A 72,089-nucleotide genomic window follows, 5' to 3' on the forward strand; every position below is an offset into this window, starting at 1 on the left:
TGTCACTAATGCTTGATGGTGCTGGTGGTTTGTATTTATCCAAGACTGACAATGTGGTCCATTTAGTTGAGCAATGATTATGACTTCTGGTGAATATTAACAGAAATTTCTGTCTTGATGATTGAGAGAGAGAGACAGAGAAAAGATAAATGGCATGTAGATTGTGTAGCCATAGTATTTCCTGTTTTATTTTAAAATATATAGCTAGAACTGTTCGTGTTTAAAGAGGATCAAGGCATAGACAATCTTCAAAATGGGAGACTTTGGGACAGGTGCTACAAAAATAAACAGATGACAAAACCTAATTGGTAATAAGTGATACACATATACACAATTTAGAACAGAGTGCACATTCTAATAAGTAGAAGGAAATTTCAGCCAATTGTTTTTATACACTAAATGGATATTATTTTGGAGGGGGAACCAATAAGGATATACAAAGGATTTTAAAATGTTGAAAAGACAACAGTAACAGGTGAAAAAAACTCAGAAAAGAGTTAAGAAATGAAAATGCCTGACAGGGACGTACCACTATCAAGAGAAAGAAAAATATCAGTTTTTCATATTTAGAAACTACACAAAAAGACTCAGTTCAAACACTCATAACATTTTAAGTAGCCAAAGCTTATTGTTGACACAATATTCAAGCTTGAGTATGTCACTATGGTACACATTATTAGAGAGTTGATGGATATGGAAGATAAATATTAGTACATATTTGTTGTGTGACAATGTTCATGGGGAGACATGGACAAATATACATTTGCCCCAGATAGGGAACTAATAATAAACCAAAGTGATGATTGCACACCAAAATCAGAGTAAATGAATTAAAGAGTTTTTGATCCTACTGCACGTACTGGCTTTGTGGGAGCCTAGGCAGTTTGGATGCTCACCTCACTAGACCTGGATGGAGGTGGATGGTCCTTGGACTTCCCACAGGGCAGGGAACCCTGATTGCTCTTTGGGCTGATGAGGGAGGGGGACTTTATTGGGGGAGGGGGAGGGAAATGGGGGGCGGTGGCGGGGAGAAGGCAGAAATCTTTAATAAATAAATAAAAAAAAATGAAAAGAGTTTATTGAGGCTACATCCAGGAGCTTGGGATGCCTAGAGGACTGGAACCCTGGAATCTTTGTATAACTCTCAGAGCCCGACTGGTCAGAATCTCCTCTTCTCTAGGAGCTTGTTCTGAATCTTCACAGTCCTTACTGCTTTTGTAACCATGAAGAGAGAGGGACTTGCGCATGTGATCTGTTTCAGGGACTTTCGAAGGCTTACACACTATTTACTAACCGAATCTTATGGAAAACCTTCTTAGACTTTTGCTATTCTTAATGAGCCTCCTTTTAGGACTTTGTGAATCTTCAGGAACTTTCCTCCAGGATGGAATGATTGATGCAAACAAAATGCTATACAATATGAAATATGAATAATTTGATCTTGGGTATATAAACACATAGGATTGGAAATGCAGTAAAAGACAAAAAAGAAGAAAATCCTATAAATAAAAGAAGGCAAAACTTCCTCAGTGGGGGCGGAAAATCAATTCTATAGATACAGAGAAAAGATGAAACTAAACAACAAAATTGAAACCAGCACACTTTTAAGAATGCCTTGGTCTCAGAGCTTTTGTATGGTCAAAGCAGACAGTTCTGAGGGAAATGGGTCATGGACATTCTCAAGCTCTCCAACTTAGGTTTTGGGGGAAAAAGTTTACCCAAACAGCAGTCATGGAATATCACACTAGTGAACCTGTCTTGAATGAAAAAAAAGTCAAAATGAAAAATTTTTATGATAACATACTTCAGCATCTCCAAAGACAAATCAATCAAGAACTCAGAAAAAGGAAAGTTTGGCTTTGGAAGATGTAGGAGGGAACATGGAGTCAGTGGAAATATAGGTTTCATTCCAAGCATTGGTAGTATTATGATTACAAATTGAATATCAAGTTTCAAAACCTTGACAAAGTAAAAACCAAAATATGCTGTAAAACCATCTCACTTTAGAAGAAAGGAGAGGGGAAAAATGCTGTTGGGACCAAGCAGTGGGAACATACACCTTTAATCCCAGCACTTGGGAGGCAGAGGCAGGTGGATCTCTGTGAGTTTGAGGTCAGCCTGGTCTATAGAGTGAGTTCTAGGACAGCTAGGGCTGTTACACAGAGAAACCTTATCTTAGAAACAAACAAACAAACAAACAAAAACAAAAAAATTAAAAAAAGCTGATGGGTGAGAGTTATATTTTGTAACTGGTAATAGTACATAGCCAAAATAGTTGAAATTGATAGAAATTGGGAAAAAAATACCCACAACCTGAGCCTTTAGTATTTGAGTGTTCTGTATCAAATTATAAATATACTCACTAGAACAAATTTTAAAAAATAAAAACCAAGATAGGTCACGTGCCATGTAGCCATGAAGTGTGAAAGTGCTGCATGCATTAACAATCTTGTTTAAGCACAAACTCACCTGCTATGGCGATGCCTGTAGTAAAACGAAATTGTTTTCAAAAGAAAAAGTTGATTTTCAAGTTGTATTTAAAATAAACTACAACAAAACAAACTAATTTTCCATGTCATTGAAACAAATCGATGGAGTGGTAGTTCATTGTGGGTTTGCCTTGATTCGGAAAGACTTAGGTGGTTGACACACTGTTTCTGATGTGTCTTTGAGGGTGCTGCAGGAGGAGGCTGGCCTCTGAGTCAGGGGACTGAGAGAGGAAAATCTGTCGTAAGCTTAGGCAGAAGCCATCGGTTGAACAGAGAGAACAAAGGAGTGGAGGAAAGGTGAGGTCTCTGTCTCCTGGAGCTAGAATGTCTCCTTTTGTTCACGGACAACAGAAATCTAGGTTCTGGGGTGTTTGTGGTCCAGGACTTGCCCTGAGGGCCCTCTGAATTCTCAGCCCACTGGATTCACAGAATTATACCCCTGGCTTTTGTTTAACTTGAACTGAGCCCTGCCACCCACTTCCCTGGTCCTTCCACTCAATATTCTGGGGTTCTTTGTGATTTCTCAACCTGCATAATGGTGTAAGCCAGTCCTAGAATCAGAGTCTTCTCATCCTTCTCCCCGCCATACTTACTGGTGTTGGCTTCCTAAGAATACTGAACAGTACACCAGCAATAATCTACATGCAAATCACTTGGAGGAGAGTTACATATGTTTTATTCCATTTTTCCATGTACACATACACATGTGTGCACTAATATGTAATACTTCTAAATATTCTATTTGAAAATGAGAAGTTGTAGAATAATTTATAATAACGTGAAAAAGATTCTTTAAAGAAAACCTGATAAATGAATAGAAAATTCTGGAAAAATGTCAAGAAACTATTTTTTATTAGTTTTATCTTGGATAATGGCATTCATTTCATTTTTCTGTTTTCATTTTAATCATGAGCATATATTACTTTTAAAATTAAATTTAAAATATAAAATTGCCTTTTGTATAAAATAGTTCAGTCTATTTCATTGTGTTGTCTTCAATTCCTCTATAAAACATAATGCATAATGCTCTAATTTGATAGTCAATTATAAGACAATGTCTGAAACTGGTATGATGTACCATAATTTCATTCTTTACTTAACTGGCTAAATGCATGGGAATTTGGAATGAATATAGCATATGTTCTTCATTTTTGTAGACTTGACCACCAAAATATAGTCTCCATTTAAAGTAAAATCATATGGGGATGTATTTTTCATTTTTGTTTTATATTGTAAATGAATACAATGGTCCACAAGTGACAAAAGTTTATTTTCTCTTCATACATAAGAGAGATCCTCAAAATCTACTGGAAATTAAAAAGATTAAAGGAAAGACATTATTATATAAACAGTATTAAAAGGATTGAGGGTTACTTTTTGTTTGTTATTTACATTAAAATTTTATAATTGACATGTATAATTTTTAGTTGTAAAAGCAAATTCCAAAAACCTGAAAGCCAAATATTAGCATATAAACCTTGGTTTCCTTTTTTCTTCACATGAGAACTCCCTCTGTTTCTGATCCTCCTTAGTGAGATGGATGAAGAAAATATTTCCCTATGTACCCTAGACTGACCTTGAACTCAGGATCTCCCTGCCTTAGTCAGACAGCTGGCGTGTAATGCTCCGATAGTATTGGTGTCATATGGAAATAGGTTGTGACACTCTGCTGTAAATGTCCAGTAGCCACTGGCTTTCAGAAATAAATACTGGAGTTTTCCCAAATCACGGAGGTTGGCAATGATGTGAACCTTATGTTGTTACCTTACACCCCTTAGTAATTGCCTCAACTTAGAAGGCATCTCAACAGATTACCCAAATCAGCAGTAGAAAGTACAATGTTGAATATGGTTCTTCGGAGGTACAGATGCAATCTTTGCTTTAACGGGCAGAACTTGCCAGAGTGGCCTAATAGGTTCTCCAGAACATACATGCGGATTTGTTTCCATATCAATTGAGGATAGTGAGCTGAAAGGCAGGATGGTACTGAGCTGGAAGTTGGTGGTTTGACAATGGTCCAGTACCAGGATTTTAAGGTGCCTGCTGCCTTCTCTTGCAGAGCTTGGAAAGAGCATAGATAAGGGTTTCACCTGCCTGGTGCTCAGATACTTGTAAAGATGCTCCAATTCTGATTTGTAAAGTGGACGTGACTTCAAACAAAGAGAATCCAAGGGAGTACAACTCCTGAGCATCTTGTACAATTTCCCAGAGAGGAAGATGCCATCTATTTAAAGCTTCAAAAGTTTCCAGCTTTGTAAATGAACATCATGTACGTGGGAACACTGTTATTTTGTGACCCAGAATGCTCTGTGTTTGGACTCCTATTGACAAAGGAACACTTCTAAAAGTTACTCATTTTGCCAAGGTAGGGAACTAGTCTTTTTCTGCTATCTTGATACCCCAAACTTCTCACGTCCAATACCTTGATGTTCTCCAGTTGTAAAACCTGCGGAACCTTTTGAATTTTGTACACCGACCTTCATGAAACCCACAGCTTCTTGTAAACGTAACTGGATGACTTCTTATTCATCTTCGCTCACTGCAAGAGGCAGACTTGGAGTTGATTTGCAGTGGCATATTTGATACAAGAATCTGATGATCTCCAGGGCTACTTTCCTCTCATCCTTCAACCATGGTAGTTTGTTTGCTGCTCACTCCTGGCTTCTGGGAAGCAGACATGCTACAATGGCTCTGTACTTCATGAGCTAGAAATCCAGGCCCATGTTCTGAAAATAAAACACTTGATGTTTCTGCTCACTGAACTGAACCTTCTGACATCAAGACCATACAGTGGAACTGCAAGGTTTCCCGAAGGGCAGGTAAGGAAACGACAAGAATCATACCATCGATTTCCAGACATCTGTGTTCCCCTGTGGGCGCATCCATGGCATTCTGCAAGGAAAGCTCCATTTGTAATTTCCCCAGGTACAAGACAGGAAAGATCTCATTCTCCAGACAGCTCTACCTAGGCAGCTCTAGGAGGGAGAATGGAGCATCCAGTTCAGGCTAGAGGAATAGATCCAGATGTGACAGTTGAACCATGCTGAATCTGAGCAGATCCAGGCTGTGACTCCTGGTTCTCGCAGTCTTGATTTTTTTTCCACAAAGCATTTCCTGCTCAACTGTGGGTCTATCTCATAAACTTCTAGGATGCAATAGTTTCCATACAATATTTTAAAATTTAAGGACAGAGAACAAAGCCTCTATAAATAACAATTCAGAGACATAGTCTCTCTGTGTAGCCCTTGCTGTCCTGGAGCTCACTGTGTAGACCAGGCTAGTCCCCAAATTACAGAAATCTGTCTTCTTCTACCTTCTGAGTGCCGGGATTAAGACATGTACTCCCACACCTGGTGATAAATAAAAATGATACAATTTATCTCGTGCTGTAATAGAATAATTAGCACAGGAAAGGAGCCCATTAATTGATTGAAAAGTTCTGGAAACTTAGTGTTAAGACGATGAAGAGTGTGAGAGACCCACGGCTGAGAAAATTCCTTAGCAGAAGTTAAGGATGCACAGTGAGACTTTGAGATTCCACTGCAGATCAGAATGCCTGCAATAAGAAGGTAAGCCTGGGAATGCACCTTAGGCCCTGAGTCGAGTCCTAGAATAGCAGAAAAGAAAGGAAAAGGAAATAAGTGCAGAAGAAAAGAAACAAAGAGAAAGGGTGTGGGAGAAAATAAATAAGACAGCAATTGTTGGCCAGGATATAAGGGGGTCAGGAAAGAACCCCTATGACCTGTTTGTGGTAATTCACCATACCACAGGGATATTTATTTATTTATTTATTTATTTATTTATTTATTTATTGTGACAGGACTCACAACAGATAATCTGTTCAATCAGTCTAGATGTCCTTTAACAGGAGAATGGACTAAGAGGTGCATACTCATGGTGGATATTCATTATTTAGCCACGAAGAAGAACAAAATTACATGATTTACTGAAAAATGGATGGAGTCAGAGATCATCACATTAAGTGAAATAAATAAGATTCAGAAAGTGAAATCTAGTTTGTTTCTTAAGGAACAAAGAAGAGTAATTGTAGGGAGATAGGCAGGCAGTGCGGTATGGATGAAAGAGATGATATATCTTATACACGTTCAGCATCACGAAAACATTATTATGTATAACATATACTAATAAGAATAAGTATACACAGTAATGGATGTGGTTTGGCAATGGGACAGGTTTTGCTTTCTGGGGTGAAAACGAAAGGTCTTCACCTGGCATCTCCCAGATGCCACTAAATGAAATGCGTCTTCAAGGCTGGGAGGTCTGTGGTCTATGGGGGTTAGACAATGGCACGGGCAAATATTTTACTATCCTTGATGTTATGGGTAGCGAGAGATGATCGGATCTTCACTGAGTTTTTAAAAGCCTGAGAACACTTTCTCTTCAGGAAAGAATAAAGCTGTGTTGACTGTGAAGATGGAAGAGCTCAAGCCTCTGCAGATGCTGACCTGGGCAACTGTCTTATTCTTTCAGACCTATTCCAGCTGTGATCCAGCTGTGATCCGCCAGTTCGGGAGCAGTCCGTGGTCTTTACTCCCGCATGTGGTTTTGGGGCAGCGGTGTCTTCAGTTTATTTCTATGTATGGGTGCTGCTGCTCTGTCTTGTCTGATCTTCAGTGCTGGTACCTTTCTCAGTATATCTTGAGCTGGCTGTCTAAACCCACAACTGGAACTTTAAAGCCTCGGTGACTTATAACAACAAAGTTCTGGTTGTGATTCATGTGTAAAGTCCAATCTGACTCAGTAGGACAATTCTATGTATAGTATTCATTCAGGGTCCTGGGCTTATGGAGGTCCCATGTTCAAAGGGTGCCACCTTTCACTTCATCTATGGTTGCACCAGAAGTACAGAACAGAGGTATAAGATTATAGCATAACACTGGTTTCTAAAGGTGTCATAGATCTTTTAGCTAATGCCACATAAGACTGGTACCTGCCAAAGTGGCATCTCAGGAGTGGGAAGCGGAAGGATTGAGTTAGGCTTGCTGAGAACTCACTAATTAGATGATCATGGCCTCCCCAGAGGAAGCAGGAATTAGGTGGGAGGAGGAGACAGAGAAATGCTCCTGTGATGCTGATGCTCTCACTACTAGGAAATGCAAATTGTAGAAGACAGGAGGGATTGCTGCTTTGCTCCAAGCTGTGGTCTCTGTTCTCGGCAAACCCCAAAAGAGACACATAGAAAGATTCAGCATCAATAAATAGATATAGCACATTCATATTATTTCATATGACATTTTAAAATATGCAGTTATGTACCTTATGCTTTATGTCAATATTTATAGTATCAGCATTAGATTATGCTTTATAAAATTAGATCAATATGTATTCAATGCTATAGTTTATTATTATTATTACTTCATGTTTGGACTAAATGTCAGCCTGGAGTTCTGGGAGATCACCTGTGGATCCCTGATCAGGTATTAGAACACACTGTGAGACATACCTTAGGATCCATTAAGTTCTGTTGCTCTTTTTTTCTAATGAGTTCCTGTCCATTGCTATAATTCCACTTTAATAATGGAATTCTGCTTCAAGTGGATATTCAGGACTATTTGTTTTTACTTAGGAAAGGGAAATTTAAAAGGAAAAACAGACTTGCTGAACATAGTGGACAATGAGGACTACTGAGAACTCAAGAACAATGGCAATGGGTTTTTGATCCTACTGCACGTACTGGCTTTGGGGGAGCCTAGGCAGTTTGGATGCTCACCTTACTAGACCTGGATGGAGGTGGGTGGTCCTTGGACTTCCCACATGTCAGGGAACCCTGATTGCTCTTTGAGCTGATGAGGGAGGGGGACTTAATTGGGGGAGGGGGGGAAATGGGAGGCGGTGGCGGGGAGGAGGCAGAAATCTTTAATAAATAAATAAATTAATTAAGTAAAAAAATAAAAGGAAAAACAGATTATAAGCAGAAAACATGAAAAAGGAAAAAAAATGATTCAAAGGCAAACCAACTCCACACAAAACCAGAAATAAGATATAACGTCAAAATATTAGTATTGATGAATGATAAGAAATATAGGAGGGATAATGTAATGATGTTTAGCACAAAATGATTCCAGATGCCATTGTAGCCAGCTTATAATGTGGAAACCACAGTTAGAACTTAAATGAAGACTCTAGCTTACTGTTCTTCTTTGGCTACACTCTTAATAATAATCCCTGATATGATTGATACAATGTCACTGCTAACCAGGAAAGTTTCCTAATCATGTAAAGGCATTAAAGCCATGCTAGAGTTATTTTAATTTATTCAATAACTCAATTAATATTAAATGTAGGTTAGCTGCATTCATTGTTAAGAGTAAGGTATTAATGAGACCAGGACCACAAAGCTAGCCAGTACAGAGTCACCTAGTAGAGAATATACACAAGACACTCAATCATTTAATCTGGTGCACATGTGCTTTCTCATGAAAATAGTAGAGTAGAATTATCAAGGTGTTGGGGACAGAGAGGGAAATGAATTTGATAATTATGTGCACATTTTATAGAGTGCATTATTCTACTGGAAAGAAATGTCATGAAACTCCAGTGCGGTTGGAGATGGCTGGTAACATCATTTTTCTTAGGCTATCGGACACTGTAACCTGGAAAATACCAGCATCTCAACTGTATACTCCCAAACACAAGTGTTAACCTGTATAGGCAGAATTGGCTATTTCTTCTGTCCTTGGATGATTTTTTTTAATTCCTTGGCCAAGTAAGTTTCAATATTGTCAAATATCTACAGTACCATTTAGAAGTGATCTTATGACATCATTAAAATATTTGAGATTGATAGGTTGCAAGCAGGCATATCAAAAAATGCTTCTAAACACATTGTTAGATGGTCAATATTTAAACATAAAACACTAAACCCTTTAAATAGATAACAGATCAAGATTGTATGTTGACAGTTATTACAAAAAGTCCAAGAAAATATGCGATCATGGAAAATTTGACTTTCAGTGAGGTCATATTTGATTGGTCCTTATCCTGAACCAGGAAGAAACACATATTCTGTTTCTTATTCTTTTCAAAAGAAGTCACAGACCAACATACATACATGTATATGCATGCATATTCTTACACACAAACAGGGACACACATACACACAATCTGTTCCTGACTATGCATGTGATTAAATCCAAGTAAATGTTCACATGCAAGAACCACTGATGTCTGTGCTTAAGGGAATTATGTGTATTTTAGTTTCAGAGGGCCATAATTCCTTTTTTGAAACTATGCTAATAGCCAGAATTTCTGCTCATTTCATCCACCTTTTTTTTTTTTTTTTTTGAGACAGGGTTTTTCTGTGGCTTTGGAGGCTGTCCTGGAACTAGCTCTTGTAGATTGTAGATCAGGCTGGCCTTGAACTCACAGAGAACTGCCTGCCTCAGCCTCCTAAGGGCTGGGATTAAAGGTGTGCTCAGCCTCTTTTTTTTTCCCCAGCCACTTTTTATATCATTACAAACATCAAGAACTTAAAATGTAGAAGATCTTTGACCATTCATTTTTCAGTGACTTAATTTCCCACAATAACCCTGTGAACTCTGAACTATGATTGGCCCTGTATGAGAACTGAGGAAAACAAAGCTGGAAGACGAAGGTGGGCAGGACCTTCCAATGAATGGAAGAACCAAGGAGAGGCCAACTGAGGAAGATCTCTTTTCTCTTAATTGTGTGTTGTCCATCTCCTTTTGGCCTTTTTATCAGAACTTGTAGCATTAAGAGTTCAAGTTGCTAAGTATTTGAAATTTAAAAGCACCCGTGAATTTGAAACAAAAAGGGAAGCCAAAGAAAAGTTTTCTCAGCTGATAGCCAAGGCAGCTAAGCATCTTTGAGCAAATAATTAGATTTGACAATAAAAAAAAAAGCTAAATGGAAATACAGGTGTGAGTCTACTACTTAAGTCCTATCACTAAGGCTAATGGCTGCTTTCTGTGCTTGCCAAAATATGAAGTCAGTGTGATGAATTATGCATGATTTGGGCTAAAGCTGGTTGTGAAATCCTCTGAAGAATTTACCTGAATCCTGTTTCTCCAGTTAGGGCTTTGATTTGCCTCAGGGAGAACTTGGAGTGGGGTGAGTTTCAAAGAAAAAAAAAATCCTATCTGGGAAACAAAGAGAAATGTCTCCTGCCCAATTTACTAAGGAGTATCTGGGAGTTTACAAATATACTTCCACAAACAAAGGTAATGTAAACAAAAACACCTGGTATTCTTGAATACTTAACATCTGTTAGGCTCAAAGGGTTGTGTGTATATTAATTTACTTAATCTCTATAAAACAAGGACATTAAGAACCTAATAAATCTTGGCATCATGATTTGGTTTTGCTTAGAAGAATGAATTCTGCCTTTTAGACAGGTGAATATATCAATCATATATATGGGTTGTCAATCAACAGTAATGTGGTTTAAAAAATCACTAAACAGTTATTTGGAATGTCAAGCTTTTCTAATGTAAGTGAAGTATCATTGAATTTATAAAACATTGATGAAGCTGAACTTTCAAAAATATTACTTCTAGAAACATCTACAACTTGGGAATCTCAGATTTATTTGTCTTTCAACTACTCTAGATATAAAACCTCTTCTTCAGGTTTGAAGAGATAAGGTTAACTACTAAGGAATTTTTATAGAGTATGCATGAGTTATATTGTTTACTGAATAGATGACTTTTGTAAAATTAGTTTTATTATATTTGGCTTTCTATGACCTCAAACGAGGTCAGTACAATTTGCTCAAAAGTATATTGTTGGCTTCTGCTCGCCTAGACAAGGATAGAATTGACATTCTTCAGTTGTAAAGAATATTCTATATACTACATGGAAGTTTGCTGTTCTTCTTTTCTTACCTCCATAACAAAACAACACAAAATGACAACAATAACATCAAACCTTGCCCCCAAAATACTACAAAGCAACATAAACACGAGAGAGACTGCTGCGGGACCTCCTTCCTCTCCTTCAGCCAATAGCCTTTAAGATACCAGCCCACTTGGGCGTGGTCTCTTTGGCTTGAAAAAGCTTAGGTAGCCCTGTGCTCCCTCTCTTGCTTCAGACCCCATTTCCGGTTTCCAGACTCTTTTCCTTATCTTGCAGAGGGCAGTTGTCTGGGAAGGTGATCTTTAAGTTTTTCCTTTAAATAAATAACCTTTTTATTAATCATAATTCCAAACGGGTGTGGGATTGTTTGTGACTTACTCCTTTAAGAGACAAAGTGATGTGGGTTTTGCTGGGCAACTCATTTTGCCCATTACATCATTCATTTCCCTTCTTACTTTTCTCATGGGTGTCCCTTCCCTTCTCAATGTATAGCCTCCCTTCTTTAGTTGTAATTGTTGCATATCCATATAAACAAATGAGCGTTACACTTACAACTTTCGGAGTCTGTTCTGTGTTGCAGTAGGGAAAATTAATTCACCCTCTCTTAGCAGTTGTTAATTGCTTGTAGTTCTTTATTTGAGGGTGCGACATCATGGAATATTTTTCCGTAACTGTCATTCAAAGTGTTCAGATGTTGTTGTTGTACCCATGTTGTTGGGCTTTCATCAGTATGGCCTCCCTGTCATAGCTATGTGGCACAATTTCACAACTGACTTCCAGGTCCTCCGGCTCTTACACTTTCTGCTCCACGGATGGTGATGCTCTCTGAGTCTTGGGTGTGAAGGTTGTGTTGTAGATACGTCAGCTGGGGCTGAGCAGCCCAGCGTCAGTTGTTCTTACGTTTTGACTAGTTGAGGCTTTCTGTAATGGTCCCATTACTATTACCATTTTACTAAACCGGCATAATTTCTAGCTGCATTCTAGAGACTTATCCTCATATCCACAGAAAAGATGCCTCTTTTTGCAGCAGGAATATACAGCTCTATTTGAATTGAATTTCTAGATTGAATTGTCTCTGACAATACTCAGCTTTGGCTGTTTGTCTCAGAATCATGCAGGCAATTAGGCAAGGTAGAGACTGTTAGGTAGATTGGATTCGTGGTTAAAGACCAGTGAATTTTTAAAACTTCATTCTTCTCCATACTATTTTTTATTAAAATATGCTAATCCTCTGAGAAAGTATAACTTGACTAAAGCTCACAATCTAAATATCCCTTCTGCTATCTGGGATCTAGCCTCATATGTGTTCTTGACCCTTCTCTTTCTGCGCAACACTTCACAGAGTTCAAAGTAATGAATATATTGTAGGTTATCCCCTATAATAGTTAATGATGTGTAATCAGGATGCTTATGATATCTTTCAAAATAAATCCGTGGAGTAGTGTTAGGTTACCTCACAAAGACAGCACAGAAGAAAGTATCCCTCATGGACAATTTTTTTTTTTTTTTGTCAAAGGATGAACAGGGCAATCTTTTTCAAAAAATGTTTAACTTTAGCCACACAGTGTTGAATGAATTAAAGGCCAGATCATGAGGGAGAATCCAAGACATAGAGGAAGTGGTCTCTGCCTCAAGGAGTTTCTGTGGTAGAATGAGTCAGGATGAGGTGTTATGGGTAAGTTGTAAGAGGAAAATCTAGCCACAAGATAAAGTAGATGAGAAACTTAACCTACTGACGTGGTGTGGATGAAAGGAAGGAGAGCTGAACTCTCGGTATCGTGCATGTTAAAGTCACTTCATTTGTACTCATGTATGATCTATATTAATACACATAATACATGTCATAATAATCCAAGTTATAATAATTCAAAGAAGTTGAGTCTGTTGTCCTCATCTTGTAGATGAGGAAATGTAGACAGTAACTTGCTTGCCTGTAAGGTGAAAGAAACAGATTTTCAATTCAAGCTAATCATTCAAGAAACTGATAATTAAATCGTTATACCACAAGGATATGTGACCGCGACTTGAGCAGTTGATCTGTGACTAGCACAATCATTTAACTGACCCTAAACACAATGTATTGAAAGGAACTTAAATGGCCATTTTGTTTCCTTGGATACTGATATGGTCTATGATCCAATTGCTGGTGAATTGAGCATTCTCAGTACTTTTTTTTTTTTTTAAGCAAAGAGCCTTTATTTTATACAAGCTTGCAAACTTGGTCTTTCCGTGTGTCCAATGCATTGGAATAATCGAAGAGCCCCAAGCTCAGTGAAAGCTGGGTTTTTTTTTTTTTTTATTGAAAAGAAAAAAATTTCTGCCTCCTCCCAGCCTCCCATTTCCCTCCCTCTCCTCCCGCCCCTCTCCCCCTACCCCCAATCTCTCCCCCTCCCTCTCCAGTCTGAAGAGCAGTCAGGGTTCTCTGCCCTGTGGAAAGTCCAAGGTCCTTCCCCCTCCATCCAGGTCTAGGAAGGTGAACATCCAAACTGGCTAGGCTCCCACAAAGCCAGAACGTGAAGTAGGAACAAAACCCCATGCCATTGTCCTTGGCTTCTCATCAGCCCTGATTGTCCGCCATGTTCAGAGAGTCCGGTTTTATGCCATGCGTTTTCAGTCACAGTCCAGCTGGCCTTGGTGAGCTCCTATAGCCATAATGATGAATATCTTGCATATCACCATAGAACCTTCATCTAGCGATGGATGGAGATAGAGACAGAGACCCACACTAGTGCATCGGACTAAGCTCCCAAAGTCCCAATGAGGAGCAGAAGGAGGGAGAACATGAGCATGGAAGTCAGGACCACGAGGGGTGCACCCATACACTGGGACAGTGGGGCTGATCGATTGGGAGCTCACCAAGGCCAGCTGGACTGTGACTGAAAACGCATGGGATAAAACCGGACTCTCTGAACATTCTCAGTACTTCTAACTGCTTTATTTACTGTAGTGCAGAAAATTTTGAGAAATTGCATATTTTTTGGCAAAGGATTTATCATTCTTTTTACTAAAAGGCATTTTTATATTTTCACTATATTTAAAATGCTTATTTATTAACTATTACCTTAACAATATGCTTAATTAAATATTTTGAATTACACTTTTAGCAAAATTAGTATAGAAAGAGAATAAAGATGACTTTGTAATAGTTTTCTTTTAGATAAGCAGATTACTTAGAATAACCTCATTCTTCTATAAAGACTTTATAGAAAAGAAATCTCCAATGCTGCAATGGTGAACAATTCATATACATCATGAATTTATATAATGAATTTGGAGGATATCTATATTATGTGCACTTATTGAGACAATGGTAAGTGTGCTGTTCATTATCTTTATTAACTCCCAATTTACTAATAGCTTTATACTAGTGGTGATTAGAAGAGACATAAATTAATCTTTAAGATAGATAATCAATTTTCCTTCACTCCATTACTTATCCCTTCCAAGAAATTTGAAACAAAGCAGTGTAATATAAACTATCCATCTTTTATAAAGTCAGTAGTCATGTTAGGACATGCAGTATTTTTGAATGTTGAGATTATTGTCCAAGAGAAACCATTACTGTCCAATTCTTACATGAGTCATGGCTTCTTAAACATGTTCACCTGGATTATGGTATAAAGCCATGATTCACTAAAATATGTCAAAGATATTAAGGAGAGTCTTACTGGAGTTCCAGATAGTTTTCCCATAAATTCATGAGACTCGTTCCGTAAATGTATATATCACTCCATCCTTTCAGAGAACTAAACTTATATAAAATACGGTGAGCATCTCATCACAATGTATAATACATATTGCTAGTCTCATGATACTAAAATGTCCAAGTCATAGAAATCAGATATGCCTTAATTGCAATGCAGTACTTCACCAAGATACAAGGATGCCTTGCTTAATATTACTAATGTAAATTTCCTACTGACTTTTGTATCTTACTATTAGAATCGTTATCTTAATATCACATAGGCATGAAGATACAATGAACCTTCTCTCATCAGGGAACTACAGATTAGGTGATGTCATGGGTTGGATTTGTCTTTTAGTTTTTCTTAAGTATGTTGCCAAGTACTGACACCATCATCGGATTTGGACACTAGACTTTGTCCAGGCAGGCACACAATCAGATCATGTTGTCTTCTGGCAAACAGTTTTTTTTTTATACTGACATAATTCTTAGTGTCATAAAGAAAGTAATCTTAAAATCTGGACCTACATAAAATTTAGAAGTCTCACTATTTTGCTTAGCTGAAGAGTCCCTTAAACAGCAACTGGTAAAATCATTAGAGTTAATAAATGAATTAACCAAACCATGATTTTGGCTAAGTGGTTATGGTTCAGAGAAAGGTTGAGAGTTTGCGTCACTAAGCCTACAAGTGGTAGAGGAGAAACCATTGACTCTAACAAAGAGTCCTTGTTCAAGCAAGCAATTTAAAATCAGCTAGTTCCTTAATACTCTGAACATCAAATGCCTTATCTATCAAACACTGAAATTGTAACTCACAGGGTTTGGAAAGTTCTTTCAAGAAACTGTGATAGTTTAAAGGTACTTATTTAGGCACAGGAGATAGCTCTGTCACTTGTCACACAAGAATGAGGACCTGAGTTCTGTTCCTGGAACCTACATTAAAACGAAAACAAAACCAGACATGGTTGCATTGGCTATCTCAGTGCTAGGGAGGTGGAGGCAGAAAAGTCCCTAGAGCTCACGGGTCATCTAGCCTATTTGAGCTGGCTATCTATAGGCTAATGAGATACCATGTCTGAGCAACCGAGGTGGATTGAATCCAAGGATAATATACAAGGTTGATCACTGGCCACCACAAGTACACCTGCTTATGTCCTCTTCCCAAATCTTTATTTAAATCTGGTTTAAACTCTCTTAAACATTAGTATAGTGACCAAGATTAAATACTTCTTCACACCTGTCTAGCCTCTATATTATTTTCTGTGAATACAAGATCAATAGTATCTAATAATCTGTTTGAAATTAATGGCCACATATCATTTATCATTATATATACCACTGTCTCGTGTAATAACTAATCAATACATTTTGCTGTATAGAATAATCTTTTATCCATAGTTTTGAACCAAAGGACAAATACTGATATCCTTTTAGTTGTATTATAAAGCAAACTCCGCAGATCCTATTGAAGAAGCTGCCCTTCAATTCTGCTTGGCCACATACAGTTTCATCCAATGAAAGAGCTCTTCGTTATCCTTCTTATGGGGGTCCTTGTCTCTACAAAATTGTCTAATGTTTTACTTACTGGGAAAATTGTTAGATCAAGATCAAATAAATTACAATAGCTCTCTGTTGTAATTGATCTAAAATATCTAATACTTTTGCTGAAAATCAAGGTTCATATTTCTCATTCTATATTTTTTTTATATACTGCCAAAATGACACTGTCAGAACACTTGCTTTTTTTTGCTGGAGTTTCATTGGAGGGATGTAACAAATTAATAGGATTATATATCTAAATATTCTAGAACAAGGGTGAGTATTAAATAGATCTGTTATTTACTTTTTTTACTCCCAAGAGCAATACAATCTTATTGGAAATATATTCTTTACCAGAAATTATTTCTCCTGCATTTTTGCTTTATTGTCTTTTTATATGTTCATAGGTACCTCAAATTTATATACGTTTTTATATTTCTATATCTTTAAATTTCTGTGCCAAAGTGGGTTTCTTGACCCTGTTTATTAACATTGGGAGTATGAATTTAAGAATCCAGCCATAGCCCAGCCTGATGTTATTCTGATCTTTATTCATCCTTCTCCGGAAACCTGCTGTGTGAAATTCAGGTCACTGTCTAGCATCACCACCAGTCTTGAATGTTAACTAACTTGGGACCTCTGAAGACTCCACTCTCAAAACAACTTGAAGCCACCTGTGAATGTGGTGCCCCAAGACCAGGGCCTTTCAGCTCCCTGTTACATATCTTAATAATAGCTACAAGACCTTGGGTTTGTGTCATTTCCCAGGCTTGGTCTTCACGCACAAACCAGCTTGGAAATGAAACAGAGACTTAATTCAGTTTAGTCCTTTTAAGAGATGGAGTGAAACCTCTTTATTAGTTTTCCTTTCCCAACATGACTAGTTTTATTTCCTTTTCAAATTATTGTGTCTAAATAGACAGGGCCTTGGAATGAGATCACCAAGTCAACATTCCATTACGAATCCTTTTTGACTGCAAGAAATAGAAGGGGAGAAGTTGGGTAGGGAATTAAGTGTGGAAACATTCCAGACAAGAGTAGACACTGGTGCCTGATGTCAGGACAGATTTCCACCTGCATGGCCTGGAACATTCATTTTTGATTTGGGGATATTTACTAAGGTCTATTTGACTTTTCCAGAAGGCTAGTCTGTGTGTCCATTCCGAAGACTAGTCTGTCCCAAGACTTGTTACAAAGCCTTTCCAGAGACAAAATGCAAAACAGTTTTTACAAGTTTCTTTGAAGGATATCCAAACTGGACTCTTATTAGCATTAATTTGCTGAAGATGGATAGAAACTTCCCTTGTATGTCTTAATTGTTATTTTTCATTGGAACCCTCTTTCATCTTGAATTTTACTTTTATGCAGAGAAAAGGGGAAATTTACTTTGGAAAACAAAAGAGAAAACTCAACAATAGTCAACTTAATCCCATAGTTACGAAAATCACTCAGTCTTTCTCCTCCCGCCCCCTCTTTCTTCTATTGGCAAGGTATCACACTGCAGCCTGGACTATTCTAGAATTCATTAGCCTGACCAGGCTGCCCTCAAACTCACACAAATCCCACTGTCTTATGATCATAAGCTTTGGGTTTAAATGTATGAGCTACTATACCTGACCTTTTAAAATAAAGCTTTTAGTTGAGTTTTACTGATGTTTTTATAAATATGAATGTATAGGTATTTATCATGAATAAATAGTGATTCCATGCTATACTTAACTGCCAGACAATATGCAATAATTATCCAATTGCATGGGCCTATACTTCACTTAATATGATCAGCATATCTTTCTAGAATATGGAAGTACTGAGGTTTCACAAGCTAAGAGTCACAAAGGGAAAGTATTAAGTCCAGTTAATGTACCATTTCACTGTATTACCAAGACTCGCTATACACCATAGGTAGGCCTCAAACTTCTAAACACCATGTCTCTTTCTTTGCCCCCCAGGTGGTGGGGTTATGGGTGTTAACCACCATATCTGCTCCCTACAACAGATACCATATTTCAAGTAATGAGCTATTCAATGAAAATATGTAGTTATTTGAATGAAAAATGTTTCCCATAATTTGGGGCTTTTGAACACTTGATACCCTGCTGGTGGTGCTATTTGGGGGAGGTTTAGGTGGTATGCCTAGAGAAAGCATGTCACCAGGGCCTGCCTCTGAGAGGTAAAAGTCTTGCCCACTTCTAGTTTACTCTGCCTGTCTTGTGCTTACAATTGAAGATTTAAGTTCTTAGCTTCCTGGCTCCTGTCACCTTGCCTGACACTTATTCCTATGCCTCCCCACCATGCGGGACTCTTATACCTCTGGAAGTCTAAGCCCAAATAAACTCTTTCGTCTATAAGTTGCCTTGTTCATGGTGCTCTATCACAGCAGCAGAAAAGTAACGAATACAGAATGTAAGCCCCAAACAATTGTCTGCTCCATTTTCTTCCGAAAGCAGTATTTCTTCCTGTTAGACAGGGCAATACTGGAAGAGCATTTCCCAAATTCTGCAACTGTGTCTTCTTTAGATCAAAAATCATTAGTTATATTAATATGAGTATAGTGCATTAATTTTCGGCTGTTCTTTCCAATAACCAATTAGTTGACAGAGAAACATGATTCTGACAGCGATCTGGCATTCTGAAAAATATTCCTTCCAAAACAAAACAAAACAAAACAAAACAAAACAAAAAAGGCAGCCCCAAAAGTTTTTCTGATGTGTTTATCTAATTATTCTTATCAATAAAAATTTAGGAGTCAGACATCAGGGTAAATACCTGAATGACCAGAAAAGCAGCAGAGAAACCACTATCAATTTTCTCTTTCATTCCTCCATTCAAAAGACTGAGATCTTCTCTAAGCCCCGCCTTACTGCTTTCTGTCTCGCTATCTGTCCTTAGTCCTTCAAAACCTCTATGGTTAATTTTGGTCACGTAGAGGCTAGTTCCACCCTCTTATTCAAAGCAAGCTTTATTGTCAGAATTGCAATCAAAATACCATACAACATGCTTCTCCTATTGAAATGTCAGCTATTTCTCAGTTGAACTGACAGTATTTTACAGAAATAATTCTGCCTTTGGTGAAGAGTGCTCTGCCAGAGGAAGTCATGGCATATCCTTCCAGGAAAGCTCTCTTTAACTGTGTCTTCTTTTTGAAGACAAAGAGCTGTCTTTGAATCTGATTTGGCAGCAAACAGAAAAAAAAAATGCTGTTTTAGTAACCAAAGTGTTGCTTCAGCTTGAATACTAAAAGGAAAGAACAAGAGCTACAAAACTATTCTTTTCTATTTTTCCTATTTACAGACTTGAACAATAAGTAAATCCTCCATTCTCAAAAGATTATCTTTCTTGCTGTCAATCTAAAATAAATGCTACTTTATGAACAGAGGGCCACATACACCCAGAAGAATGCACATCACAAAGGAAGTGTTAAAAGATAGATTGTTAAGTGGCCTTATATCACCTGTTAAAAATGTTGCATAATTTTTGGGGAATGCATACATATATGGAAATGATACAAATAAAGTAGAAATGATCAGATAAATTATGGTAATTAGGTATTTTACACATAAGAGAAAGAATTAAGAAATGGGATTTAGGAGGAATCACCTTTATTTGCCTTTAGTGTTTTATTTCTTATGTTGAACTATGAGCCAGTGAATTTATTTTAGTCTTTTTGAACTTTTTGTTTGTTTGAAACATCTCAGGATTAAGAAATAGATTCCCATGGAAGTGGTAATAGCTTGTATGTGAAATAACACAGACGTAAGATTCATTCTCAATTCTCCTATGGTTTAGAGACAGTTACTTGACAAAAGATCAATTTCTTCATCCTTGAAATATACCTGTATTTACCTTATGAGGTGGTTTTCTAGATTAAATCAATACATTTGCAGTGTTTATCACATTCTTGACATATTATAGATGTTTATACTTAATGTATAGGATATCTCATATGCTGATACATAACAGAATTGTATCTCTTCAAATTTGCCACCCATATGCTTGTGTCAGTGTCACTGAAACCTGAGAGTCCAATTCTGTACCTTGTAAAATGGAGAGAATCAGATGACATGCCCAATCTGCATCCAAAGCTTTCTAGGAGGAACATTAAATACAATAGTGTAAAACCTATTCTGAAACATTTGAAAGCATAAAAGATTTAAAACCATTCTTGAGAATTTCTCTTGGAACCTCTTATTGTGTTAGGTACTGTTGAATTCAGCGATCACAATAATAATAGTTTTTAGGATAGTGATTTCAAATTATAATTGCTACTCTCTTTATCTCATTTCCTCATAGGGTACAAGGGATAGATTAAGTATGGGGAGTTAGGGAGGATAAGAAGGTGCTATGATAATGCACTAGAGAGGGTACCATGGATGAAGGACAGATGGAAAAGGGTTTAGTAGATCATTGTAAGGGTTTTGACCAAAAGATTTGATGAAGGAGTTTAAGCATAAAGTAGCATAACCAAACAAACCTATTTTAAATACCATTCTGCTGTAAGGGCTTAATAGTGACAAGATTAGAAAGAGCAAGAGTGAAGGTAGTTAAAAGAGTTAAGAAGAGTTTTCATTAGTTTACTAAGTTTAGAAACCTGTGGGAGTGGAGCAATGGTAGAGAAATATATTCATATAGATGATTGAAGAACAAATGGATAAATGTTTGGAGTTTGCATTGGAAAGAGTTAGTGCAGAAGAAAACACTGCTTGATTTATTGATTTTATATCAAATATCTCTGCCTTAAATTATTTGAAAGAGATAAATTATTTTACTTGAGTAAAATGCATGTATTAGGATCCTAACAGCAAAGTCTCAGGAATACACTCATGCACACTAGAGATAGATGTTACCTCTACTCTTATAGTAGTTGTGAACTACCACACAGGTAAACAAATAAATAAGTAACATAATCAAAAATTGCATGAAGTTTGGATCAAATTTTGGTGGCTGCCATAATAAATTAACAATAAGCTGCCAACTTAAACAACAGAAATATGTTCTTTTATAGCCAACAAGCTTGAAATCAGTAATACTGAAGAAAATTAAGAGGCTTGCTTCCAAGAGGTTCTAGAGTGGAATCCGTTATTTACCAGCTTGTGGTAGCTGCTGGCATGCCTTGGCTGTGGCATACACCATGGCAATATCTGCTTTCATGGAGCGTTTTGCCTTCACTTGTGTGGTGAGTTCCCTCTGCTTCCTTTTATAGGGATACTTGTAGTTGCATTTGGAGCCCTCTGGCATAATCCAGGAAAGTTTAATCATGGAAAACTCTGTATCTGCAAAGAATCTTTCTGTTTTGGCAGATTAGTTACTGTACAAAGCAGTGTCTGTAGATACCAGTTCAAGGCTTGGATATCTTCTGAGGGGTCATTTTGCCACCCACAATTTATACCATTATTACACAGGAAAAAAATACTTATGGAATTATGATGATAACTTACTTTTGCCTTAAAAATAACAATGGGGAAAAATGAATGGGGAGAGACAAACACACAATCACACCTGAGAGAGAGAGAGAGAGAGAGAGAGAGAGAGAGAGAGAGAGAAAGAGAGAGATCTCATCATAGAGCCTTGCAGGGGTCTAGATCTTATTCTACACATCTGGAACCTATTGAAGGAATAGAATTAGAAATGCATTGAGATTTTACTTACATTTTAAAAATTATTATTTTAACTATAATAAAAATTGGCCAGGGATAGTTGACAAAGAAAGTAAGGCATAGCGCCAAGAGACAGTAGTGGTCATCAGGGCAGGAAATCGGTAGAGTTGTGGCAGGACTGTGGCAATAGAGTTGTAGCTGCAGGAGCAAGGCTGTTTGTTAGCAAGGCTATTGTTAGGTGGAAGCAATTAGGATTTAGATGGACTAACTGTGTAGGACCAAGATAACAAGGCATAATAGATACCTAGTTTTTACAGTTAAATGGATAATTTTGATATAAACCGTCTTAAGAAAGGGAGACTGACGAGGAAGTAGATCTATCTTGGGAGTATGAAAGCTGAGATGATCACAAGTTTCTGAGTAGGCAGTTGTATTAAAGAGATTAGAGAAAATAGATGCTCCAAAAATATAAAGGAAGAACTGTAGCATGCAGAATTAAAGATAAAAAACAAATATATGAAGATAGATGAAGAGAGGTTAGGGAGATGGTGAGGTCTGGTAAAGTGCTTGCCATAAAAGCATGGGGACCCAAGTTCAGTTCCCTAGCACTGAAAACACTGAACACAGTCACATACTTCCCAGAGGCTAAGAGAAGAGGATCCCTGTAGCTCACGGGCCAAACACCTACCTGAATGGGTGAACATTAGATTCCTTGAGATGCCATGTCTTGAAAAATAATGTAGACAGTCATGAAGGAAAACACCCAGTGTCAGCCTCTGGCCTCCATACACACATACACACACATGCATGTGCACCTGCATATACACATACATACTTCTATTTGAACATGCTTGAAACATACCTCCACAAACACATACATACAAAGAAAGGAGGGAGGAAAAGAAAGGAGGGAGGGAAGGAGGGAGGGACGGAGGGAAGGAGGGAGGGAGAAAGGAGGAGGAAGGAAGGAAAAAAGGAAGGGAGGGAAGGAGGGAGGGAGGGAGGGAGGGAGGGAGAAAGGAAGGAAGGAAGAAAGGAAGGAAAAAAGGAAGGGAGGGAGGGAGGGAGAAAGGAAGGGAGGGAGAGAGAAAGGAAGGAAGGAAGAAAGGAAGGAAGGAAGGAAGGAAGGAAGGAAGGAAAGGTGAGGAGGTCCAGGCAACCCCTTGAAGAATACTTAACAATTCAGAAGACGGGAAAGCAGAGGAAATGCAGAGAGACAAATAATGGAGAAAAACACAGAGCAAAGGATATTGTTAGAGGAGTCGACACAAAGGACTGAAAACGTTTCTCACAGAAGATTTCAAGAGAGGAGACAACTGTGTTTCTTGTCTTTGACAACATGGAGGTCACTATTGACTCTGGCAAGGGAGTTCTGTGGAATGATGGGACTGAAGCCAGGGTGCACTGTAGAGCTAAGGGGAAAATCAGAAGGGTGAATTTAACGGAAAACATGGAGACAAAACACGGACAATCTTCTAGGCATTTTCTTTCAGAGCAGCAAAAGATACAGGGATAGAACGAGCCAGGGAAGCTAGGATAAGTAGGAGTATATTCTGTGCCACAGGGAGCGCACGCCTACGTCAGCTCTCATGTTACTCTGTGTGACTAAGGACAGGAGCGTCAGGGGTTCTAGGTCTACTAGCCCCAGATTTCCTCTGTCTAGAATTTCACTCCTGTTTTAGACTTCTGGAGAGGAGAGATCTTTGGAAAGAACTGGGTTGTCTTTGTCTCTTTGAGAGGCATGGCTGCACCTGCTGCCCAAACATTGGCTTTCTGCTTGCTAATCTGTGAGTTAAGAGAGGGCATATTTCGTGTTAATGCTTGTTGAATGAAGGGTAAAACAATAAGTATTATGAATATAGGTGGAGAGCGGTTGGGGAGAGGGTTAAGTCTGGTAAAGAGCTTGCCACACAAACATGAGTCCCTAAGTTCAGATCCCCATTTCCCACATAATGAGCTGAACACACACAGAAATTTTCCAAGATGCACACAAGGAAGGAGTAGGAGAAGGAGGGCACATTGAAAACTTTGTCCTCTAAGCTGTAGTTTAAGTTACTGGACCCTTCTGCCGTTGAACAGAGATAACATCAGGGTTTGAGTAACTCCCTAGTTCTGAGAATAATAGATAGCTTTTGTGAGTAGAAGAGACTGAGGAAGAAACATGTGTGGTTTTATTTTCTGAAGAAACAATACGTTTTATGTGGTATGTTTGTTTTCTACCAGATACAGTGCAGCTATTCTTAGCTATTTACTGAGAGGAGAAGGCTAACAGAGATGTGTTTTCTCTTTGTTCCCCCTAACATTGACATGTTATAATCCTCTGATCACGGTAATTTGTAGGCACCAAACCTCACATTTCCCATGTTTACCTTGAAGTTCTTCCAGGGAGGAAAACTGTAGTCCCTTTGCTATGAGGAGCCGTGTTTCTAAGGGATCTGGGAAAGTGTAGGTTAAGGTGATGATTGTTTAAAAACCTTTGAATCAAACCGTACACTGAAGTCTAAGTCACATTATCAAAAATATTACCTGAAAACAAAGCAAAACATAGCTTGATTTTGAAAGTTAAAATGGAAAAGTGGAGCATAAGTCCATCGTTGCAGTCACAGGTCAAAATTAGGGCTCAATAATGATGTTCACGAAACTGTGACATGGCAGTGCCCCAGAGGAACATGATTAGGACTTGCAGTTAAGAGACGGTTGCCCCATGGGGCCACGTTCTGACCCATGTGCACACTGAGATAGTTGGAAACACTTGTAATCTTGGGCAAACTTAGCAACAGAGCCACCCCTAATGTTTAAAAAAAAAAACAATAACCCCAAGGAGAGAACTAATTCCAAATTTAGTTTCTACCACCACCAATCCGGTCACAAGAGAACCGCCATTTATGTTTTGGATACAAATATTTCAAAGTAGGCTTCTATCTTGGGAAATTAAATGAGGATTGTGGAGGAAGTCTCATTGTAACTTGCTTCTGAAACAAGATGGCATAATTTCTACCAGCCTAATTTAAAATAATATTAGCATATAAGCAATTTGGGGTCATTACTGATTTTTTAATCAAAATATTTTTGTTGTCTCTCTTACCCCACACTTCTGTGTCCCCCTTCCCCCAGGACCCTCCCAATCACCAGAAGTCTCTTTGCGGCTTTCATACCACTATGTCCTTTTGTCCCCACATCCCTTCTTAATATCTCTTGCTATCTTGTTCTGGTCTCCTGTCTAGTTTCACAGCCTGTACCCTCTCTTTCATATCATCTTATTTACATACATAAAAGCATTAAGAGCTAAATCCACATATAAGAGAGAAAATATGATTTTTGTCTATGTTTGACTATCCTCACTTAGATGTATTTTCTGCATCCATCCAACTTCCTGCAAATTTCATTATTTCAATTTTCTTAATATCCAAGTATAATTCCATTTCAAATGTATTAATTTTACATTATTCTGTTGATGCACATCTAGGCCAGTCACATTCTCTTGCCTTTGCAAACAGATTAGCAATAAACATAAATGGGCAAGTATCTCCGTGGTAGGGTATAGAGTCAATAGGAGTATAGGAGTATAACTGTAACCTTAAATATTCTGCCTTCTCAAGATAGCTTAATTAGTTATCTTAACCACTGGGCTGAGCAATGCTTAAACCAAAGTAGCCAATCAGGATACAGTGAACGAAATGGTTGAAGAGTATCCTGAAATCTCAACTTGACTTTCTGATTCTTCACCAAGGGTTACAAACTCTGGTTATAAGTAGAACCATTAAATAACTCTCTATTTCTTAACTGGTAACTCTGAAAGCTGTGGTCTTTCTATAATACTTCAAAAGAAAATTAGAGTCTTGCAATATGATTGTGATTTTTAATTGAACTCATGAAGCTGTATGCCATGGACTCTGAGCTCAGTGAGGCAAATTATATACTCTCTCACTCAGGGTCTCAAGTCTTTCCTTTGACTGATGTCTGTGGCATCTCCTTGGGAAGAAGGCAAGATGAGCAGAGAAGGGGAAGTGAGATAGCTGGGAAGGCACCATGACCAGAAACATTGCCCTAATTGCTTGGCCTCAAGGGGCTCTTTGTTGGCTTTCCTCTCATTCCCAGAGAGAGCCCTGTGGAGTCTCATCAGAGTCCAGTTTCAGCTGCGGTTCATCTGGAGAGTGACCTGTCAAAAGCCAGTGGAGTAGATGCAAGTGAAATGGAGCAGATGTTGGGAAATGCCAGTAAAACAGAGGCTGTACTTCATTACATGACCAGATTCTGACAGGGCAAAGCCAGAAGGCCTGGAATCTGATCTGCTCTGGTGCCTTGGCAGCCAGAACGCAGGCCATGAGGCAAGACACCACAGTTCAGGGTAACCCGTGCTTCTCTGGAAGCCCATGGATAATGGAGTCATACAGAAACATGAGGAAAAAGAAGTAAAACCAGATCAGCAGCTCCACTATCCAGAGGAGAGATGATAGTCTTCCCATAGAGTGCCTCTCTTATTATTCTAGTCAAGGAAGTATCTAGAGGACCCGAGGGTTCTAGTAAATCTGTGGACTATCCAGTCTTAGCACACAGACTGAAAATATGACTTGATATTCATGAGCCAATTCCCTGAGTCAGTTTGCCCTGCCTTCTTTTTTCTTTAATGTATCTAGTGGGCAGGCCTTCCTTGGTATCTGTACTTTTAAAATATTAAATTTGATAAATTTAGGATACATTTTGTTTCAGGCCAAGCCATTCAGGAATAATGCAAATTTCTGAGGTATGGAAGGAACACTGGACATAAAGGGAGTAGGATGTCGGACATCAAAGTTATAGGAGCTCAGAGTGCTGGCTAGACAGAGCAAATCAATGCTGATGCACAGAGGTGCAATAGGAGCTTGTTCTCACCATTGAATTGACCATCCTTCCAGTGAATACACAAAAGCAGAATGATTTTAATTATTCCTCTTTCTTCAAGATGGTGTAAGAACTGAAAGGAAAATTATCTCCTAATGGTTATTTAATTGACACAAATACGAACAGCTCTCTTCTCAGGGTGGAAACTCTGGGGTGAAAAGAGTGGGTAGGGTAATTAACTCCACTGACCAGACCTCCAAGAAATTCTGCCTGTAAATTATGCTTTGTCCCATTACCATGAAAATAATCTGATCTGCCAAGTTCCAAGGTTACTGGAACCTGAAATGGTATCTTGTTCATTTTTATGCCTGGCAGGGCATCTAGCACGCGGCTTGCCCTGTAGGGGCCAATCTATAAACACTCGAGGGTGGGGCTCTCTGAGACTAAATGTGCTGTTCATCTGCCTGAAGAAGGGAAAGGGGTTGGGGAGAGCTTGAGGGAGTGGGATAGTTGAGATGGAGGAAGGAAAGATATGAGAGCAAGGAAAGAGATATCTTGATTGAGGAGCCATTTTGGGGTTAGCAAGAAACCTGGCTCTAGAAAAATTCCCAGGAATCCACAAAGATAACCCCATCTAAGACCCTAAGCAATAGAGAGGGTGCCTGAACTGGCTTTGAACTGTAGTCAGACTGATGATTATCTTAAATATCACCATAGAACCTTCTTTTAACAACAGATGGAAACAGAGGCAGAGACCCATATTGGAGCACTGCACTGAGCCCCAAGGTCCACTTGAAGAGTGGAAGGAGGGAGAGTATGAGCAAGGAAGTCAAGACCATGAGGGGTTCACCCACTGAGACAGTGTGCCTGATCTAATGGGAGCTCACTAACTCCAACTGGACTGGGAATGAACGAGCATGGGATCGAACTAGTCCCTCTGAATGTGGTTGACAGTTGGGGTAGACTGAGGGGCCAATGACAATGGCACTGGGATTTGTCTCTACTGCATATACTGGCTTTTTGGGATCCTATTCTTTTTGGATGTATACCTTGCTCAACCTGGATGTTGTGGGGAGGGCCTTGGACTTTCCATGGCAGGGTTCCTTGCCCTCTCTTAAAATTGGAGGGATGTAGGGGTAGGGTGTGTGAAGGGAGTGGGAGGGAAGTGGGAGGAGGGGAGGAAGTGGAAATTTGGATTGGTAATAAAATAAAATAATTAAAAAAAAAGAATTTGTGTACCACACTCACTTCCCTATTCCTAACACTTTTACTGAGGGGACTCATACTAATTCCGTAGGTCCAGGGAGATAGCACTTCTTGAAGTCTCTTCTTACCTTCGTCCCAGCGCTTTGGTCACTAGGTTCCCAGATGTGAGCATCCTCTCATCTTCCTTGTTAAGACAGCCCACTGACTTGTCTGTTTCCCCTACAGCATGTTGCACTCGATGTTAAGAAGGATGTCCTTAGTTCACATGCCTAATACTATGAGTAGTCCAAACAGCATTCACTCTCTTAATGAATAACTATGTAGGAGAAATAGTGAATAAAGACAGGTGCCATAGACTTATGGATAAAGCTGTTTGGCTGTGATTTACGATTCTTTCCAGCCTGTTTTTGACTGAGATTGTTCTCATCTACATCCACATGGGAGGTTTCATTTTTCTGATTAGCATGGAAGAGGTGCAATTATCAGGGTGTTTATTGAACCATCTTCTCCCACTGTTTGGGCTGTTACTTCATATAAGTGGAAGGCTGGGGGTAGGTTACAACACCCCACAGTCTTCCCACTGTGATTCTTTCATTTCAATCCAATTGACCAGTACGTATTGGCTTTTCCGAGTGAGCATTCAGTGGTGCACTTGGCTTAACAAAAATCTTTACGACCAGCTCTGTGATTGGATTTCTCCTGTCTCCACAACTGCCATGTAAGGAACTGAGTTATGAAACTCGCCGGAGGTCAGGCCAGGCTAGCGACACAGATCATTTTTGAGCTAGGAAGCTTACAGGCTGTGGCAGGCTGCTGTTCTCCCAGCTGCCTTGGAGGTCTCAGTTCATTATCTTCTGTCAGTAAAGAATGAATAGGGTAAAAATGTCTCCTAAGCTTGGGTTCCTATCAATTTCTTGGAAAATAAATACCAGCTTTTCATAATACCTCCCTTCTTAACCAAGCCAGCTTGCTGAGTGACTTAGTACACATTTGAAACCAGCTGCTATACCAACAGTGGTTATGAGAAAACAGAATTATCCACAAGGTCAGTTTTGATTTCCCATTACCTCCTCTCTGCTACCATTCCCATGCCCATTTTCCAGAAGCTGTGGCCATGCTATTTTCTCTGGTGTATCTTAAATTCAGCTTTCCTTTCTGCTAAGCTTTATATTTCATCAGAATGTGTCTTGTCTCCAGGACTTTCCTCCATGTTCCTGTCAAATTTCCTGAAATTTTTCCAAGTAGGGTCAATGGCTATCTTTAGCAGCTGGTAAAGTCTGAAACCACAAATGCCCAAGGACAGAGAGCCAATTGATTTAATTAGGTTCTACTGTGGTCTGGATGTTTGTGTTCCACCAAAATTCACGTGTCAAACTTGATCTCTGATGTGAGGCTATTTGGCGGAGGGATCTTTAGAACGCTCTCATCACTACTCTCTAATAGGATAAGTGCCCTTACCAAAATGCTTGAAAGTCTCCCTTGCTGAAAGACATTTGTAGTGAGGAATGGCCACGTAGACAAAGGATACCATCACTAAGAACCTGATTACTTGGTGACTTCATTGTGGGTTTCTATCTCCAGAATGGTAAAGAAAAAAAAAAAAAACTTGTTGCTTATAAACCTTCCAGATTTAGGTTACATTAGTCTTAAAGGCCAGTTTCACAGTAGAAAAGGAGTCAAAAGTAAAGACAAAGCAAGCTTGGTTTTTCACTCGCTCTAACCTAACATTTCTGGTCTGTAAGATGCAAGTTCTATTTGCCCACGCTGGCGAATTCTACAAGTACAGTTGTGTATCTTGATAAGAAATTAATTCATGTCTGACATTATTTACCTTGGGCTACTGCCAGGTTCCTCAGGTAAAGGTTTCAGATTCCCTGACTGTGTCTCATTTCAAATATCAAGAACAACTCAAGGCCTCTCATGATTCGGAAAACTATAAATTGAAAATGGGGAGTTGCTTACTAGAACGGTGTATAGAATGCAGGGAAATGCTTTGCCTATATATCTATGTTTCTGATAAAAGGATGCAACTCCGAGAGGGCACAATCAAAGATGCAGAAAGACCATGTGATGCCATGTTCCCTTGCAGCATGACGCACACCCAATCCTTCTGCATGTCCAGTCACCAGGAATCTCACCAGGCTCCAAACTTTGAATTTCTTGAGGAGGCTATGTCACACAGATGTGATTCTCTGATCTAGTCTCATCCCACAAAGGATGGGAGTGAAGTATGGAAGTTCAAATTTCTGATCATAAGTTGACATTTCTAGTGCTTAATTATTATCCAAAAGTTACTTTATTGGGGAAAGTAAAATATATTCCCATGAGATTCCAACAGTTTTAGGATTCTAGATCAGGAAGTAGCATCAGAGACCAAATATTGGGACAGAAAGCCTCTCCTAACACCATTCTCTGCAAAGGTTGTATGAGTTATATCTTAAGTGTCTTGGACTGACACTAAGTGTATATTTTCTATTATGTTATAATAGCAAGAGGGGAATAAAATCAGAAGCCAGGGATTCCCAAGTAAGCTGTTAACTTGAGACTATTGCTTGTTTTTCCAACATTCCCATTGTGCTGTGCATTTCTCGTTGCTGTGATAAATATCAGAGTAAAGTCACTTAAAGGAAGCAAAGATTTATTTTGGCTCCTGAATTCTGAGGAGTTGCATTTTATTAGCAGCTCTACATAAAGGAAGGAAGAGAATCATGGTAGAAGGGCATTGTAGAATAGAGTTGTTTGTTTCGTGGTAGCCAGGAATGAGAATCAGAGGGATGGGGTGGGGTGGGGTACAACTTTTCAGCATGGCTATGTCGTAAACCATCTAGCATAGTAGGACCACCAACTTGGGGTCAAACATTCCACATGCAAATTTGCACGACACATTTCATATTGAAGCTATAATACCCATGAAGATCAAAGTCACAGGTGGCATCCTATTCATTACTTTTTCAGGAGCACGTGGACACAGTGGGAACAGTAGCACACGTAGTTTGTCAATAATGTACACAGCACCTAACTGTAGTCAATGTCTGCACATCCTGGGAATGATTGACAGAGCTACTGAGAGAGAGGGAGACAGGTTATCTTTGTTATTATCTATTTCTGATACACAAAAGCACACATGAGCTGCAAGCAGCACTCTATCTTCAGTTCAGTGGGGCCTCCAGGGAAATGGTCCTTTCCTATTGATTTTTGTCTTCTAGAACTTAGAAATACCCCTGGTGTTTATTGTATGCTTAATAAATACTTGATGATTTATTGATTTTTATTATTGTTTATACAGATTCTCTTAATTTAAATTATATTTATTTAGAGTTTCTAATGTTTTAATATTGAATTTAGGAAGTGCCAGAAAATTTTCTGGTCCCATTTAAATTGTTATGTGTTTTTATTTTAAAGAAGAATTATTTGTGAGAGGTTCTTTTTTCCTCAAGAAATTTAATTAAATAATTAATATATGTCAAAGGACTTCAATGAATTTATGGAGAAATAGTGTCCCTGTTAGTTTTCTAAAGAGTGATAGTGGGATTTTCTCATAAAAATAATTGTCATTATATGTCTTAATCTGCTCAAGATCATCCCATGGATGCCTCTGCTGCTGAATTAATGATAATTTGTTTTTCCTCTTCTCTCTTGTTAGTGCCCCAGTTTGTACAATGGATGATTCTGTCCAAGTCTTAAAATTAGGAGATATAGATACAATCCTCGAAATCTCATCTGTGTCCTAAGACTAGATGTTCACAGAGCCTGGGGTCTCAGTAAGGTGAGGCTTATCATTTAGCTACGGCTTCCCCAAGATGCGGTTGTAGTGTTCCGTTTTCTCTTCCTTTGCCCTGCCACTTGATGTCTGAGTGTCTTTTCGTATAGTATTCTCAGTATGTGCCGTTGCATGACTTGAATGCACATCGCCTATCTTTCTCACTTCCCGTCTCTTACACAAAAAGGTCTTGAAACAAAGACTGCTTTGTTCACATCTGGAATCCTCACATTTAGAACAATGCCTGATACATATCAGCAGGGCAATAAACATGCATGGGTTGGCGAACTGGAGTGAAAGTGCACTGTTAATGCTGAAGAAGACAGGTGCTAATGGCGTAGCAGCTTTCCCCTTCTCACTGTGCCCTAACTAAGCTGGAATGGGTCAAAGCGGTTGACAGTCAATTTGGCTGAGTCGTGGAAGAGAATTTGTCAGGTGCAAAGAATTAGAAACCAAAGCTAGAATAATAATGACTCGACAGCCTATAGAAATGGTCCATCTTGGTTTTTTTTTTTTTCCATTGGTGGTGGGCATACTTTCTTCTTGACATTTTCCCTTAATTGGAAGCCCTGTGTCAGCTAGATCACTTGCCAGTGTGGGATTTCTTTGAATGTGGTAATATCATCACTTGGTATAAAATTCAGCCTATGTTCCCATCTGGGATGTTAATAAGGTTACTTTCTTCCAAAAGAGCTCCTGTACTGTCACCAATACCTGGCAATGAAGAGCAGTATAGTTTCCTTTGATCTACTACAGTAGTTAATGGCAATGGATTAAGAGGCATTTCTAAATTAGTGCCCTTTTTTTTTTTTTTTTTTTTTTGCCTAAACAAGTTTCTAGCATCAAGAAACAGAGTAAAGAGAAAAGGTAAGAGGTATTTCCTTTGGAGAATGGCAGAGGTTGGTGCTGTGAATTTTTAAAATCTGGGCGTTGTGTTTGGAATAAGAATGGCCCCATAGGTATATATTCTTGAATGCTTAGTCACCAGGGAGTGGAACCGAATTAGAAAACCTGGGCTTAATGGAGGACATTTGTCACTGGGGATGGGCTTTGAGTCTTTCAAAAGCCCACCCCTGACCCTGTGTTCCTCTTTCTCTTCCCAGTCCTGTGGATCCAGATGTAAGCTTCAGCTACTGCTTAAATATCAGGAGCTCTGCTTTGATGATAATGGACTAACTTCTGAAATTGTAAGTAAGTCTCCAATTAAATTACTTTTATAAGAGTTGCCATGGCCATGATATCTCTTCACAGCAAAGAACAGTGAGCAAGACACGGGGTTAAATTGTGTACTTTCCACTAGAGAAGCATATTCTCAACTTGGCCATCTTACTATAAAATATGAGAATCATCAGAAGTAGATGAGTCAAATGACATTTGGAAAAAATGGGTGAAAGCTAACTAAATAGACTGGGTTTCAAAATAGTCTACATATTTGCTGTTGTTATCATTCTTTATAATTCCCATGTCTGGGCCTTGCTAGGTTTTAACTAGAAAATAAGTCACATTTCCTTTAATATCCAATTTATAAAACTGGGCTCCCACAGGAAATTAGCTTCCTTGTGTTGTCTTTTAGTTATTTCTCAGAGCACCCAAGAGAGTTTCTCCCCAGTGTTTCAACGAGATCTGTTAGCTGCTGTTTTGTTTTGGTAGCTGCTATCTATTTTTCCTGATCAAATAATCACTATTTGTCTATAATCTCTAAGAAGCACCTTGAGAAAAGTATATCATCTTGGTGAGAAATTCATCTTCCAAGCTCATGTAGAAGTGATGTATCAGTGTCTCTTACTCACAATTGAGTCTTAGATCCTGCTGTTTATGATCTGCTTTATCCCTGTTGCCTTAGCTCTGGACATGACCCTGTGAGCTTTATTGGTTAAAGAGTTAAAAGTGAACACGATTCAAGTAGGGCCTTGTCTTCTACTTCTATCAGATATTCTTTTGGAAACAAATGTCATGAATAAAATCTCACGTTCTCAAGTCCCCCATGACGTGGGGAAGCCAAAGCTGGGTCATGGAGAGACCATGTGAAGGTGAGTTAGTTTGACAACTGCTTCATTCTTTCTCTTTAACCAGCTTTCTGATTTAGTTAGTTTTTCTATTAAAAATTGGGAATAAATGAACACTTCTTGCAGCATTAATTTGAACAATTGGTGTTATTGCTACAAATACTCTGCAATTATAACTAAACCTTGGACCTGTTGTTGCTATCCTTTATAGACAATCACCATGATGAATTGTGCTTAAAAAGCATCCAAACTGCCTCCTTCTAGCCTCTCAAGCTTCAATGAGTCCAGATATGCTGGACACACATTAATGAGGCCAGGATGATATACTGTAGACACAGCAGCCAACTGTAATTTGAGTGGTAGCGAAAGTGCCCACTTGCTCTGGGCCTCTTCAATCTTTAGAGCCAAATCACTTGGAGGCTGAACAACCACAGTCCATGCATGGCTTGTTACTAATTGTTCAACAGAAAAGGACTGAGGTATTTGGGTGGTTTGCAAACCATGTAATAGAACACTGGACAATAAACATTCCTGTAATATCCATGATGACATTTTTGTGACAGTACCAGTTGGTTCCTCTCTGCCGACTCTTCTACCCTGCTGTTCTCATTTTAAATTCTCATTATAAAGGGCCATGGACAAAAACATTGACATCAGAGGAACATATCTTTTCTACTGACCTCAGACGAAAAGACTGGAAACTTCATTTCTCACCTTGGTTTCCACTCAATGGATAGATGAAGGCAAATATGGAGATTAAAATACCATTAAGTTAAAAATCAGCGAAAGTGTCTGGAGCTTTGATTTTTGAGTGATTAGGGATCTAGAAAAGGATTAGCACTGGTAAACAAATTTTGAGGCCCTAAAGGCTGAAGGTTAGCACAAGAGATTGGGCTCAAAGAATTTGTGTCTTCTAAGCATCTAGTCTTACAGCCCTGGACATGGGTATAAGGGAGAAGATCCTGCCCTGGAGGAGCAAGTCCATGTGCTAAAGGAAAGAGTGAGGATGTTCACACTCAGGAGATGCAGTTTTTATTAGATGTATACTTGGGCTAACTCTTGGGACAAATGGCTGTGAAGCAAAGGCCCTATCTTGGGTCCCTCCACAGAGAAGGGTTATCAGGGTTTAGGAAGAAGCTCTGCCCCTTAGGATTTGCTATGGCTGTTCGATTTCAGCTTTTCGAGAGCAAAGTTAATGAATAGAAAAGACACTGCAGAATAGAAAAGGCAATAGAATACTGATGATCTGCTTGTAAACAGTCAATGGTATATTTCAAAACAGCTGGTAGGGAGCACTAGGCCTTCAACTGGACATCTATACCCCACCCCTCACCTAAAAGCTCAGAAATCTAAGAGGAAGAGGAGGCAGAAAGATTGTAAGAGTCAGGGGTGGTGCGAAACTCCAAGGAAACAGTGTTTTCTAGACACAGCAGGGCTGATGCACATATGAGCTTACAGAGATGGGTACCATAATTAGATCTGTAGAAGTTATAACTCAATAAATTCTCAACACAGAGGAGGGGAACAGCCAAAAGTCTCACTCATAACTAGGGAGGTATTTTCAACTGGAAAATTGCTGGAAGAAGGGAAACCAATTTTCTTCAATGGAGTGGTACTCGGTGTCTCAACCACAGTCCAAGGAAGACTTTGTGCTCCGGAATAGTTGAACAACACAAAGTAGAATCATGTTATTTTTTTCTTTTGCCTCTCTCTCTCTCTCTGTCTCTCTCTCTCTGTCTCTCTCTCTATGTGTGTGTGTGTGTGTGTGTGTGTGTGTGTGTGTGCACATACCCTTTTTGGTTTCTTTTTAGAGAGAGAAATAATCTTAAGCAGAATGGGAAGAGAGGGACTCTGAGGGTATTGTGGGAAAGGAAAGAATATGATCAAGAGACAGTGTCTGAAAAACTTAAAAATAAGCAAAAGAAAAAGCAAAACCATCAGTGACGGAGATGTTGAATGTTTCCAACAAAAAGAAATGATAAATGTTTGAACTGATGCATAATCAGCTGATCTGACTTGATCATTACTCATATCCATGTATTGAAATATTACACGATATCCCATATCTGCCCATATTGATTTTGTGTGAATTGCAAAAATTTTAAATTTAAAGTGTGGCAACATGATAAAGAGAAAGTAAGTTAAAGGTGCTCATGAAACTAAAACACAGCACACATTACATGGACGTGGGAAAGAGTTCTGTGAAAGGTAGGGGATACAGAAGCCCATGTGGAGCACCCACAGCAGTGGATTTGTTTCTCTCAGACCATGTGCTGAACTTATGGACATACCATCCAACCACTGCATTTCAGTCATTTTCTGGAATCTGAGTGAATTAGGAGGAATAAAATGATGGGAAGAAAGGAGAGGTTTTATGTAACCCTGCCTTTGGAATCTTGGCTCATGGCACAGTTAAGAAAAAAAACAAAGTAGCTGCAATTGTATGGACTGCTCAATTTCTTTTCTCTCCTATTCGTACCTCCTTATAAGCTTGTAGAATCTTATCTATGAGGTATATATACATATAGTTTGAGTTTTATTATAATCCCTTTTACCTGACTTCTCTGATCTCTTCTCACAAAGGCTTCTTTTTCTAGAGTGCCTGGCCTATGACCCTAGCTTAAGATGGGAATGTGATAGCATTCAGAGACCTGCTTCATTCTAACTCAGAGATAATAGCAATAGTGAGTAAGTGAGAGTACAAAAAGGCAGAAGAGAGGAGAGCTTTTCTTGCCTAGAAGATAACCATGCTGGTTTCAGACAACAGGAGTTCTTTTTCCTTCTGTATTTACATATTGTCGTCCAGCAACCATATGATGGATGCTTGCTTCCATCTTCCCCAAAGCTATCCAAGAAAATCAGTCATGGCATTAAACCACCAAAAGAGAGGTAAAGGGTCTGCTTGATATTAAGAAATCTCACTAACCTTCCTTGACTGTCTTTAGAAAGTGATTTAACTCTAAAGGTTTTCTCACATGGACATGAATTTTTTATAGTTAGGACAGCCAGTGCTCTTAATTATTCAGTGCCTGATATAGTCTATGTTCTGGGGCAAAAGGATGAAAGGTAAAGTGTGTGATGATCTGTATTCTCTTGGAACTTGATAGAAATAGGAAGGACAACTTTATAATTGGGCAAATAAATACACAACTAAAAAAATCTGGAGGAAGAAATAACCAAAGGGGCACATGCCTATATTCTCGTCACTTGAGCAGTATGAGTAGGAGTTTAAGGTCAGCAAATATCTAGAGCCCCCCCCCACACTAACCTCTTTCCAAAACATAACAGTAACAACAAAATCAATGATTCTATGAGAAATAGCATGGGTTGGGAAAAATTAATCTGGTCTTGAGGCCAAAAAATATGTTTCTTCCTTAGGAATATGAATAAAATAAATAAATATTAAATTGACAAAGGAGTGGAAGGGGGAAATGGGGCTCCCTTTGGAGAAAAAGAGAACTAGAATTAGAAAAGCCTTATGGTCTTTGACCTAAGTCATTAAAAACATCATAACAACTAAATTTAAACTTAAAGAGTACAAAGTATATGCTACTTTTCCCCACAATTAACTTGATAGAAATTATCCCGATTGGATCTACTTGGTTAGAATGTGGCACTTCAGCTAGATAGCATTTGACAAGATGTATTGAAGGGTGGGAACCAATGGGATGGGTGTTTCATCCATGCATCACTGAGAAATGAACGCAGCTATTCAGACTTAAGTGTTCTTCCATCTCCAAAGTCAGATAAAACACTGAAGGTAAAATGAGGACATTGTAAAGCCTGAGATCGGTATTGCAGAAGAATAATGGAAGGCGCTGGAAATATGCTTGCATAATTTTGCCTACAGTCAATTTAACTGGAAGAAAAAAATCACAAGACTATCTCATGGCAAAAAAAATCGTGAAAACTATTTTTAAAACAATTTCACAAATGTCCAAGGCAGCGAAGTCACTCGTGCGCCTTGTAAATTGCCAAGCACTCAAAGCGACGCACGTCATCCAGGCAGAGATGAGACAGGAGCCAAATGTCAGCTTCAAGTTATTGAAACCCTCCTAACAACATACATTCACTTAGCACCATTTGGCTTACAGAGTGATGCAAAGGTATCGTTTTACTTATTTCTCATATATTCCTCAGGCGGTAAAACAAAGAAACAACATTTTTATTCTTCTATGTAGAAGAGAAAATTGAGGCCCAACAAGATTGAATAACAAAGATCCATACCAAAGAACTAGTAAACAGCAGAGTAAAATAATAAAAGGTTGAATTGTCTGACTCACAGTCTGGTGCTTGCCCGCAAAATAGGTTCAGTTCTACTTACCTGTCCCTGGGGTGCCTCATATTTGTGAATTCATGACAAAAGATTTTATCGAATGAGCTGGTATACATAAACCACTGTGTTCTAACCCCCCACTAGTAAGGAATGTGGGATTTTTGGCCTGGAAAAAAGGAGTCTGCTTATTAAGAAAAGGGGGACAGGAAAGTTACAAAAGTTACAAATGTGGTTTTCTATCTTTCATGGTATTATATTCAGAAGAGTACACTGACTTTTGCAAGGTAAAATATGATGGAAAGAAAGGATCAAAATTAGCATGTACCTGAGACCCACATTTTTAATCACCCTCAGGTTGTGGGCTATTTGGAAGGTACCAAAGTAAAATATAAATATTCCCTGTACATTGTAAAGCAACTTGATAATGCCATTTGTCCATCCGTCCATCAACCAATTAACCAACCAGCCAACGAAATTACCAAAAACTGAGGAACTCTTAACATTGTTCTTCAGGGCACACATTCTAGTTGACACTGAAAGCAACTGAACACAGAGCGCTTAAACAGAGTTGGGTATAGGAGATCAAGAGCAACACGGATTTACTGAATCCATTTGGACATTGGGTCAAGGAAAAGAATCTCTTCACACTTCATGTCCTTTTCACTGATGACATGTGGTGCACACGGTACACTCACCATTTTAGACCAGATGTGAAGCCATAGTCTCAGCCAAGATTCACAGACCTTATACTAAGTTTTATATTTGTGCATCTGCCCTTGTTGGGTCAAATTTTTACACAACCAGTCACTAAGTAAAATGTCATATTTGAGTAAGCTAAGTTTTATGGGGAAATTCTTTAATAAGACACAGTATCTGGTAATTTCAGAGTAACAAACATGAGGCCCAGGACTCATGAAATATCTGGCTCAAACTGAGTAATTTCTTTTTTTAAATATTTTTATTAATTTTTATTGAGCTCTACATTTTTCTCTGCTCCCCTCCCTGCCTCGCCCCACCCCACTTCTACCCTCCCTTGAGGTTCCCATGCTTCCAATTTACTCAGGAGATCTTGTCTTTTTCTACTTTCCATGTAGATTAGATCCATGTAAGTCTATTTTAATATCCTCACTGTTGTCTAAGTTATCTGGGATTGTGTTTTGTAGGCTGGTTTTCTTTGCTTTATGTTTAAAAACTACCTATGAGTGAGTACATATGATAACTGCTTTTCTGTGTCTGGGTTATCTCACTCAAAATAATGTTTTCTAGCTCCATCCATTTGCCTGCAAAATTCAAGATGTTGTTATTTTTTCTGTTATGTAGTACTCCACTGTGTAAATGTACCACATTTTCCTTATCCATTCTTTGGTCAAGGGGCTCAAACACATGGAAATTAAACAATGCTCACCTGAGTAATTTCTTTTAAAAAATAGTTTTGATAACTCTTTGAGAATTTCATATATTTTCTCTGAAATATGATTTTTGTTATTTGAGAGTTTCATACTGTGGATTATGGTCATGTTCATTCTCTTCCCTCAACTGTCCTAGATCTACCCCCACCTCTCTACCATTCCAATTTTGTGTCCTTTTCCCTCCTTATACCCATTGAGTACTATTTGTGCTTGCCAAATATTCTTGGATGTGGGGACACTCCTTGGAGAGTGCTCAACTTGTTAAGGATCACGCCCTTAAAGGAACCCAACTCTCTGTTTCCAAGCAGCTATCTATTCCCAATAACTTCTCAGCTAAAGGTGGGACCTGTACCTACCTCCGTTCTCCATGCTGAGACCTGGCTTATGTTTACACTGTTCTTCTGTATCCTGCCCCGATTGCTACAAATTCATAGGTGAAACTGCTCTGTTGTGTCTGGAAAACATACATTTTGTAGTCATCCACTGTCTCTGACTCTTAAAATCCTTCTTTCACCTCTACCATGACTGTATCTGAGCCCTGGGAGCTAGGAAGAGATGCAGATATCCCATTTAAAGCTGGAAGATTCTTCAGTCAATAATTCTCTACATGTTGACCAGTTATTCATTGAGATTTGCTGTAAGGAGCATCTTGAGTGTTGAGGGATGGATGCACTTATCTATGGGTATAATGATATGTCATTTAGAGTCCATTTAAGTAAATTTTGCAGAATATCACATTCCCTAATAGGCCTTATAACCTATCTAGCTACAAATTTGGCTCCAATACTGGTACCAGTCATGAATTCCATCTTTGGGGGTGGTCTTTAGTTCCAATTATAAAGGGTTTGTTTACTCCTTTGACATTTTTGCCACTCTTGTACCAGTGGGCATATCTTATTGGTCTAGATGTAGCTTACAAGATACAAGACTCACAGCTAGACATGACTGATTATTACTTTTCTCCTCCTGTAACAGTGCACGGCACCTTCTAGCACTATGAATGGTAACCAGTAGAAATAATGGAGCTTCGTTTTTTTATAAGCACTTCTGGCAATTCTGAGCCAAAAAGCCTTCAGGGAAGTCTTTAAAAAAGACAAAAAAACAATTCTTTTGTATATCCCACAGGGAAGGGCATTCTGTTCAGAGTGGAGAAAGATTGAAAAGTCATGCAATATACCTGGTATATGAGCAAAGAGAAGAAGGGTATGGCTGGAGAGAACTAAACCATGGTACGGCAGGGAGGAGGGAAAATGGGGATGTACTGAAGTATCAGTGGGGAGAGGAGAGACTCTGCTGGGACTGTAGGTCATTGTACGGAATTTAACTTTGACTCTCAGAGAGATTAGATCGTTAGTAAAATATTTGTATTTGTAACAAAATGCAGATATCAGTAGCAACTTCAGAATTTGATCCAGACAAAAATGTCCTAAAATATAGACTTCTTCAGTTAACATATTCTATTGCAGGCAACATTTTCTTCTGGAATTTGTCTGTTTTTCCAAAATTTAGTTTTAAAATAGTTAGGTACTTCAGGAAAAGAAAAAAAATCATAGAAAAGATCACTGACAGATTTTAAGAAAGGACAGAATTTAAGCCTAAGGTAAATAGATTTTAAGAAACAATGGTCTTTTTTTTTCCTAGTGAAATCAAATATTTGTTTATTTAAATATCTATGCCTAATCACATGTATAAATGTATTTATAATTAACAATATGAACATATTTGCAGTATGTTGCAGATCAAGATAGATTTTTGTGCACTTCTTTTTAATTTTTTTTATTGAGAAAAGGAAAAAAAAAGTATCCGCCTCCTCCCAACCTCCCATTTCCCTCCTCCTTCTCCAATTATCTTCAGATTTTCCACTTAAATTTTCCTAAAGATAAAAACAGTATATAATTTTTGATCCTGGTTTTAGGATAAGAACAAAGAAACTTTAAAGATAACTTAAATAAACATGTTTTTACAATTTGTTATTTACTTTACAAGTACATTTGACTTCAGCCAGGGAAGCATGTAGGTTAATTGAAGATCTTCACCTCTTTCTCCTCTCTTCAAAATCCAATTCCTAGTAATGGAGGATTCAGAACCCGAACCAGTCATCTTATGTAACGTGGCAAGGCTTCCAGTGGTGGGACTGGTATACCAACCAAGTCACAAGTTCTTCCAACAAACAACCTGTCCTACCTGTAAAATGTGCTGGGACAATGATGGCTCAGAGCTCGTGAGAATGGCCAACCAATAACTGGTCACTAGTTTTGTTGGGTCCTATATAAGGGGAGGGAACCCATATCCAAAACTGCCCTGTTCAGGAAACAGAAAACAGCTGGCCCAGAGACCTAGGGTAAAATGAAAAAAGACTGGCAAAAAAGTCAATGAAATGATTACTAATAGTATTCTGCTATACTCACAGAACAGTGCAAAGCCCAATTACCATTAGAGGATTCTTCCGGCAGCTGGAACCCCAGGGAAGAAGAGGCAGAACGATTTGTAAGAGCCAGAGTGGTGGAGAATATGGCCCACAGAATCAACTGAAGAGGGCTCATAGGGGCTCACAGACTGAAGTGGCAATCACTGAGCCTACATGAATCTGGCTAGGTCCTCTGCATATATGTTATAGTTGTTTTTCTTGGGTTTTTTTGTGGGACTCCTAACAGTGAGAGTGGGTTGTCTCTGACTCTTTTGCCTGCTGTTGAGACACCTTTCCTCCTACTGGGTTGGATTGTTTAGCCTTGGTATGAGGGTGTTTGCCTAGTCTCCTGCATTTTGTTAAAGCTATGTTCAGTTGATATCCCTGGGAGGCCTGCTTTTTTCTGAAGGGAAACTGAGGAGCCATGATGAAGGGGGGGGGTGCAGGTAACCTGGGAGGAGTGGAAGGAGTCTGCAGTCAGGGCATATTTTTTGCGAGAATGTTCAACACTTAATTATTAAGGAAATGTGGGTCCAAACTACTTTGAGATTTTGTCTTACACCTATTAGAATGGATAAGATCAATAAAACATGGGAAAGTTTATGCCAGCAAGGATGTGGAAAAAGGATAATACTCCATCCATTTCTGGTGGGAATGCAAACATGTACAGCCACTATGGAAATCAGTGTGGTCATCCCTTAAGGAGTTGGAAATTGATCTACTTCAAACTCCAACTCTGCCTCTCTTGGTACCCAACAAAGATCACTTCATCCAACCACAGAGGCACTTGTTGAATCATGTTCATTGCTGCTCTATTCATAACAGCCTGAAACTGGTAAGAGTACAGATGTCTGTTAAATGGATAGATGGTTATTAAAATGTGGTACATTTACACAGTGCAGTATTACTCAGCCATCAAAAAATAAAATCACTGAATCTGCAGGTAAAACGATGGAACTAAAAAAAAATTATTCAGAGTGAATTATCCCAGACACAGAAAGACAACTATGATATGTGTTAGCTTATGTGTGGATATTAACTGTTAAGTCAACAATAACCAAGCTACAATTTATAGAACCACAGAGGTTAGGTATAGTGTAAGGGATTGGAGTTTGAGGTGGACAGATGTTCCTAAGAAGTATAAATAGGAATGATACTTATGTATACATGTTAGAGGAGAGAACTGGAATGGGGGCTCAAATGGAAAGGTGTTAGGAAGATGGTACAATAGAATGAATACAGGGAGACCATTTGAGGGATAGTGTAAAAACCCAATACAGTAGAAGCTTCCTGAGATATATACACATATGAAGGCAATTTAAATAAAATCATTAAATCATCATGGAGGCAGAACCCCAACTGACCATCCATATCACCAATGGAATTTCCAGGGTTGTATTTAATTGAGTTATTGCCCAAAGGGGTCCCATGAGAACGCCCAAACATTATGGCCAAGTCTATATGTTTCTTTACACCAAAGTCCTGTTGCTGAAGACAACACCCACACAACTCGTTGAACACGGAACAGTTTACGTGGTGCCTGCATAGACTTTTTCTACCTGTGTGGTAGTATCTGCAAGATACCAAAGAAGAGGCATAAATACCAAGACAGCCACAAGTCTTTTGACCTTCAATGGTGTCCTGCTTGCAAGATGTACTAGTGCAATAATCAATGATGGCACAAAGCTTGTGGGAGTAACCAATCAAATCTGTTGACTTAAGACCCACACCACAAGATGGAAGCCATTCTCAAAACTGCTTGGGTGACCAAAGGCTTGAGAATAGACAGTGCAGGGACCTAAGGTAAATCAAATACCATTGTCCAAAAAGAAGACAATAAAATAAATCCTACTTAGATTCTGCTGTACTCACAGATCAGTGATTTGCTCGGCTATCATCCGAGAGCCTTCCTCCTATAGTAGGTGAGAATGAATAAAGAGACTCATAGTCAGACAATATGCAGAGAATGAGAGACTTTGGAACCCTCAGCCTTAAACAGGATGTCTCCATCAGATCTCTCCCCGCAAGACTCAGGGAAAGCACTGATGAAGAAGTTAAGAAAGAACATAAGAACTAGAAGGGAAGACAAGGTCCTCTAAATCAACAGGATTGGTGCACAAATGAACTCACAGAGACTCGGGCATTGTGCCTTGAGTCTGTAAAGGTCTACACTTGCTTGGTTCCTAGAGTTGAAAGGAGAAATGGTGGAAAAAACATTTAACTCAGAAACTATCTCCAATTGATAATGAGTTGCAGTGAGTATTTAGTTTCTTTTCAAGGGAGTCTCAGTGGCGAAGTAAAATACCCTTAGAGGAAGCTGAATGCTCAACAGTAGATGGCCAACAAAGAGTGAACTCTGTAGTTTGTTTGGAGTTTCCTTGTCTCATAGTGTTGTGTCTGGGTTCTTCCATATATTTGATCTTATTATCAATTTTATTGTACTTTCTTCTTTCTTTTTACCCTACAGGTCCTTTGCTTATCTATTATGATTTCCAGTTTCACGTTTATATGGGATTCTTAAGTGTGCAAATGAATAAGTCGCTGTGTTTTGTGCCTTCTCTTGGATTCTTTCCTTGTGTTTGTTTTTTGTTATATATTATTATATTATACTTATTATCTCATAGAAGTCCATGTTTTCTGATGAGAGATAGAAAGGTGGTGGGTGGGTCCAGATGGGAGAGGAGGTCAAGAAGAACAGGGTGTTATGGAGAGAAAGGAAACTATAATTAGGATATATTGTGTGAAAAAAAATATATATTTTCTATAAAAGAACAAAAAGTTGAAAAATATTTCATGCACACTTTGGCACAAGTTCCATGTTATTTTATTGTCCTTATACTCTGGAAATGAGACTTTGTGGTGATTTCAAAGGCATTAAAATTTCACATTTTCTAACTTCTAGAATTAACATTAGGGATCAGTACCTGTAAATATGTATGTATAAATATCTATGTATTTATACATATGTATGTGTGTGTCTGTGTGTGTGTGGGGGTGTGTGTGTGTGAGCATACCAGCATACCATGGAGGGAGCTAGAAAGATGACTCAGTGGTTAAGAGCACTACCTGCTCTTCCAAAGTTCCTGAGTTCAATTCCCAGCAACCACATGGTGGCTCACAACCATCTATAATGAGATCTAGTACCCTCTTGAGGAAGAGGCCTGGTCAGTCATCCTCACCAACTTAGACTATAAAACCCAATACAAAGAAGTTCAACAGAATCACCATATACGGTCTGCCCATGCATTCTTCACCATTGCCAGGGCTTAAATTGAAAATATCATATATCAGCACATTAAAATGTCCTAGAGTTGGAAGGGAATTATTCATATAACTGAGAAGTAAGGACTGAACAATGTCAATGACTCCTAAAGTTTACTACTAACTTCCAAAAAATGCAGACAGTGATACATCATCACATGTGGTTTGCTCCATCTCTAATGAGATCTGTCTTTCCTTTCCTTCCTCACTTCCACACTCATCATGGAGGGATGACCAGACGAGTGTTGTGATCTCAGGCTTTTCTTTGCAAAGTGGACTTCTTCTTCTTCTTCTTCTTCTTCTTCTTCTTCTTCTTCTTCCTCTTCCTCTTCCTCTTCCTCTTCTTCTTTTCCTCCTCCTCCTCCTCCTTCTCCTCCTCGTACTCCTCCTCCTTCTCGTTCTCCTCCTCCTTATCCTTCTCCTCCTTTTCTTCCTCCTCCTTATACTTCTCATCATCAGGGAACCTACTCCTATGATAGTCCTTTCTTTTCTGTGGCCACTAAACTCAAATCAATTCTAAATAATTTTTCTTCCCACCTCAACACACCAGAACAATTTCTCTACATATATTTTCATATTGCTTCTGATAAAACCTGGTTAATTTCCATGGGAATAAGAAAGAATGGGGTCATCTGCCTCATTTACACTTCAGTGAAGTTTCATCTCTGTGCTTTTACAAGGCCCCAGGCTATTGTACAATAGCCCCCTGTGTTCTACTGTCCAGCTGCCCCATTTCCAAATGATCAGAAAGATGGCCTTCCTGGATTGAGTCTAATGGGGGTAATAGAAGATCATAAGGTCAGAGTTAATAACAGCACTCTTCCTTTTCTGATCGTCATAGTTTTGGCTGCCTGCAGCAGACAGAAGGTGAATCTGGTCAGAATCCAGCTGTTCAAACCCAGCAGATCTGCAACACATGTGCAATCTTTTCAATGCTATTAAAATTGGCAGGAAAGAGTTTGCTATTACAAGCCTTCTGCTTATTAGATCGTTTCTTATATCTCACCACTTAACAACACATGTGAAATAAATCCTAGGTGCCCAGAGAGATTGTCGGAGGCAGCAAGCTCTATTAATTGAAGAGGGACAAGTGCTACCTAAATGGCATGCCATAAAGCTTCCCAGGTGCATGGCATGTTGTTATAGAACATGAAGTCCTTTGAAACAGTTCTATCTCTCCTGTAACATTTCTCTACAAACAGAAAGTCAATTAAATGCTTGAGTGTTTTATTTTTTCAGAGTTTCGGAGCTGGACCTAAATGAATAGTGAACCAAAACTCCTGACTACCTGCATACAAAAGTAGGTGCTTTGTTGACCAGCAATCATTGATAGAATTCCCAATAATCCTTCGAGACTGTGTGTTGTAAAACTCCAAGGGTTATGTGAAAATGTGAGTAGAGAAAATCCCATTGATATGATGCTTTCTTTACACACACACACACACACACACACACACACACACACACAGAGAGAGAGAGAGAGAGAGAGAGAGAGAGAGAGAGAGAGAGAGAGAGAAATTCAAAACCCTTTGCATTTTCACAATGCACATATTTTTTTCGTGGCTACCATTTTTAACTATAAACACAAATAGCATGGATATCTTTTTTTTTCCTTCTTCACAGTCTGACAGGTAAGAGCTTCATATCTCTGTAGATCTTACAAACCTCAGCATACTATCTGTAGTGGCATTTCATTTGTATTTTAATAAATAAAGCTTGCCTGGAGATCAGAAAAGTAAAACAGCCACACTGGCCAGTCTTACAGACTAGGCAGAAATGACACACACCTTAAACCCCAGTAGCCACGCTAGCTTGCCATAGAAAACAGGCGGTAATGGGGCACGCCCTTAAGCCTAGAACTAGAGAGGATTATAAAACGGGAGGAGACAACTCTTAGTCTCGGTCTCATTCTGAGATTCCTGGAGGCAGGATCGCCATTTCTAGACTGAGGTAGACGTAAGAGCTAGTGGCTGACAGTTTTGCTTTTCTGACCTTTAGGTTGAACCCTAATATCAATTTTATTAGTCAGGCTTCAACTACCTTTTTTTTCTTTTTTAAAAAATTGAGAATAATTCTTTTCTCATACAATATATCCTGACCAGTTTCCCTTCCTCCACTCCTCCCAGGACCCTCCACCTCTTCTCCCCCTCACATTCCTCTACATTCCTCTTCAGGAAAAAGCAGGCCTCCAGGAGTCAACAGCCAAACAAGATGAGAGAAGAAACAGTAAAGACAAGGCAAAAGCCCTCATATAGGAGGCCCCAAATAGGAGGAAAAGAGCCAGACCCACTGTTAGGAGTCCCACAGAAACACCAAGCTATACAACCATAACATACATGTAAAGGATCTGGTGCAGACCCTTACAGTCACCATGTGTGTTATGAGTCCATATGAGCCCATGTGATTCCATGTGAGCACCACTTAGCTGATTCAGCAGGCCACGTTTTTTAGTGTCCTCTACCCCTAAAATCTTTTCACCACCCTCATCTGCAGGATTCCCCAAGATCCTAGTGGAGGGACCTGATAGACCTCCAATTTAGACTCTCTCTTCACATGTCTGTCTGTGGGTATTTGCACCTGCTCCAAGGCCCTCTGATGATGACTGGTGGAGGCAGCAATATATGAATAGAGCAGAATATTTTTAGAAATAATTTAACTAATTAATTAGTCAATTTTGAAAGTTGTGGGTTTGGTTCAGCCCCAGGTCTCTTGGCTATCCAATCGCTATTTCCTGACCCCCAGACAGCGTAAAGCATGGACTCCCTCTCATGGTGTGGGCCAAATTAAACCAAATAATTGAGCATCCACTTCTAGAATTCTAAGCCACCATTCCCCCATCACATCTTCCAGACATGGCAATTGTAGGAAGAAGGATTTGTGGCTGGGTCAGTGTCTGGATTTCTCTTCGCACAGCCTGCAGAATACCTTTCCATATGAAAGAGGCTGGATGGTGGAGGCTAAGGATCCGTGCAGGCAGCAGCTCAACCTCTCTCCATACAATGAGCTGTGTGGATGAAGAACTTTTGCCTTTTCACTTACGGGAAGAACTTTTGAGATTCCCTTTGGCAGTTTTGAATTGCTGTCACTGCTGCCATTGTGTGTTCGTCCCTCTAACTGCAGCTGGGCAGTACAGGTGAAATATACATTCTAAATAGAGGTTGCGATGAAGCAGAGCTGAGCAGGATGGCATGAAATATCATCATTCTATTGAGAACAGTCTACAACTTAAAACTTGCTGTTTATATTTTAAAATTTCTATTTAATATCTTTATATTGTAAGTAAAAGCATGGAGATTAACGCCACAGATAGGGGAGCTGGAACTACATATCCTCAGGATGCTGCACCTTTGAGAACAATTTTTACTCCTTAAGTAATTTTTTTTGTAAATTAGAGTTTAAACTAGTTGTGAGAAGGTTTATGGCACCCAAGTCCCTAATTTTGCTATAATAGACACCATTTATGCACTTCTTAATATTATGGAACTTTGTAGTTAAGAAGGAGCTCATCTTACTTCCAAATGGAGAACAAGATTTAGTACCTTCAGGGGTCAGCAACCAAGTTAGCCATGACCCTCCTGGTCTCACTTTGATTTTTTTCCACAATAAACTTTTATCAAATGTAATGTAGCAAACTTATCATTGCTTAACTCAGCATTGTCCTTTCAATCCACCTGCCCCTTATCTAAATTGTAACCTTATCCCCCAGTCAGACAATTAACACAGTTATTTAATGGTCTTCCTTATTGGACAATTAACACAGTTATTTAATGGTCTTCCTTATTGTCTCACTCCTGTGTTCAATATATTTTATTAATTAATTACAAATTTACTTTTCAACCCCCAAACCTAAGGTTCTGCTGAGGAACTTACAATGACTCCTAATTTCCTGGGATTTAATAAAAATGCCTTCAGTAGGCACTCAAGGAATGTGTGAAGCATTCTGGTACTTCTTTGAGCATTGTCATCAGACATCCCAGGTTCAAATCCTAGCTCAGCGTGTTCATAACTGGATGATTTGGGGAGTTATTTTGTAGGCCAGTGTCATCTTAAATTTAAATCTTCCTGTCTCTGTTTCCCAAGTGCTGGGGATACAGGCATGCACCCAGATTCTGATTCTTCATTTCCTTTAGAAAAAGTACTAGTACACTTAAAAAAACCTTCATTCTCATGAAAACTGTGTTTGTCTCCTTCCCAGGTTTGGTCATTACCTTCTTAAGGCAAAGGATGTTGATTCTGTAGTTTTCAGAAATGCCTTGTGAACAGCAGTGTTCAATGAATATCTGTGGAATTTGTGATTCTTAAAATGTTCTCATTACTAGAAAATGCCATTTCTATTTGGTAACATTTTAATTAGCCTCCGAAATGATCTCATTGGATCAGGGCAGGGTGAGTCCATTTCCTCGCATCAGATCATCCTTTAGGAGAATATTGCCAATGTTACAGATGGTAGTGGGAATCTTTGTTCCCTGCTGGGCACTTCAATCTAGATTTTTCAGGCTGCAGTGAGTATAGACATTGAGATCCCTTTGATGTTGCTTGTAGTTTTCCTTCAATGGTCAAAAAGATAGGAAGAGACTGAAGAATTTTCTTTCATTGGTTGGATAGTTGAGCAAAGTTGGTGGCTCCTTAGGTAGTTCCTTCTGCCAACTTAAAATTGCTGGTGAATACGGGCAAAGAGGAACACTGTTTAGTGTCCAAGAAGAAAGTCCTTGAAAGATATGTCAATGAGATTTTACTAAAGAGAAGATTTTTTTTATTTCCATTTGTGTTTATGGTTCTGTGATTGGAGCTCAAATTGAGTTTGAACTCAGTATTTTCCCAACTTCCAAGGGTTGTAAGTACAGCTGTGTGTTCTCATGCCCAGATTTTGACATTACTTTTAAAGAGAGGTAACTCTGCAAAAGGCATATACAACAACAAACTAGCAGAAAGCATATATAAAATATTATGTAATAGTTACCTCTTTTTCATGTTCATGTAGAGGTCTCACACTCATGATTCTGAATAACAGTCCATAGAGCTCTGAGGTAGCTGGGACAATATTGTCCATACTCCACCAGGCCAGTACCTCTCATACCAATTGCATTCTCTGCTTTAATATTTAGGCTTGGGCAGAGAGTGTGGAATTATATCCCAAGGTAATATTATAAATAACTGAGAGAGAAGACACAGCATCTATAGTCTTATAATACTTTCCATATGAAATCAAGAATTGTTCTTTTGAGGTCTGTGAAGCATTTTGATGGGTATTATATTTAATTTGTAGACTGCTTTTGGTAAGACTGTCATTTTTACTATGTTAATATTACCTAAGAGCATGAGAGATCTTTCCATTTTCTGATGTTTTATTTGATTTCTTTCTTCAGAGATTTAAAGTTCTGGTCAGACAGGCCCTTTACTTGTTTCATTGGTGTTACCCCCAAGATATTTTGTGTTATTTGGCAACACTTTCCAATGTAACAGAAGATGGAGGGAATTTAAACTCAAACTATAATGTTGTTGTGACCCAACAAAATTAGTGACTTGAACCTTGAAAAGGGATATAGGGATGAACTTTCTTAGAAATCTGCAGATAAAAATCTGCAGAAAAAATAAAATGTAACTACCAAGAAGTTGCACTTGGCTTCTGATTTTCTGGGTCTAGATGTCATTTTTTTTTTGTTAAGCTTTTTTAGGTCTTATGTGGACCCATGCCCCAGACTTTATAAATTTATAAATGGAGACTGCTCATTCATTTCTCAGCTGCCCAGATCCTAATAATCACACAGAAACTATATTAATTTTAACATTGCTTGGCCTACTGACTTAGGTTGTTGTTTGATAGCACATAAATTTCATCTCTGTGACCACTCCAATGGACAATTAAAGCTGACTTGGGGATTATGTTGACAACATTCCCAAGCATATTTTTTTCTTAGTAGCCTAGAAACCACCGTGTAATCATTCCCTGCTGTCAGGATATAAAATTGGAAAGTAGGGACAAGCCAACCATGAATTTGCTGATCCATAGTTTGGTAAGATATGGAGAAAGTGACCTGTCATTTTCTATGATGAGGCTAGATTTCAGCCTGATGAGGGTAACAAATGTGGGAAAAAATCAGAATGAAATTATGACAGACTCAAATTGATAGCAGTTCTTTATTGGGATGGTAGTAGAACAACACAGTTCACGTAATATTTATTTATCTTATTTTATGTTATAATGTTATTGAATATATTTTGTATTCAATGCCTCTGAGAAATTATTCTTCATGGTTAAGAAACAAATCTAAAAGATATATTTTTGATACCTGGCACTTTCATTCCTAGAGATTTGCCCTTATGTGAGAGCCATATTAAAAACACATTTTTCCATATAAAAATTGTGAACAGGCAATTACCTTTTACATTGCCTTATTTTCGTATCTATGAAAACCAAGGGATCAGGTTGCTAGAGGAAAGAAAAAGTTGGAGGCAATTTCCATTCTGATTGTGTGTTGAGGAAAATGCTGCCCAAATTATGTGCAAGAAGCTTTATTCATTGAAAGGACATTTGTTCACAATTTAGAGCAGAATTTGGTCTATCACACAATGAAAGAAGTGTTTCATTTGAGGAAATTGTGGATGAATGTGTTAATAAACAGAAAACTATCTCATTATAAAAATCTGGTGCTTTTGTCTTAGTTGAAATTTGTCTCCTTGACATTTCTTGTGTGTTTTCCTTTGCTGATTTTGCTTTAAAACCCAATAAGAAGAAAGCAAGGTAAAACAAGGACATTCAGGAGATTGGCTTGGGAATGTCTTATGAGCAGTCTTCCTTTGCTTCTTCTGGCTTCCTGCTTTTCATTCTGAGCTCATAATAAAATCATCCAGCCCGAGCAGAAGGAACTAATCAACCCGATTATTTCTTGGGTGTTGGGTAATTCTGTTCACTGAGGGTAGGGAGGCTTTGTTTTTAATGCCAGTGCAGTTCTCTACTGGCATCATGGTAGAGGGAGACAACCACAGCTGTACCTTGCCTGGAGCCTCTGTAGGGGACCTGATTACCACGTGGAGAAGAGACTCTATTATAACATAGTCAAGGAGACTTCAGTGAGTTGCAAGATAAAACCATGACGACCTGCTTAGCATAGCCAACTAGAGAAGTGTTTCCATTTGAGTCTCAGATAAGAGCAGTTTAGCTGTAATATCTTAAGAGATAAGAATGGGGCGTTGAACATGGTACTTGACTCCCAAATAAAGAACTTTTATTGAAGTGAATAAAATGGTAAATACAGGCCCTCATTATGTCAAGCTTAAGCAAGTTAGATACCATCTAAGCACCCAAATAATGACCCAGAGGTTGGAAAGATGACTCAGAAATTAAGAGCAGTTGTTATTGTAGTAGACCTGGTCTCAGTGCCGAGCATCTCTATCAGATGTATTACATTTGGCTGTAACTCTATTGGATATTGAGTATAAATATAAACACAACACAAAGCAAATATAATGTACTATAAATATAAGTAAGCATGAATACTGAATAAAAAGTATATTGGATATACTTTTTCTGGTCTCTACAGGCATTAAATATACCTGTGGTTTACATACATAATGTGCATGCACTCACACATAACCATAAAATAAAAATAAATAAATTTTCAAAATCCTACCCATTGGCTAGTTAGGGGCGCATCGATCAAAGAGTTGCAGTTTCTAAGATTCTTTAACTGTCAGGGCTTTGGAAATAACGAGTTTATATAAAAACAAATCTTGTATTGGATTTAAAAACATGCCATTTGATAAAAATTTCCTATATAACTAATTATAAGCCTAATAATAGGAATGTGATTTTAATTTAATCACTAAACCTCCTTTTTCAACTCTTTTGACATACTTTTCACTTTTTTAACAAAGGTCTATGCATGTGGGAATTTTGTCTACATGTATATTTGTGCATCCTATATGTAGCCTCTTGCCTGCAGAGGCCAGAAGAGGCAAGTCCCTTAAGGATAGAGTAACAGAGGGCTGTGATCGACCACATAAGTGCTGGAAAGCAATCTTGGTTCACAGAAAGGGTACCCAGTACTCCTAATCAGTGATTTAACTCTCCAGCTCTAGGAAAGGATTTTTAACAACAATTTGACTACTTTGTACTATGGTGACTTCATGTTTATTTTTAGACATTTACTGAAAAACATATTCATGCATATTTGTATAAAAATCTTATAGAACATTAATATTTGTTGAGCTTCACATACACAGTCCTGTCTTAATCATGGTCTCTCTTCCAATGTCTCATCGGGTTTCTATCTCATTGTGCATCTCAGATACTGCATTAATTTGAAAAATATTTTTTAAAGATCCCTTCAGTTTTTTTCTTATGTTGAAAAATCTGTATTTCCATGTATTTCTTATTGCCTTTTCTTGCAGGGCATTGAACGCAAGTATCTTCCTTGCTTCTAAAAGAGCACAACATGGCCTCTTTTTAGTCTTCTCTTAATGCTGTCCTTTTTCTGTGATTCTACACCTTTAAGGACAGGGCCTAGGTATCCTGTGGTCCCAGACAGTGGTTGTATATTGCCATTATTTATGAGCAATAGCAAATGGCAATTGCTAATGCCAGGAACTATTAATAATCCCCTTTAAGAAACAGAAATGAGAGAAAACTAAAAGGGAATTTAAACTTCAGACACAAAGAAGAAAATTTAATTTCTTATTAAAGATAAGGAAAACAGAATTCATAGCTCACCAACATAAGTCTTATTAGAATGATTTCAAAGTGCTGAGGTTAGTCATAAATTTGGAATTATACAAGCTAAATGGAGAACAGTGGTGTGTGTGTGTGTGTGTGTGTGTGTGTGTGTGTGTGTGATCTTAGAGGTTTAGGAAAAAGAGAATGCAAATCGTCTCTTGAATGTTTTTCTTTCTTTCTTTGAATCCAACAGTTACTAGCTCCTAATGTTTAAAATTATATTTCTCAGAAGTGACAGAGAAATTTCCATGAGTCTTTCATGAATATAACCAAATTCTTTTAATTTTCTCAGGTGTATCTGATGTGTGTGCATGTGTGTATGTGGGATTGCATTGTGTGGGAGAGTATGCATATGTGTATATGCATATTGAAGTCCATGGCTGGCTAAGGTGTCTACCTCAATAGCTTTTCACTTTACTCATTGAGGTGAGGTCTCTCAACTAAACTCATAGCTCACTGATGTGATTAGTCTGGCTAGCCAGCTTGCTCTAGGGAGCCTGTGTATCTGCCTTCTGTTTGTTGCCAAACCCACCTGGCTTTCATGTTGGGTCTGGAGTCCTAACTCTAGTCTTTACACTTGTGGATAAGCGCTGTAACCACTGAGCCATCTCTTCAGCCCTGAATGTAGCTACATTCTTAAAAAATTATTGTCAAGCTTATTTTTGATGAAATGAATTTTAAGTAAATTTAATAGCTAAATTTTTAACAAGCTGAATATACTGATTATAACCACCCTCTCAAAATTAGTTTTCACTAAACTGTTAACTCAATGAAAAAATTTAGAATAGAACAAATTCTTGAATATTCATAATAATAATAATTATCCTCTGCAATATTCTGAGTGAAACGGAAGACGTCAAGTACAGCTGAAATGTGTTTAATACGAACATGATTATCAGAGTATGTTACTTCAGAGTGTGTTTTCTTAAACAACAACAAAGAAAACCTTTTGAGAACATCCATTCTAGGAATCTTCTAATGCTGCACAACTCTGAGGCTCCACATATCACCATTGCTGTAGCCCTTCTCAACACTAGACTGAAGTCTTCTTTGAACAATGTGTCTACAGGGCTCTTGGTGATCTTATAGCCAATCTTATCATTCTTGGCTGCCGAAATTCTCAACCCTATACTTATATCTTTCCTCAGTGTTCTGGGAAGATCAAAAGGAGAGAGAGAGAAAGAGAGAGAGAGACAGAGAGAGAGAGAGAGAGAGAGAGAGAGAGACAGAGAGAGAGAGAGAGAGAGAGAGAGAGAGAGAGAGAGACAGAGAAGTCCTCTCTACATTGCTCCAGAGAAAAGGTTTCCTTTCCAGTGATGCTTTTGGTCTTACTGATCAGGGAATGCCCCACCTCACAGAGCTGGAATGAATGACAGAGCAATAGATAAGCCTCTCCTGAGGCCCAATACTGGATTGAGAGGGAGGTATACACAACTAAACAAATACATACACAGATTTTATATTTATACATGTGTGTGTGTGTGTCTATATATCTATAGAGAGAGCTAGGTAATGATGATAGATCACAGATGATGATAAAATAGAAATAGGCAGATAGATGATAGACGGCTTTCTAGATAATAGATATTAGACAGATGATATATTGATAGATGAATGATAGACAAATGATTATAAAGGTTAGATAGATAAAATAGAGGATGATAGATAAATAGATGTTAGATAACTAGATAACTAGATAGATAGATAGATAGATAGATAGATAGATAGATAGATAGATAGACAGACAGAAAGGTAGGTAGATATAAGTGTTAAATAGATAGCCAGTCAGCCAACCAAATAAACCAAAATCTGAACTACTGGACAATTTGGGATATCATGTTTTAGCTATCCCTGAAGGAGTGTGGATTAGCATTTTTGAATCCCATCATGCTGCCTCCCTGCACTGTCGCTCTTAGAGAGGCTTCTAGGGAGTCATCCTGGAAGTGCACTGGAGGACCTTCAGTCTCCTGCCTAACACATCTAAGTTCAGTCTCCAGGTGTTTATGCAGAGCCTAGTCTCCAACAGTATTTTTAAAAGTTATATTTTCAAATTGGGAGATTAAAAAAATAAACCTCTGAAATGCAGAAATAATGTGCAGAGTGAAGCGCGTGGTTTCCAAACGAAACAAGCTGGGTCCAGACTTTTCCTTTCCTCCAAGAGCCTTGTGATCTGCTCAGTCACGCCAGCTCCCCTGCTGCATATTCTACACAAGCTTCTGCTACTTCAGGTTGAGTGTGCGAACTTCCCACGTGTCTTTGTAAGTGAGTTCATGTTAGTTCCCGAGTGTGGATTCGGAGTTTGGAGGAAAGCACTTCAGGAAGATACACTTTGCTGTGTCCTTTAATTTTATTTCTCTCAACACTTAATCTTATACATTGAGAAGGTGATCACAAATTGCTTGTTATTCAGTGAAGGTCCCTCTCATGTGCCTATCTGGGGACTTTTACTGATTGGCTGCTGCACTCTTGAGACTTGCTGTTCAGTCACATCTCACATTCTAACCCCGCCACAGCCTGTGATACTGTAGACTTGGTGTAAGGACAAACAACTTCAGGCATTCTAATACATAAAAAAGCGACGGAAACAGGCAGTCTTGGACATCCGATTCTGTCATATTGGTTACTTTGTAGGAACCATGAGTTATTATCTACTCAAGTATTGGAGCAATTTTATTAGAATTTAAAAGAAAATCCCCAGGACAGGCTTGCTGTCAATCAGAGCAGCTGCCTGGATGGTAAGAGAGAAGAGAAAGCCATGCCGCTTAAGTTACCCCTACCTGGAGATCAGTCATATGGAGAAAAAGCAGGTACATGGCAATGATGGCGGTGTTTTGGGGAGTAAGGGAGTTCCAAGTGTTAGGGAAAGTAAGGAAGCATAAACTATTTACTCTGAAATTGATGATGATAATAATAATAATAATAATGATAATAATAATGTCAATGGCCGACATAGGGTAAACTTTTAACAAGCACATGCTCTTCTCTTATAGGCAGAATCAGTGCTTCTCTGAGTTAGCATTTAAATGTTTGATAGTGAAGAATTCCAAGACCCCATTTAGGTTTTCGTCATGTTCTTGAGAACTAGAACTAGCAATTCAATTGTAGAAAGCTTACCCTTGACTTAAAAACTTTGTGTATATAAAGGTAATTGGAGTGTGAGTGTTATTTTAAGTAATATTTTCCTTTATTTTTTATTTTCTACTCTTTTATAGTACAAATACTTGTGTGGTTAATATGACATCACTTAATAGTTTTACTGTGGTTATTTTTTTTATTAATTTGGTAGATCAATGACATCATAAAGGTGGCAGATACTCTGTATGAATTGAGACTGGATCTCCCAACTTTCCATTCAGTTAACATACAATTTAGAAACGCCATGAAAATATGCTTTTAAGACCTTTTTTTTAAAAAAAAAATCCTTGCTATATAATTTGGTGTTTCAGAATGGCACTATTTTCGATGTGGATTGGTAGACTGCTTTCATAGGACGCTTTCTCCCAATCCTTACAGACTGGAATCTCTGAGACTCTGGGACACTCAGCTGCCTTGGCCCAGAAAGCGCTCTCTGCCTATTCAGTTTTTGCCACTGCCCTTGGCACTACAAGCCTGCTTCCTCTTCTCCTCCTGAGTTTCTGTATAATAAGTGTGTCTGGGTTTCTGTTGCACGGAACGTCCCCAAGTGAGAGAGGCTCTGGGGCAGTCAAACAAAGGCAGGATTTCATTCACCTGGCACGCTGACCCCTTGGATCCTGGCTGGAAACTGGCACTGGAGTCCAGGGCTGAGAGCAGAGCCTTACATAAGCCCTAGTCCCAGCAGCTGTTGCCTGCCTCATGGCAATAAGGGACCTATTCTTCCACATGAGTTCTTGGTGTTATACAACATGATATTCTATACCCACACAAATAAATGGGCATGTGCACATGTATATACACCCAGAGATTTCTACAAATGACACCCTCAGTGTCCTCAGACTGACACCCAGCTCTAATGGAAAAGGATAGTGTCTGTTAAAAGATTAAGTATTGACAAGATTCCCTGAATAACCTTCTTGGATTTTTCTTCCTGTCTGGCAGGATTAAAGGATTAACAGGTCAAGCTTCCTACGGGTGCCCTAGATCACAAATTGTGCTGTGTCCATAATCACAAAACTGAGGTGCTCCCAAAGAACCAGAGTTAGAGCTAAGTGGGCCTATGTAAAATTTGCTAATAGCCTCCCATCCTATATATGGAAGAAAAAGGGAGGTTCAAATCATTGTGTATATTATACTTCACATGCCCGAGTCCCTGCTGGAAGCCAGACTCTTCTAACACGCCAGCCTCCAGAGCAGTTACCTGTCTGAAGTCCGCTTCCACCTAAGTCTCTTTGGAAGGACACCGCCCACTTCCTTGAGAACTACTTTTTGTTCCAAGTAACCAATAAAGTGACAGCCAAAGGACTTCTACCACCTGTACAGGAAGTGGGATGATAGTCCAACCCTCCCTGTAGCTTTTCCCAGGCTCAAATCAGATGTTCTTTTCATCTTGGAAATATTAGGACTGCTATTATTATCATCATTATCATTATTACTATAATTATTTGCTAATTTGGGGATATGAGCTTTCAGCAAGCCAACTTTCTTAGAGAACTAATTGTTTTCTTTTCCTTTTCTTCTTCATTTGCTTTTAAAGACAAGGCCTCCTGTTGCCCAGGCTGAACTCAAGCTTGCTATGGAACTGAGGATAGCCTTGAACTGCTGGCCCTACTTCTTTTCTTTCCCAAAGTATTAGAGTCACAAGGGTGACTGACTAGGCCTGGCCTGAGAACCAGTTCTTAAAAACTATCTAAGCAAAATAAGATTAGCGTGAAATATTTTGAAACCCACAGGGACTGGCCTATTTTAACAAGCTATTTACTACTTTTTTATGTTCACTTTGCTACTTACAGGCTACTGTAGTCTGTGTATATAATTTCAACATTTCAAATTTTACTTATCAGGTAGATAAGCATTGCTTGGTTTTCTCTTCTGCGGTGAGTTAAGCTTTTCATTCTGATAAATATCAACTTTCATTTTTTTTAAACCAGGTCATAGAACTATTCTTCCAGTAGGCCACCAAGTCAACTTGACCTTTATTTTAAGGGTTAGTTTTGTGTAGCTTTCACATTTTTCTTGTTGTTGTTCTTGTTGATTTGAGACCGGACATAGAAGTCAAGGCTAAATCACCTGGTGGATTATTTTCTAAGTCACAGGCCTTTCTTGTTGTAGAATTAAGATTGAAAACCAAGGGAAAAAACAAAGCAAAAGTCTCTCAACTGGAATTACAGAGGAATTCAATAAGCAAGATAAGACTGGTAATAATAGGGTCAGAACTGTGTTGTGGATGACTAGTGACAACTCACAGGCTTCCATGTGCTAATGGGCTGGGAGGAAAGTAGCTGTGTCATGTATACAAAGGACTCTTTGTTCATCTCCCCCATTTTTACAACTGTAGTTAGTTCCTAAAGTATGTGACTTAGGGGTTACTATCCATAACTAATTATGACTTATGTACATGGACAGACTGAAACAGTAAGTCGGGGACTGTGTCTTTTGTACCCAGAATGAACAGATTGTTTATAGACTCTGAATAAGAAACCTACTCTTCCTTTTGGAGAAGATACAGAATAGACCTTTACAGGTGACTTGATTGAGGTTTTGTCTAAAAGAAAACAAAGAGAAATGCTGCAATTGTTCTAAGAATTATAAACACACATAATTGTTGTTGTTGTTGTTGTTTTTCTGTTACCAAATATCCTCTAGGGATATATTGCTACCCAATATGGTGATGGTGACCCATGGTTTACACAGGTCTGGGTCTGGTCTTATTTCTTCCTGGCTTCCTTGTGGCTGTTAGAATATATGTTATCATGGGTTCTTGGTGCTCAACAGCAGTGGACATCAGCTATTTAAAACATAATGACACAGTTACGCTCTAGGATGTCAGGTATAGAGATGGAGATTTACTTTCAAACAAATATGAAGTTGGGAGGGGAAGAAATCTAGCATTTGGTAGCAGAAACTACCTTTAGTTTAGCAGATACTAACTTTATTCTATTCTGTTGGGAGCTATATTTGATTGGCTCCTAACTTAAGAGGAAAACCAAAGACTCATAATACTCAATACTATGGACATAGAAAGAATAACATCTCAACAAAGAACAGACAGGCCGTCATGAAGACTCTGGTCAGGTCTCTGTCTAGAACAATTTGCTACCTCATCCTTAAAGGCTTCTTTGTCCAAGGAAAGACTTTGCATAGAAAAAAATTTTGAAATCAAGTGTTCTTCCTTTCCTTCTACCTATTTTAAGGCTATGCCATAATGACTTATGGTCTTAGCATTGACACAGACCCCTAAATATGTAAACCCCTTAATAAAATTTAAAAATATCAAGAGACATCTGCAAAAGAGTTTTTTTTTCTTACAATTTCTTTAAAGTGCTTGTGGATAAGGAGACTCATCCTTCACTGGGAGGAGGTAGTGTGATTCAACATGTGCCGATGCTCAGCGAATCGATCTGTGACTTGAGCAGAGGCGACTCATAGGCTGGAAAGGAAAGCTAATAAGGCAGATCACATTCACCATGCACTGGGACAAATTGTGGCTTGCCCCTACTATTTATGCCTAAAGAGTGCATTCAAAATAGGAAAAAAAGGGGAAAAATAAACTTGGGCAGAATTCCAGGGAAGTGTAGAATTTTTGTGAGATTGTATGACCTGAGAGAGGGTTATCATAAGTAAATCATTTAACAAGTCCAGGCAAAATAAATACACATGGTCGTGTTTTGACCATTAATGGCTCTTGACCACTTGGATGATCTTCATACATTACAATGCTTGCTCCAATGGCAGCAATATTGATTTTGATCAGAACAATTTTGCAATCTGCTACATGTTCCCTTGTGCAATGCCCTATTTCTCGATCACCTCATAACAACCTTTGAAGATAGCCTTGGTAGCTTTTATTCACCTCAATTTCTTTAGAGGATAAAAAACCAAAGTGTCTAGAAGTTCACCAACTTGCAGATGGGGAAGAACGGGGTGAGTTTACCAACAGAATCCTGGCGTTTTGGTTGCTGCTCCAAAATTTCCTAGGAAGTCTTGGGAGCAAGTTTGTAAATAAGAAGAGACTTATTTAAATCTCCAGGGAGCTAAAGAACACAGGCTTCCTATATTTCACATAATAGGAAACCCATCTCAACTGTTTTTAAGAGAGATGATGGTTTCATTTGTCTGTGTAACTGAAAAGTCTGAGAGGACTGGTTGGTATAGATTGATCTACATCCTCTAATTTTTTGTCTCAAATATGTTTCTCTCAAATCTGAGCATTCTTTCATTCCATGTATGTTACTCCTTAGGCAAGCTCTTCTCATATGGTATAAGGATGGAACACCATCTGCAGCTCTTAGCCTTATAATCTTCTAAGGCCAACACACAGTGAGAGCAAATTCTACCCTCCCCACTTTTTGTCAATAGTCTTCCCCAAACCTTCACATTGGTCTTTTCTCTGTGATACTTTAGACATGTGTCAGGAGATATGATGTTTCCTATTGACCAGGCCTGGTTCATAGGACTATGATCAAGGAAGAAGATGGTGACATGCAGGCAGAGACTGTTCGTTCATTTTCCAGCTGCCCCAAACCGAAATAATGACACTGAAACTCTATTAATTAAAACACTGTCTGGCCTATTAGCTTAGGATTCTTATTGACCCATTTTTTATTATTTTGTGTATTGCCACAGGTTATGGCTTACCAGGTAAAGTTCTGTCCGGTGTCTGTCTCCTTTGGCAGCTACATGACATCTCCCCGACTCCGCCTTCTTTTTTCCTCTCTCTCTCTGCTTGGAATTCCAACCTTGTTCTGTTCTATGCTGTCATAGGCCCAAAGCAGGTTCCTTATTAACCAATGGTAATAAAACATATTCTCAGCATACAGAAGGGAACCAATCCCACATCAGCCCTCCTCTTATTTATTTTTATTCATTTATTAAATGGGTTAATAAAAATCCTAAGCTAATAGGACAAACCGTGTTTTAATTAATACAGTTTCACTGTGATTATCTTAGGTCTGGGTAGCCAGAAAGTAAAAAGTCTCCACCTACAGGAATAGCCTCTTGGGATATTAATCTAGTGAATGGGGATGTGGTTCTGTGGAGAAGGGTGTGGGGACGATTCTTGAAAAAAAAATCGATTCACTTCCTCTATAAGATTCATTTTCACTCACATCTATTACTGCCATTGTGAATGAAGAGTGAAAACCAGAGGGGCAGGTGGGGTACATGTGTATACTGCTCCACGGGATATTCTTTTGACCCACATTTTGCCACCAGAGCACATGCTCACAATACAGTTTCTTACTTGACTTAACTGTGTGCTATACTCTAAATCTTCTTTCTGCAGTATTATGCTTGCTCACGCTATCAGCTTCATTGAGGGATCTTCTCAGGTAGGATCAGATAGGATGTTGTTATGAGCTAGGTGTGTATCTCTACCCAATATGCATAGTGAAGCCCAGATGTCTAATGTGATAGCATTCAGAGGTTAGGACCATTAGAAGGAAATTAGGTTTAGATGAAATCATAAGAATAAAGCCCCCAAAATATGATATGAAAAGAAAGAGACATAAACTCTCCCTTACCACCCTGTGAGTGTTCAGAGAATAGGCAGTTACTCATAACTCAGAGCAAAGGCTCTCACTGATAGGTTTTGAATCCCCAGTTATTGGAAATCTGCCACTGCTGATGTAAACAAACTAAATTATTAAATCCAGGTTTAATGAACAGAGCAAAGCAACTCCTGGGTGACCTTCAGGAGAGCAGGAGAGGAGTCATATGGCAAATATGGCTGCCAGGTTTTAAGCAGCCGATAGACATGATCTCAAGCAACCCTCAGGGAGGAGCTGACCCTTGGTGAGCTTTATGAGCGGAGGGGCTGCTGCTTGGTGGACTTTTGGAGGTGGTAGAGTTTGAAGTGGTAGGAGTGAGACCAGATTGTTGACTGGGGCCTCTAGTTGGAGATCCCCAATATTCACTAGGACCTAAGCACAATAGTACCTTGACCTCAAGCTTCCAACATTCTTAATGATAAAAAAATAAACAGCTAGTCATAAAACTTGGATATGATAGTCAAGCTGACTTATATACATAGTGCATAGTCAGGACTTATAACCCATACTTAAACCGTCCAGTTTCTTATTATCTTTCCTGAGTTGCTTATTATTCCCCTACATGTTAAAATAGCATGATCAAAACTAACTGAGGTTGTTTCAGGCTTGTCCCAGGCTACAGCTCATCACAGCTGGGGAGTCACAGTGATAAAAGCTTGAACCATCTGATCACATGGTCATACTGAATCCAATCAAGAACAGACTGAAATGAATATTCAAATATATATATATATATATATATATATATATATATATATATATATATTCAATTATTTGTTTACTGTGTTTGGCCTGTTTTTATGATTTTTATAGAATTAAGGATCCTCTGTCTGGGAAATGGTGCTATTCACAGTAGGCTAGGTCTTTCCCTACCACCAATTAAATAAGACAGTTTTCCAATCATGCCTGTATAGAGAATCCTTCATTAAAATTGTCTTTCTAGGTGACTCTAGGTTAGAAAGTTGACGGTTATATCTAACTATCAGAGGTGGGAAATATATCAAAATTTTATTTATCATGATCATCACTGCTCCTACTGTTATAGACAACCAACCCATTGTTGTCCCTTCAAAACAAAAGCAATTTAAGTAGTTTTAGTCCTAAATTTCTAAATTTCTGATAGAAGTTAAGTTCTCCATTACTTAGCAAGCATTACAACCTGTGTAAATGGGCAATGTTAATTGTCAACTTTTTATGGAAGTTAGAATTTTCTGGAAATTTCATGGACATCTGGGCATGGCTGTGGGGGAATTATGTTCATCCATGTGGGAGGGTCTACTGTCCCGATGAATTTGTTGTGGTTTGTTTATTTGTCAGCTTGATAAAAGATAAAGTCATCTGAGAAGAGGGAACCTCAGCTGAGGAAAATGTCCCTTCCAGACTGACCTAAAGGCGAACCTGTGGGGTATTTTCCTGACTGATATTGACATTGACAAGGCCTGGCCCAGTTCACTGTGGGTGGTGTCACTGGAAGATCCATTAAGCCAGTGACAAACCTTTGATCTACAATGGCCTCCTGCCTCCAAGATATGCTAGAGCAATGGTAGCACAAAGCTTGTGAGAGGAACCAATCAATATCTGATTTGACTTAAGGCCCAACCCACTACCTGACACTGTTTGGGTGACCCAAAACCAGACAGCCCAGTGACCTAGGCTCAAACTAAATACTACTGTTCTTAAATAAGAAATAGCAACCATGATGCGATACCCATAGACTAATATCTTACTCAGCCATCATCAGAGAAGTTTCCTCTTCCAACAGATATGAACAAATACAGAGACCTACAGACAGATGTTATGCAGGACGCGAGAGACTTTGGAACACTTATGGGGTAGCTCCCATCAAATCCTTCCCCTCAGGGCTCAGGGAACCCAGCAGAACTGGAGGCAGATAGAGTATAAAAGCTAGAAGGGATAATAAAACACCAAGAAAACAGGTCCTCTAAGTCTATGTAATCAAAACTCACATGAGTTCACAGAGACTGAGGCAGCATTCAGAGGATCTACAGAGGTCTGCATCAGGTCCTCTAGCAGATACATTACAGCTTCTAGTTTAGTGTTTTTATGGAATTACCGAGTGTGCAAACAAATGGGTCTCTAATCCTTGTGTCTTCTCTTGTGCTCTTTCCTTTATCTTTCTTTGTCTTCTCTCTCATGGGATAGTTTTTGCTTTTTTATTATATTTTATTTTGTTATATTTGAAATATGAAAGCAGACTGAGCAAGCCATGAGGAGCAAGCTAACAAGCTGCATTCCTCCATGGCCTCTGCATCAGTTCCTGTATCCAAGTTCCTGCCTTAAATTCCTATCCTGATTTTCCTCCATGACAGAGTAGGACCTAAGAGTTGTAAAGGGAAATGAACCTTTATTGCTTGCAAAGTTGCTTTTCGTCATGGTGTTTTATCTTGGCAATAGAAATCCTAAAACATCTACCTGCTAGGGGAGGTGCATTTCCTAGGTAGGGACCTTGGATTGAGTGACTAGGGAAGCCGAACTGGGCACTAGCATGTATACATACGTATCTCTTTGTTTCTGATTGCAAATGTCAGAAGATAGCTGCTTCTCTACTATGATGGACTGTGCCTTGAAATGTTAGTTAAAATAAAGTCTTTCTGTTCTAGCGTTGAGTTTGTCATTTATCAAAGCAACGGTAAAAGAAATTATAGCACTGAGCTTCCAGGTATGACTCTATTTAAATTAGGTCCTAAAATCGACATAAAATATTTGTAGAAAATATCAGACCTTCCATACTGATTAATGGATCTAGTGTCCAGGTTAAGAGTAATAGTGGGAAAGACAACTCACAAACATCCATTGCTTTCTTAAGTTATTTTCAAGTGCTTCTGTTATTTATCTCATTCAGGATGAAATATATACATTGAGCTAGGCACTTTCAAAAAACAACACAATTGCTTCAGGTCTTACTGAAGCCATTCAATTTCTGCCATGTTGTACTTCCACAAAAGCTATCATAACTGAGCATCTTCATCATGTACTAGAGAAAGATGCAGGGGCACCGATGAATGGTGTGTTTGTGTGTGTGTGTGTGATACTCTGAGGAGTGAAGAACAGACACTGAATTCTGGGTTGCTATAACACTTTACAGTGAGCATAAACCATTGTTTTGTTTTTCTGTTGGTCTGTTTGTTTTTGTATTTCCAGGCCAGGTTTTTCTGTAGCTTTAGAGCCTGTTCTGGAACTAGTTCTTATAGACCAGGCTGGCCCTGAACCCACAGAGATTCGCCTATTCCTGCCTCCCGAGTGCTGGGATTAAAGACATGTGCCACCACCACCAGGCTAACTATTGTTTCTTGCCAACAGCTCATTTCATTGATACACATCCTGGTAGACAATGATATAATGTATCAAGGTTTCATCAGGCTTATTCTTCGGGACTATACAATCTACTGCCAAAGAATTTGTTACTTCAAATTTATATTTCCCATATTTGTTTCCTAAATATAGTTCACTTTAAAAGTATTATTAATAACAGCAAAAAGCAGGCAGTTATTTCCTCCAAATATCCTCTCAGGATATGCTGCTTGATTAGTGACTAACTAGATAGAGGGTTGCGGTATTGTAGGAAAACCTTGATAGCCTGCAGAGAAAGCACTTAGATGGGTAACTATTTCCCCATTGTTTCTTGGTGGCAGGAGTGACTAGGAAGAGCCATGGGCTGACAAATCTTTTCTTAGGTGAAATACTTCTTCCAAATTAGTTGCTGGGATGGTTTCTTACCCCAAAATAAATCTTGAAATGTGTGTGAGAAAAGCCAGGATGATAGGACCCTACTTTTCTATCCCAAGTGTCAGTGTGTAGTTCATACACAACACTCAGGTGTTCACATCTGCACAAAAACAATATGGTTAAAATGTTAATGAATCAATAGATTCGTTTGAAAGGAGGACGTTCTCGGTTATCTTAGATACCTTCCCAAAGTTTCTTAGCTTCAGAGGCAGATCCTAGGTCTCTGTAAATGACAGGCAAATGTTGGTTGCTGTATGTTACTGTTTCTGGCTGTAACTCACACTTAACCCAAATGAGGATAAAGAATGCATACTAGACAAGCTTTTTGACTCCCACTCCTCTTTAATAATTCTTTATATCCCTGTCAAAAATATTATTATTCTAAAATAAGGAAGAACAGAGTGGGGAAGACCCACCCAGGTCATAGGAAGTAACAAGTTAAAGCACCCCTTGGAGTTTCTGTTACATATGCAACGCTACAGCATTCAAATAGGATTTGCTCGGCTGTTATAGTTTTGGTTTTGCTTATAAACCTCACTAATGAGGCAGAAAGAAGTCAATTGATGAGACACGTGTAGTTAGAAAAGTTTGGCCGAGACTGGGGGGCGGGAAATAAACTGTATAGGTTAGTCTCAACTATGCAATCAGAATGCAATGCTTATCACAGGTGTGCCTGGAGCCATGGTTCTGACTCTTGGCCAAACCCAGATAAAAGACATTAACTCATGATTATCATACTCCTGTATTATTGCTCAAGATAGACCTGGGCAACCTGTTCATGTGAAGTGTTTAGTCTGATGACTTTATCCATTTCTCATTAAGGCTTTTACTCTTCTGTGTTGATCTGTCTCATCAGGCAGCTTATTTTGACTAACTGACCTGGACTTCTCTGGACTGCGCTGTGAATCATCCAAGAGCTTCATCACACAATTGTGCTATAAGTGGGACTGTTTTCACATTATTGTCCCTAGCCTGAAAACACACACACACAAGTCCACAGTTGCATTTTAAAACCGTGACCCCCATACTTTTACAACTGCTGCTAAGTTAAGTCCTTTCAATTTGTCTTTTGAAATTTAGTTGAGAACTGAAAGCAAAACAAAATATACTTCTGGGAAAAAAAATTCAATTTTCATTTGCTCCTCTTTGCCGAGACCATTGTATAAGGTTTGCTAATGGAGACCTTGTTTTCCTTTGTCATCTCTGCTGCTCGCATGTCACACAGCCTTGCCATTCAAGCGTTATATTTGATAATTAGAACCACATATGATGAGAGAAATATTAATATGCTTAAAAATCTTCCCTCCCTAAATGAGGAAACTAGCACTATGAAAAGAGACAAAAAATAATATGTCTCTGTATCCTGCACAGCATCTTCCTGAAAAATTAAAGTAGACTCACATGAGGATTTCATAGACCATTAGGAGCTTGATAACACCATCATATTTCAGATTTTCCTTGCCAGTTTGAGTAGGCCAAATTATTGATTAGATATTCACTGGGTATTAGCAGGGCCATTTTTAAACACATTGTAAGACAGGAATGCAATTACCATCCCAATGGGCCTTCTGTAGTCTTCAATCACTAATTTAGTATGCTTAATTATGACACAACTTTCTTCTAATATGAAAATACGCTCATAGTGAAGGATCTGATGAGCTAACACATATATTATATTATCAAGTCCTTGTTTTCATACCTAGCAGTTCTCCACCATTATATTTTCTGAGTCTCCAAGGGCAGTGGAGGAGATGTTTCACGTCCTCTGAAGATGTAGGTAAAAATCCAAGTTTTGAAAGCCAACATGCCAACCAGAAAACCCACACTGCCCCACGTCCACCCCATACCTGCCTAGAGTGGGAAAGGATATGATTTCATTGACGTTGGACATAAATAGAGCAAACCTATGTAGGAATCAATGCAAGAAATGAAGATAGACACTTTCCATCTGCCAAGCAACACCGAATAGCTTCTAAACGTAGCATTGCATGTAGTGAAAACTTCAGTGCAAATGTCAGCATGGGGATACACACCCCCATGCAATTTCTGAGTACTTACTCTGCTATTATATAAAGGGGTATGTTGAACTACCCAAAGCCTTAGAATCGGTACCACATGGAAAGGGAGACAGAAAACAATGTGAAATAATGAAAAAAGAAATACTCCCAAATTGTATTACATTTTAAGTTGGAAATGATAAGTCCATCTCAAGAATATATACAGAAGTAGAATTTAGGATTCAGAGCTAAGTTTGATTTAAGAAGAATAATTTATAGACCTGAATTTTATGGGCTATCTAGACAATGAAGAGAATGTTTACTAGAAAGTGAAAGTAGATCAGGTTAGATGTTACACAGCCTGGGCTTACGAGGAGTTTGAATTTGACGTTGCCCACAGTAGAATACTTTTGTTTTCAGCAGAAGATCAATGTGATCGAATCTGTTTTGTAAGTAGTATCTTGAAGCATGGATTGATGAAGAACAACTTTGACAGCATATAGCATAAGCACAAAGCTGTCAGGAAGCAACCCCAGGGATGATGAAGGCTTAGATCCTTTGCAAGGAAGATGGAACCGGTGGTGGGAAAGAGCACTGGGGCTTGGAGAACTCAGGGGAGTTTGTAGATGAGATGCAGACATGGTAACTTGGTGGCTGGTAACGTTCTGTGTGTCAAGAACTATCTTAAGATCGTTTCTGAAGAAAGAAAATGTGGAGAATTGTCCATCTGTGTGTTATTATTTTGTCTGAATAGAGCTATATAGAGCCCCTGAGAAAACACTCACCCCTGTTTCCCTGTAAATTACCTAAAGACTCTTTGCTAAAATAATTTTTTTTTTTTTAGGCAGGATCTCACATAGCCCAGGTTGACCTGAAACTTACTATAATCCAGTCTAGCTTCAAACTCCAGATCTTCCTGTCTCTGCTTCCTGGGTGCTAGCATTATATAGATTTGTTTTGTACAGTGATCACAGTGCATGTCTTTGCATGTGTGTGCATGAGCATGCATGTACGTGTGTGTATGTATCACTTAATTGTATTTGGCACATGCTAGCAATCAATCCACCAACTGATCCATATTCCAACACATTAGAGAATTGGGGGGGGGGCTAAAATTGCCTTATTCCAAGATTTTTGTTTGTTTTGTTTTGTGAGACAGCATCTCTCTGTGTAACAGCCCAGGCTATCTTGGAACTCACTCTGCAGACCAGGCTGGCCTTGAACTGACAGAGACCAACTTGCCTCTGCCTCCCAAGTACTTGGATTAAAGGCATGTGCCACTATTGCCCAACTACCAGGATTTATTTTTAATGCATATACTCTGTGATACATACCGAAATACACTATGCCTTTGTTAAATTAATTTGTGAAGGGAACCATTTTAAAAGGCTATAAGATAAGAATATATAGATAAAATTAAGCCTCTTCTTCAGAATTGTGTGGAATTCGTTAATATTTAAAATCATACCATGGAACCTACTGTGCTCTGATGGCCCTTTAAGATGTCTGAGACTAGCTACTCTTTCAAACTTGGTTGTTTCCATCCTTTGACATGGGTCTCTATTTGGTGTCATCCCAGGCACTGGTCCAGTTCTTCTCTCTCTAAACCATCTTGAGTACACCCTATATGTGCATCATATTTGCTAACACATTTGAACTCAACCCATGTTCCTATTATTTTTGACTTTTCTATTAAGTCCAAAAGGTATTGATTATAAAATTAGCTAGACCTGTAAAAGTTTGGCTTTGCTAATCTTAGGGAAATGGTGCTTGGAAGTATCATAAAAGGTACAATTTCCAAATTAGTTTAGGATTTATAAGACACAGAAAAATTATTTGTGTGTGTGTATGTTCACGTGTTTGCATGTATATGGAGGCCAGTGAGAAATTTTAACTCCTCAGGAGCCATCTGCCTTGGTTCTATCACCTTTCTCTCTATCTCTGTACGTGTGTGTATGTGTGTGTGTGTGTGTCTGTCTGTCTGTCTATCTATGTATCTGTATGTCTATATATTATGTATGTGTGTACATATGTATGTATGCATCTGTCTGACTCTCTGTCCATCCATTCATCTGTCAGTCGATCCATCCATCCATCCATCCATCCATCCATCCATCCATCCATCTCCTGCCTACCTATTTATCCCCCACTCTTTAAAATGCTTCCTCAGTGTCTAGTGTCTGTCCTTGAATACACCAAGTAGGTTGTAATGACTATCACTATCACAACCGTTAAGCCTAAGGGATCTGCCTGTTTCCACTGCCACAGCGCTGGGATTACCAATACACCACAATACCTGAAATTTTGTTGTGGGTTCTGGTGCTGGAACTAATGAAAGAAGTTTGAACACTGAATTCCCTCAGCACCTTAAATAATTTTCTGATACAAATAATATATACTTTAAAAACTCCATCCTCTCTTCTTTTTTTCAGCTATGAGTACTTGCTCAGTTTCTCTCTGAGGCTCAGTATTTAACCTTCCAAAGCGAGGGTAATAGAGTCAAATTTATAAGGCTCTTTCAAGTTTGATATGAAAGAAAATGTCTGATTTGCAGTCTACTTCTCACTTTGTGTACCAGAAAATTCTTGAACTGTGAGTTAATAGTGGCGAAAGGGACTCATCTGGCGTAATGAGTCTTTGACTTCTGTCCCTGACCCAAGCTCCCTGAAACACATCTCTTTTCAAATTTCTGCGTGCAAGGGCAGGGCTCAAACTACTGTCAAAAAGCAGAGGCAGTTATGTGAGTTTGAAGTGCTGAATAGGAAGTAAGACTTTGCTTTCAGGTCATCACTGACCCCAGGTTAGGTATTTATGATTCCACACCAGATCCCGTGCTCCTCAGCCAGTTGCACATATGGTAGACCCCAGAATGCACAGAAGAGATGAAGCTTTGTAGATGGGTTTTCCACGAAAATTTTCTAGATTCCATGCTGCTTCAGAGAGGTGATGTGTTCAGGCAGTGTCTGCAGTTTTCTACTGAGAATGAAGAATTCCACTTTCACAGCCGTTTCCCTGGCCGAGCACATCATTTGTGGAACACATCATTGCGTCTCACCAAAAGGAATAACATTGTCTCATGGTGTTTTGGGAAAAACATTGTAGGCATTGACTAATACCACAGGGAGAGGATGTTGTCACTTTTGCTTGGTTTGAAAGCAAACCATGGCTATTTTGATGTGTCCAGTTACCAACGAATTCAGCATAGCTAAGGAAAAGATCAATTTTCAAAGCACTCCTCCATTGAGTCAATGAGGTATGACTGCAAAGGAAGTAATAAATTATGTTTTTCAGTGTTGCATGAAGAGATCACTTACCACTAGGGTGTGTGTGTGTGTGCACGTGTGTGCTGTATCATTTACTGCTCTTACCACTTAATTTAATACTGCAAAAAAGTTTTAAAAAACAACTCCTATACATTCGTGCTGTGTTTTTGAAACATTGTTCTTCTTGATTTTAAGTTGTTTTAATGGCCATCTAGAAATAAAAGGGTACCTTGTAGACAATAAACAGATATATGTAAATATTATACATTTCAGAGTTTTCACACAGGCATGGGATCCTCCATTTCTGCAGCATGACTGCAGGGATTTCACACTGTCAGCATCTCCTCCGAGGCTTGTTACTAGTGAAGCTGTCTCCTTTATGAAGCCTTCATATTCA

This window comes from Microtus oregoni, unplaced genomic scaffold, assembly GCF_018167655.1.
Source record: "Microtus oregoni isolate MIOR12 unplaced genomic scaffold, Mior012 000043F_ref0000047, whole genome shotgun sequence".
In the NCBI taxonomy this organism is placed as follows: Eukaryota; Metazoa; Chordata; class Mammalia; order Rodentia; family Cricetidae; genus Microtus; species Microtus oregoni.